Here is a 72,089-nt window from a genome sequence, read left to right as displayed (position 1 = left end):
TGTGCATAACGTGCAGGTTTGTTACATATGTATACTTGTGCCTTGTTGGTGTGCTGCACCCATCAACTCGTCATTTACATCAGGTATAACTCCCAATGCAATCCCTCCCCCCTCCCCCCTCCCCATGATAGGCCCCGGTGTGTGATGTTCCCCTTCCCAAGTCCAAGTGATCTCATTGTTCAGTTCCCACCTATGAGTGAGAACATGCGGTGTTTGGTTTTCTGTTCTTGTGATAGTTTGCTAAGAATGATGGATTCCAGCTGCATCCATGTCCCTACAAAGGACACAAACTCATCCTTTTTGATGGCTGCATAGTATTCCATGGTGTATATGTGCCACATTTTCTTAATCCAATCTGTCACTGATGGACATTTGGGTTGATTCCAAGTCTTTGCTATTGTGAATAGTGCTGCAATAAACATACGTGTGCATGTGTCTTTAGAGCAGCATAATTTATAATCCTTTGGGTATATACCCAGTAATGGGATGGCTGGGTCATATGGTACATCTAGTTCTAGATCCTTGAGGAATCGCCATACTGTTTTCCATAATGGTTGAACTAGTTTACAATCCCACCAACAGTGTAAAAGTGTTCCTATTTCTCCACATCCTCTCCAGCACCTGTTGTTTCCTGACTTTTTAATAATCGCCATTCTAACTGGTGTGAGATGGTATCTAATTGTGGTTTTGATTTGCATTTCTCTGATGGCCAGTGATGATGAGCATTTTTTCATGTGTTTGTTGGCTGTATGAATGTCTTCTTTTGAGAAATGTCTATTCATATCCTTTGCCCACTTTTTGATGGGGTTGTTTGTTTTTTTCTTGTAAATTTGTTTGAGTTCTTTGTAGGTTCTGGATATTAGCCCTTTGTCAGATGAGTAGATTGCAAAAATTTTCTCCCATTCTGTAGGTTGCCTGTTCACTCTGATGGTAGTTTCTTTTGCTGTGCAGAAGCTCTTTAGTTTAATGAGATCCCACTTGTCAATTTTGGCTTTTGCTGCCGTTGCTTTTGGTGTTTTAGACATGAAGTCTTTGCCCATGCCTATGTCCTGAATGGTACTACCTAGGTTTTCCTCTAGGATTTTTATGGTATTAGGTCTAACATTTAAGTCTCTAATCCATCTTGAATTAATTTTCGTATAAGGAGTAAGGAAAGGATCCAGTTTCAGCTTTCTACTTATGGCTAGCCAATTTTCCCAGCACCATTTATTAAATAGGGAATCCTTTCCCCATTTCTTGTTTTTCTCAGGTTTGTCAAAGATCAGATGGCTGTAGATGTGTGGTATTATTTCTGAGGACTCTGTTCTGTTCCATTGGTCTATATCTCTGTTTTGGTACCAGTACCATGCTGTTTTGGTTACTGTAGCCTTGTAGTATAGTTTGAAGTCAGGTAGCGTGATGCCTCCAGCTTTGTTCTTTTGACTTAGGATTGTCTTGGAGATGCGGGCTCTTTTTTGGTTCCATATGAACTTTAAAGCAGTTTTTTCCAATTCTGTGAAGAAACTCATTGGTAGCTTGATGGGGATGGCATTGAATCTATAGATTACCTTGGGCAGTATGGCCATTTTCACGATATTGATTCTTCCTATCCATGAGCATGGTATGTTCTTCCATTTGTTTGTGTCCTCTTTGATTTCACTGAGCAGTGGTTTGTAGTTCTCCTTGAAGAGGTCCTTTACATCCCTTGTAAGTTGGATTCCTAGGTATTTGATTCTCTTTGAAGCAATTGTGAATGGAAGTTCATTCATGATTTGGCTCTCTGTTTGTCTGTTACTGGTGTATAAGAATGCTTGTGATTTTTGCACATAAATTTTGTATCCTGAGACTTTGCTGAAGTTGCTTATCAGCTTAAGGAGATTTTGGGCTGAGACAATGGGGTTTTCTAAATATACAATCATGTCATCTGCAAACAGGGACAATTTGACTTCTTCTTTTCCTAACTGAATACCCCTGATTTCTTTCTCTTGCCTAATTGCCCTAGCCAGAACTTCCAACACTATGTTGAATAGGAGTGGTGAGAGAGGGCATCCCTGTCTTGTGCCAGTGTTCAAAGGGAATTTTTCCAGTTTTTGCCCATTCAGTATGATATTGGCTGTGGGTTTGTCATAAATAGCTCTTATTATTTTGAGGTACGTTCCATCAATACCGAATTTATTGAGCGTTTTTAGCATGAAGGGCTGTTGAATTTTGTCAAAAGCCTTTTCTGCATCTATTGAGATAACCATGTGGTTCTTGTCTTTGGTTCTGTTTATATGCTGGATTATGTTTATTGATTTGCGAATGTTGAACCAGCCTTGCATCCCAGGGATGAAGCCCACTTGATCATGGTGGATAAGCTTTTTGATGTGTTGCTGAATCCGGTTTGCCAGTATTTTATTGAGGATTTTTGCATCGATGTTCATCAGGGATATTGGTCTAAAATTCTCTTTTTTTGTTGTGTCTCTGCCAGGCTTTGGTATCAGGATGATGTTGGCCTCATAAAATGAGTTAGGGAGGATTCCCTCTTTTTCTATTGATTGGAATAGTTTCAGAAGGAATGGTACCAACTCCTCCTTGTACCTCTGGTAGAATTCAGCTGTGAATCCATCTGGTCCTGGACTTTTTTTGGTTGGTAGGCTATTAATTGTTGCCTCAATTTCAGAGCCTGCTATTGGTCTATTCAGGGATTCAACTTCTTCCTGGTTTAGTCTTGGAAGAGTGTAAGTGTCCAGGAAATTATCCATTTCTTCTAGATTTTCCAGTTTATTTGCGTAGAGGTGTTTATAGTATTCTCTGATGGTAGTTTGTATTTCTGTGGGGTCGGTGGTGATATCCCCTTTATCATTTTTAATTGCGTCGATTTGATTCTTCTCTCTTTTCTTCTTTATTAGTCTTGCTAGTGGTCTGTCAATTTTGTTGATCTTTTCAAAAAACCAACTCCTGGATTCATTGATTTTTTGGAGGGTTTTTTGTGTCTCTATCTCCTTCAGTTCTGCTCTGATCTTAGTTATTTCTAGCCTTCTGCTAGCTTTCGAATGTGTTTGCTCTTGCTTCTCTAATTCTTTTAATTGCGATGTTAGAGTGTCAATTTTAGATCTTTCCTGCTTTCTCTTGTGGGCATTTAGTGCTATAAATTTCCCTCTACACACTGCTTTAAATGTGTCCCAGAGATTCTGGTATGTTGTATCTTTGTTCTCATTGGTTTCAAAGAACATCTTTATTTCTGCCTTCATTTCGTTATGTACCCAGTAGTCATTCAGGAGCAGGTTGTTCAGTTTCCATGTAGTTGAGCGGTTTTGATTGAGTTTCTTAGTCCTGAGTTCTAGTTTGATTGCACTGTGGTCTGAGAGACAGTTTGTTATAATTTCTGTTCTTGTACATTTGCTGAGGAGTGCTTTACTTCCAATTATATGGTCAATTTTGGAGTAAGTACGATGTGGTGCTGAGAAGAATGTATATTCTGTTGATTTGGGGTGGAGAGTTCTATAGATGTCTATTAGGTCTGCTTGCTGCAGAGATGAGTTCAATTCCTGGATATCCTTGTTAACTTTCTGTCTCGTTGATCTGTCTAATGTTGACAGTGGAGTGTTGAAGTCTCCCATTATTATTGTATGGGAGTCTAAGTCTCTTTGTAAGTCTCTAAGGACTTGCTTTATGAATCTGGGTGCTCCTGTATTGGGTGCATATATATTTAGGATAGTTAGCTCTTCCTGTTGAATTGATCCCTTGACCATTATGTAATGGCCTTCTTTGTCTCTTTTGATTTTTGATGGTTTAAAGTCTGTTTTATCAGAGACTAGTATTGCAACCCCCGCTTTTTTTTGTTCTCCATTTGCTTGGTAAATCTTCCTCCATCCCTTTATTTTGAGCCTATGTATGTCTCTGCGTGTGAGATGGGTCTCCTGAATACAGCAGACTGATGGGTCTTGACTCTTTATCCAGTTTGCCAGTCTGTGTCTCTTAATTGGAGCATTTAGTCCATTTACATTTAAGGTTAAGATTGTTATGTGTGAACTTGATCCTGCCATTATGATATTAACTGGTTATTTTGCTCATTAGTTGATATAGTTTCTTCCTAGCCTCGATGGTCTTTACATTTTGGCATGTTTTTGAGATGGCTGGTACCGGTTGTTCCTTTCCATGTTTAGTACTTCCTTCAGGGTCTCTTGTAAGGCAGGCCTAGTGGTGACAAAATCTCTAAGCATTTGCTTATCTGTAAAGGATTTTATTTCTCCTTCACTTATGAAACTGAGTTTGGCTGGATATGAAATTCTGGGTTTAAAATTCTTTTCTTTAAGAATGTTGAATATTGGCCCCCACTCTCTTCTGGCTTGTAGAGTTTCTGCCGAGAGATCTGCTGTGAGTCTGATGGGCTTCCCTTTGTGGGTAACCCGACCTTTCTCTCTGGCTGCCCTTAAGATTTTTTCCTTCATTTCAACTTTGGTGAATCTGGCAATTATGTGTCTTGGAGTTGCTCTTCTCGAGGAGTATCTTTGTGGCGTTCTCTGTATTTCCTGGATTTGAATGTTGGCCTGCCCTACTAGGTTGGGGAAGTTCTCCTGGATGATATCCTGAAGAGTGTTTTCCAACTTGGTTCCATTTTCCCCCTCACTTTCAGGCACCCCAATCAGACGTAGATTTGGTCTTTTTACATAATCCCATACTTCTTGCAGGCTTTGTTCATTTCTTTTTCTTCTTTTTTCTTTTGGTTTCTCTTCTCGCTTCATTTCATTCATTTGATCCTCAATCGCTGATACTCTTTCTTCCAGTTGATCGAGTCGGTTACTGAAGCTTGTGCATTTGTCACGTATTTCTCGTGTCATGCTTTTCATCTCTTTCATTTCGTTTATGACCTTCTCTGCATTAATTAGTCTAGCCGTCAATTCTTCCACTTTTTTTTCAAGATTTTTAGTTTCTTTGCGCTGGGTACGTAATTCCTCCTTTAGCTCTGAGAAATTTGATGGACTGAAGCCTTCTTCTCTCATCTCGTCAAAGTCATTCTCCGTCCAGCTTTGATCCGTTGCTGGCGATGAGCTGCGCTCCTTTGCCGGGGGAGATGCGCTCTTGTTTTTTGAATTTCCAGCTTTTCTGCCCTGCTTTTTACCCATCTTTGTGGTTTTATCTGCCTCTGGTCTTTGATGATGGTGATGTACTGATGGGGTTTTGGTGTAGGTGTCCTTCCTGTTTGATAGTTTTCCTTCTAACAGTCAGGACCCTCAGCTGTAGGTCTGTTGGAGATTGCTTGAGGTCCACTCCAGACCCTGTTTGCCTGGGTATCAGCAGCAGAGACTGCAGAAGATAGAATATTTCTGAACAGCAAGTGTACCTGTCTGATTCTTGCTTTGGAAGCTTCCTCTCAGGGGTGTACTCCACCCTGTGAGGTGTGGGGTGTCAGACTGCCCCTAGTGGGGGATGTCTCCCAGTTAGGCTACTCAGGGGTCAGGGACCCGCTTGAGCAGGGAGTCTGTCCCTTCTCAGATCTCAACCTCCGTGTTGGGAGATCCACTGCTCTCTTCAAAGCTGTCAGACAGAGTCGTTTGGGTCTGCAGAGGTATCTGCTGCTTTGTTATTGTTTACTGTGCCCTGCCCCCAGAGGTGGAGTCTACAGAGACAGGCAGGTTTCCTTGAGCTGCTGTGAGCTCCACCCAGTTCGAGCTTCCCAGCAGCTTTGTTTACCTACTTAAGCCTGAGCAATGGCGGGCGCCCCTCCCCCAGCCTCGCTGCTGCCTTGCCGGTAGATCACAGACTGCTGTGATAGCAATGAGGGAGGCTCCGTGGGTGTGGGACCCTCCCAGCCAGGTGTGGGATATGATCTCCTGGTGTGCCTGTTTGCTCAAAGCGCAGTATTGGGGTGGGAGTTACCCGATTCTCCAGGTGTTGTGTGTCTCAGTTCCCCTGGCTAGGAAAAGGGATTCCCTTCCCCCTTGCGCTTCCCAGGTGAGGCAATGCCTCGCCCTGCTTCAGCTCTCGCTGGTCGGGCTGCAGCAGCTGACCAGTACCGATCTTCCGGCACTCCCCAGTGAGATGAACCCAGTACCTCAGTTGAAAATGCCGAAATCACCGGTCTTCTGTGTCGCTGGCGCTGGGAGTTGAAGACTGGAGCTGTTCCTATTCGGCCATCTTGCTCCGCCTCTATAATTCTTAATTCATAAGTTCAAAGGCCCTTTTCCTATATAAGGTACATGTTTAGGCTCCATGTAATAGAACCTGGTTATTTGAGCAACATACCCAGCACTAAACCATTACAGAACATATTCTCAGCATTGGTACTATACACACATCACCACCCTTCTCTCTCTTGCTTACTCTCTCTGTCTCTCTTCCTTGTGATTATAAATCTCCTCATTGTCCTAAGTGTATCCAGTACTACCTATGTCAGGACAAAATGGCACACATAGGAGGGCCTTGATGTGGTCTTGCTTAGAGACCTGCTCTATCCCTCATTATCATTCAGAAAGAAGGACACAGCCACAGCCAAAGACAGCCCTCAGCCATCTGGGGAGAAGCTGTCTTACAGAGGACAGTCACAGGCTATCGTTCTCTGGACCTCTCCTTGTCTTCAAATACTTGTGGTCCTCAGCCCTCAGTGGGGGTCTGTGTGGCCCCTGGCTCGAATAGGATCCAACAGGATCCTTATCAGAATATCTGATTCACAGAAGGCAGTGAGTGTAAGGTAAGAGATCGTCAGGACTTGTATTCTGAGCACCGATTACAACATTGGTCATGACAATGCTGATCAAAACAGGATCTGGACAAAATAGGATGCACTACAGAAACTGGCCCAAACCAGCTAGAACCAAGTTGGTGACAAAAATGACCTCTAGAGCACAGCGTGAGCTGGTCTTCCCCCAGGGACTCCCGTGAGCAGTAGCAGCCATGGCTCAGTGGTGGGTGGTCATAGTATGAAACCCCTCCATGGTCTTTTCACAGCCCCCCTCTGATTGCAGTGATGTGGGATTTCTCTGTCCAACGTTCATGGCTCAAGCAGCTTCTGTGGCTCTGTTCACAATGGGAGGTCATCAAGGTAGTTAGGCTGCTGATGGCCAGAGTGACATCTGTCCAGAATCATCCCCCTTGACCCAGGCAGGCATCGTGTCCAGGGGGCAGTGGGAGCCAGCAGGAGATCAGTGTCAGTCCTTATTTCACACGGAGCTAGGCTAGGACACTGTTATTTCCCCGACTGGCCCTGCTGGTGAGAGTGACCCTGTCTCCTGGAACACAGGGAGGGGCCTGGAGATAAGCACCACGCAATATCCCAACTGTCATTTAGTGAGGAACAAATATGAACATCCCTAAATATTAATTCCTCTTGAATGTCTTACAGAATATATCTGCAAGTAATCATTTCTCTTCATTTTGTTCATAAAAAAGTGTTTTTACTTTACCTTTATTTTTGAAGTGTATTTTCACTGGATAATGAATCCTTGGTTGGGTCCCCTCCACCCAACATTTAAATATGTAATTTCACTGTCTTCTGCCTCTATTGGTCCCATAAACAGTTAACCAAGTATTTTTTTACTGTTTTCCTGGTATAAGAAACCAGTTTTCCTTGATACATTTGAGATTTTCACTTTGTGTGATTCCACATTTTAACTACAATCTGTATAATGATGCATGCCTTGATGTATATCATGGATAAGTTTCAAGTCTTTTGATCTTATACGCTAATGTGTTTCATTACTCTTGACACATTTGCCAGTAGTTCTCAGGTCTCTCAGGTGTGCCACCTCCGAGAGACGCTTTCTGTGTGGTTATTCTCTGTATTTCACTCTGACCTTAATCAGAGTGCATGATAATACCAAGAGACGCCCTAATGGATTTCCTATGTTCCATGCATACTCTTCGTCACTTCTATTGTGGAGTAGTGGACTGAGTTCATCTTGATAGTCTGGGTCAGTCACCGCAGCCAACACTGTAACTCCATTCTTAGCCTGTTGACTTAAAGGTAGGAAGAGCCCAAAGTGTCCAGCTGGCCATCTTAACTTCCCGTTTAATGGAATTGTTATTGTGTCTCCTGGCAGCAGCATTCTTCCCTCTGGAATAAGACATCTAGTAAAACAGCACGTAATGTCGTGGGAACAGAAAGCAAAAATTTTGCTAGTGGATCACTGGGGTGATAGTGAGTGGTTCCACTTTCACTTCCACCCCTTGATTCCTGGACCTGTCAATCCTGGCTATGGGAGAAACAGCACCGTACATTGGGTGTTGATTCAGAGCCTACAAGGCCTTCTGGAGTACTTTGCCCCAGCTCTGCACAGTATTGTAACTTAGTTGGCCTTGTAACTGTGACTTCAAAAGGCAATTCCACCATTCTATCAATCCAACTGCTTCAGGATGATGGGGAACATGGTAAGAGCAGGGAATTCCGTGAGCATGAGCCCACTGCTGCACTTCTTTCCCTGTAAAGTGAGTACTTGGTCAGAGGCAATACCATGTGGAATAATGTGATGGTGGATAAGGCATTCCATGAGTCTATGAATGGTAGTCTTGGCAGAAGCATTGCGTACAGTTAGGCAATCCATATCCAGAGTAAGTGCCTATTTCAAGTGAGGACAAACCTCTGCCCTTTCCATGATGGAAGAGGTCCATTATGATCAACCTGCCACCAGGTTGCTGGCCGCTCACCCAGGGGAATGGTGCTATACAAAAGGCTCAGTGTTTGTCTTTGCTGCTGCTGGCAAATTGGGCATTCAGCAATGTCCATAGACAGGTTAGCCTTGGTGAGTAGAAATCCACATTGCTGAATCCATGCATAGCCTCCATCCTGCCACCATGGCCACTACGTTCATGGGCTCATTGGGCGATGACAGGGGTGTCTGAGGAAAGAGGTTGAGTGGTATCCACAGAATGGATCATCTTATCCACTTGATTATCAAAATCCTCCTCTGCTGAGGTCACCCGTTGGTGAACACTCACATGGGATACAAATATCTTCACAGTTTTTGACCACTCAGAGAAGTCTATCTACATACCTCTTCCCTAAATATCTTTGTCACCAATCCTCCAGTCATGCTTCTTCCAAGTCCCTCACCATCCAGCCAAACCATTGTCTACAGCCAGTGAATCACTATATAAAAACACATCTGGTCATCTCTCCTTCTATGCAAAGTGCACATCCAGGTGCACTGCTCAGTGTTCTGCCCACTGGGAAAATTTCCCTTCACCGCTGTCCTTCAGGGATGTCCCTGGAAAAAGGCTGTAGCGCTGCAGCTGTCACTTTTAGTGGTGCCTGAATATCGTGCAGAACCATCTATGAACCAGGCCCTAGTCTTCTCATCCTCCCTCAACTGATCATAGGGAGCTCCTCATGAAGCCATCAGTGCAGGCTGTGGGAGAGAAGGCAGAGTGGCAGGAGTAGAGACCATGAGCTACAGCCACTTCCTCGTGTAACTTACTTGTGCCCTCAGGACTTACTCGAGCCCAGTCACATATATACCACTTCCATTTGATGATGGAATACTGCTGTGCATGGCCCACTTTATGGCTAGATGGGTCAGAAAGCACCCACTTCATGATGGGCAGTTCAGGTTGCATGGTGACTTGTTGACCCATAGTCAAATGATCAGTTTCCATCAAAGCCCAGTAACAGGCCAAGAGCTGTCTCTTAAAAGGAGAGTAGTTATCTGCAGAAGATGACAGAGCCTTGTGCCAAAATCCTAGAGGCCCGCACTGTGATTCACATATGGGGGTCTGCCAAAGGCTCAAAATAGCCTCCCTATCTGCCACAGACACCTGAAGCACAAATGGATCTGGTGGGTCACATGTCCCAAGTGGCAGAACGGCTTGCACAGCAGCCTGGACCTGTTACAGAACCTTCTCTTTTTCTGAACCCTAGTGAATATGGGCAACCTTTTGCATCACTTGATAAATGGGCAGGAGTAACACTCAAATGAGGAATGTGTTGCCTCCAAAATCTAAATAGGTCCACTAGGTGTTGAGCCTCTTTCTTGGTTGTAGGAGGGGCCAAATGTGGCAGCTTGTTCTCGACAGACCCCACACCACTGGACTCCTAGAAATTTTACTGAGGTAGAAGATCCCTAAATTTTAGTCAGATTTATTTCCCATCCTCTGTCACACAAATGTCTCACCAGTAAGTCCAGTGTGTTTGCTATTTCTTGCTCAGTGGATCAAACCAGCATAATGTCATTAATGTAATGGACCAGTGTGATACTTTGCGGAAGAAATAAGTGATCAAGTTCTCTTCAAATAACATTATGACACAAAGCCGGAGAGTTGATATGCCCCCGAGGTAGGTCAGTAAAGGCATATTGCTGGTCTTGCCTGCTGAAGGCAACTGGCTTCTGGTGGGCCTTATGGATAGGAATGGATAAAAACTTATTTGCCAAGTCAATGGCTGCATACCAGGTACCAGATGTGTTAATTTGCTCAAGCAATGAAACCACATCTGGTACAGCAGCTGCAATTGGAGTTACCACTTATTTAAGCTTACAATAATCCACAGTCATTCTCCATGATCCCTGTGTCTTCTGCACAGTCCAAATGGGAGAAGTGAATGGGGATATGGTGGGAATCCCCACCCTTGAATCTTTGAAGTCTTTGATATTGGCACTAATCTCCGCAGTCCCTCAAGGGATGTAATATTGTTTTTGATTTACTATCTTTCTAGGTAGAGGCAGCTCTAATGGCTGTACCATTTATAAAACCATAATAGCCTTTCCTACCATAATAGCACTCACTGTACCAGTTAGGAAGTCAATGTGGGGGTTCCGCCAGCTGCTAAGTGTGTCATATCAATTATGCATTCTGGCACTGGGGAAATGACCACAGGATGAGTCAGAGACCCACTGCATCCACTATATTGGACCTCAGCTAAAACTCCATTAATTACCCGACTTCCATAAGCTCCTACTTTAGCTGGAGGACTGCAATGACGTTGTGGGTGGAATCAACGTCAGCTCAGAGCCAGTGTCCCGTAGTCCTGGAAATACCTTATCATTTCCCTTTCCCCAATGCACAGTTACCCTGGTGAAAGGCCAGAGGTCTATTTGGGGGAAGGATGGGAGAAAGATTAACTTCACAAATGGTCAGTAATGTAGTGGGGTCCTTCCTCAAGGGGACTTGGCCTCCCCTTCATTCAAGGTGTTCTGGGTCTGTAAACTGGCTCAAGTCTAGAAATTGATGGAGGGGCCATGAATCTCTGTTTTTATAATTCCAATTAGTCTTTTGTCTGTTTGACCTGGAATTTTCTCCTTATATAAATTAAGTAGGAATGCATTAGATTTCCTATCAATTTCACTTCTAGGAACACCATGATTAATTAGCCAATGCCAGAGCTCTACCTGAGTCAGACTATTCTGATTGCTGCTTTATCTCTTCTGTCCATTACAGTAGGTATGCCCACCGTGCCTTTGAGGGTTGAGTGCCACCACTTGGCCCCTGCCACTTCAGGGTCCAATTATTCCCAATTGTATTTAAATTTTGTAATTGAGTGACTGCAATTCTCACCGTTAGATCTGACATACAGAGAAGAGCCTTTACAGGGCTCTTCAAAGATGCAGGTGCTTCCCTCGCAAATCGAATAGATTTGCAAAGCGTTTGTCAAGGGTACTAAGTATAGAGTCACTAAACTCCTTGCCTCTCATCAATGATGATTCAGGAGTGTCAAATGCATTTATTTTCTATAACTCTCTAAACAGTTCATGTCAAGGACTATCATTGTTCTCCATACTATTAAAAGTACAATCCCTAGCATTTTGGGGTTTAATTCTATTAAGCAGCCAACTCTAGAAACCCCACAACCAACGAAACTCCAGAAACCCCAAAACTAACGAAAGAACTGCATTCTTAATATTCTGTTCGTGTAGAACCACTCCTAGTACCAAAATCTGTATTAGTGAGGATTCTTTAGAGGGACAGAATAATAGGATATATATATACACACACATATATATATATGACATATATATGTAAGTTAATACATAATATAATCAATACATAATAAATTCATATTATATATGTGAGTTTACATATAATTCATAATATATATGGATTTATATATAATTCATATATATTAGTTTATATATAACTCATATGTATGAGTTTATTACTTATTAACTTACAGGATCACAAGGCCCCACAATAGGCTGTCTGCAGGTTTGAGGAGCAAGGAGAGCCAGTTTGAGTCTCAAAATTGAAGAACTTGTAGTCCAATGTTTGAGGGCAAGAAGTATCCAGCACAGGAGAAAGATGTAGAAAGGCTAGGCCAGCCTCACTTTTTCACCTTTTTCTGCCTGCTTTATGTTCATTGGCAGCTGATTAGATGATGCCCACCAGATTATTCGGGGGGTCTGCCTTCCCCAGCCTACTGACTCAAATAATAATCTCCTTTGGCAACACCCTGAGAGACACAGAAAGGAACAGTACTTGCATCCTTCAATCTAATCAAGTTGACACTGTATCAACTATCACAGGATTGCAGGCCTGAGCCATCATACACAGCCTTATTGTATATTTCATACAATTTCCTGATTTTCCCATTTTATCTACAACTTAATATAAAGACCCCAAACATGCTGGTAATAGTTGAAACCACATTCAAACATATTCTGGGTTAAATCATAACTGGAAAAATTTTAGGCCTTGTGGAGAGTCACCTTACTTGCCTGTCAGTTGTCAATTCCTCATCATTACTGTCACTCCTAGGAGCACGTTTTCCAAAACCCATTTTCTCTCCATGGTTTCTTTAGAGTTGTTCAACAAGAGGCCCTCCCATGAGACTGGAAAGTCAGAGGGGTGGATTCATATACACTGATACCTGAAGTAAAACACATGGAGTTACCGATCCCACAGAAATGCAAACTATCATCAGAAAATACTATAAACACTTCTACGCAAATAAACTGGAAAATCTAGAAGAAACTGATACATTCCTGGACACATACACCCTCCCAAGACTAAACCAGGAACAAGTTGAATCTCTGAATAGACCTATTACTGGTTCTGAAATTGAGGCAATTATTAATTGCTTATCAACTAAAAAAAAGTCCAGGACCAGATGGATTCACAGCCAAATTCTACCAGAGGTACAAAGAGCAGCTTGTACCATTCCTTCTGAAACTATTCCGGTCAACAGAAGAAGAAGGAATCCTCCCTAACTCACTTCATGAGGCCAGCATCATCCTGAAATCAAAGCCTGGCAGAGACATAATAAAAAAGAGAATTTTAGGCCAATATCCGTAATGAACATCAATGCAAAAGTCCTCAGTAAAGTACTGACAAATCAAATCCAGTAGCACATCAAAAAGCTTATCCACCACGATCAAGTGGACTTCATCCCTGGGATGCAAGGCTGGTTCAATATACACAAATCTATAAATGTAATAAATCACATAAACAGAACCAATGACAAAAACCACATGATTATCTCAATAGATGCAGAAAAGGCCTCCAACAAAATTCAACAGCCTTTCATGCTAAAACTCTCAATAAACTAGGTATCATTAGAATGTATTTCAACATGATAAGAGCTATTTATGACAAACCCACAGCCAGTATCATACTGAATGTGCAAAAACTGGAAGCATTCCCTTTGAAAACCGGCACAATACAAGGATGTCCTCTCTCACCACTCCTATTCGACATAGTATTGGAAGTTCTGGCCAGGGCAATCAGGCAAGAGAAAGCAATAAAGTGAATTCAAATAGGAAAAGAAGGAGTCAAATTGTCTCTGTTTGCAGATGACATGATTGTATATTTAGAAAATCTCATCATCTCAGCTCCAAATCTCCTTAAGCACTTCAGCAAAGTCTCAGGATAAAAAACCAGTGTGCAAACATCACAAGTATTCCTATACACAAATAACAGACAAACAGAGAGCCAAATCATGAGTGAACTCTCATTCACAATTGCTACTAAGAGAATAAAATACCTAGGAATACAACTTAAAAAGGATACGAAAAACCTCTTCAAGGAGAACTACAAACCACTGCTCAAGGAAATATGAGAGGACACAAACAAATGGAAAAACATTCCATGTTCATGGATAGGAAGAATCAATATCATGAAAATGGCCTTACTGCCCAAAGTAATTTACAGATTCAATGCTATCCCCATTAAGCAACAACTGACTTTCTTCAGAGAATTGGAAAAAAATACTTTAAACTTCATATGGAACCAAAAAAGAGCCCATATAGCCAAGACAATCCTGTGCAAAAAGAACAAAGCTGGAGGCATCATGTTACCCGACTTCAAACTTTACTACAAGTCTACAGTAACCAAAACAGCATAGTACTAGTACCAAAACAGATATGTAGACCAATGGAACAGAATGGAGGCCTCAGAAATAACACCACACACCTACCACCATCTGATCTTTGACAAACCTGACACACACAAGCAATGGGGAAAAAATTCCCTATTTAATAAATGGTGTCGGGAAAATTGGCTAGCCATATGCAGAAAACTGAAACTAGACCCCTTCCTTACACCTTATACAAAAATCAACTCAAGATGGATGAAAGACTTAAAGTAAGACCTAGCATCATAAAAACCCTAGAAGAAAATCTAGGCATTACCATTCAGGACATAGGCATGGTCAAAGACTTCATGTCTAAAACACCAAAAGCAATGGCAACAAAAGCCAAAATTGACAAATGGGATCTAATTAAGCTAAAGAGCTGCACAGCAAAAGAAACTGACATCAGAGTGAACAGGCAACCTACAGAATGGGAGAAAATTTTTGCAATCTATCCATCTGACAAAGGACTAATATCCAGAACCTACAAAGAACTCAAACAAATTTACAAAAAAAAAGCGAACAACCCCATCAAAAATTGGGCAAAGGATATAAACAGACACTTTTTAAAAGAAGACATTTATGCGGACAACAAACATATGAAAAAATCCTTATCATCACTGGTCATTAGAGAAATGCAAATCAAAACCACAATGAGATACCATCTCACGCCAGTTAGAATGGTGATCATTAAAAAGTCAGGAACCAACAGATGCTGGAGAGGTTATGGAAAAATAGGAATGCTTTTACACTGTTGGTGGGAGTATAAATTAGTTCAACCATTGTGGAAGACAGTGGCTATTCCTCAAGGATCTAGAACTAGAAATACCATTTGACCCAGCAATCCCATTACTGGGCAAATACCCAAAGGATTATAAATCGTTCTACCATAAAGACACATGCACATATATGTTTACTGCAGCACTATTCACAATAGCAAAGACTTGAAACCAACCCAAAGGTCCATCAATGATAGACTGGATTAAGAAAATGTGGCACATATATACCACGGAATACTATGCAGCCATAGAAAAAGGATGAGTTCATGTCCTTTGCAGGGACATGGATGAAGCTGGAAACCATCATTCTCAGCAAACTATCACAAGATCAGAAAACCAAACACCACATGTTCTCACTCACAGGTGGAAGTTGAACAATGAGAACACATGGACACAGGGAGGGGAACATCACACACCAGGGCCTGTTGGGGGTGGGAGGGCTAGGGGGGTTATAACATTAGAAGAAATATCTAATGTAGGTAACAGGTTGATGGGTGCAGCAAACCACCATGGTGCATGTATATCTATGTAACAAAACTGCACGTTCTGCACGTGTAACCCAGAACTTAAAGTATATATATGTGTGTGTGTGTGTGTGTGTGTGTGTGTGTGTGTGTGTGTGTGTGTGTGATGTGGAGAATCACCCCTGGAGAGGTGCTGCAGTCAGCTGAGAGCATCAGCAGCCCAGCCCTGGGCTTCCCAGACAGATCCGAGGATCATCACACGGTACTCAGCACATAACACCAGGGGCAGGTGCACTCTGGCTTCTGGAGGAGCACCTGAGAATCCCCTGTCTCTGGTACCTGCTTCATGAATAACATGCCATAGGCTTTGGAAAGACTGTGGTTTAGACTCTAATTTATTCAGCTTGAACAATTTCTCCTTGAAATACTGAGAATGGCTTCTCTTTTGCTGGACAAATTTCAATTATCCCATAACACACACTCCTCAGGTGGACTTATCTCTCTTCTTTATTCTTCCAGGACAGGCATTGTCACGTCTTTTCTGCTGGGGATGAGGATGAAGGAGGCTTAGGGTTCAGAGGAGCCTCCCTGGTCCCCTCTACAAAAATCTCGCAATGATTTTCAAAGCCTGAGTTTGAGAAATGCCTTCAGCAGATAGAGCCACCAGGAGGAGCATCTGGGGTGGCTCAGTTTCACACGTCTGCTTCCTTGGGGGTTTATGATCAGGTGTGTAACACTGTGGTAGGGTAACTATAACCATGTTGACAGAAATAAGTTGCAACATCTTCAGACTGCAGGCTGCTGATGGTGAGAGTGAAATCTGTCCCAGATCCACTGCCACTGAACCGAGAGGGAATCCCACTTTGCAAACTGGATGCCTCACAGATCAGGAGCTTAGGAGTTTTCCCTGGTTTCTGCTGATACCAGGCTAAATTATTGTTAATGCTCTGACTCACACGGCAAGTGGTGGTGACTCTGTCTCCTACAGTTGCAGATGGGGAGGAAGGAGACTGGGTCATCTGGATGGCACATCTGGCACCTGAGATTGAAAACATAAAAACAAATATTCATACTATTAATAATGTTATCAGAGGACTTACCTGAAGTTGCAGACCCTACTGAGCACACTGACTGAGTATATTGTTAGTGTTCTCCTTCTTTACCTGTGAGCCAGAGCAACAGGAGCTCCAGGAGCTGAGCGGGGGCCCTCATGTCCATCATGTCTTGACGGAGACTGATTCCTGCACAGGGTGTGACCAGCTTATAAAAAAGTCTTCAGGGCAGGAGGCTGTGCTCTGGGAACATGCAAATCAGCAGGGGATGGGGCAGGCTGGGCACAGCTGCAGGGCTGACCCATCTCAGTAACTCAGCACAGGGCCAGTGTCCCCAGGCTCACCAAGTCAGACAGGGCAGCGTAGATTTACCTTCACAGAATACATTTCTCTTTGGTGGCCATACATATTTTTCAATACGAAATACAAACATTTTCAATACAAAAATATGTTACAGAACATATTTTTGGATTGAATTTTCAAAATTTTAAATGAACCTAAGACTAGATTAAATACTGTATTTTAAACTTGTATTAGGAGTGTGTAGGAAAGCCACATTTTGGGGAGAAAATTCATAATAAAGTTGTAGAATGTGGGGCTGTCAGTACTTTCAGTTACTCTCAAAGGAATTTGATGAGTGTAAAAGTATTTAGTGCGATACTAACAATGTCTCTATCAGTGTGAAAATGTTTGCTTTCTGAAATGAAAATAAAAAGACTTTATCAGAAGTGTGTTTAATAAATTTAGTAGAATTTACTAGTAAACTTAAGCTACTGTTCTTAGCATAATAAGGAAAAGCAATTCACTGAACATGCCCAAAGATGATACCTCTGCCATGCATAGATCTCCATTATCCAGAGCTATGGGTCTTTTTAATGCCCAGGGACTAAATGGTCTGCCCCTTATTCTTGGTGTGAGAATCCCTATATTCTATACCCATTCCTGCTTTTCGTATGATTTCTTATGGTTCACCAGCATGGAGGGCCGACTAGTGATGCCAGGTCTGATTATTTCAACTAAATTCTCTGTTTCACTCACTAACTATAGGAGCCTGGATTAGGATCAACTTGAAGCCCTCTATCAACCTGGGCACAAATAATCCATTGCTTCTAAGTAGGATGAGAAAGGCCACATCCCCTGGGTAATGCTCCGAGCTGCTCTCCCCACCAGCCTATTCCTGGGGTCTTAGGTGCATTTGCCCTAGAGTCTGGCTTTCTGAAGAGCAGGTGATGGGGAGGCCCTGGGGAAGGTCCAGGTCAGTGAACCCTCTCTCCTTAGTGAGGGCGGCTGCTGTCCAGTGCATGTTCTTGCCATGCACCGTCAGTAACCATTTCCTGTTTTACTCTTTAGCAGTGAGTGAGGACATCATCCTGCCCCAGATGCCGGCCTCCCTGTCTCACATCAATTTAGAGAGAGTCTCCATCTTCTGCCAAGACACTGCTCATGTAGATGAAAAAGTATTTTGAGTCCAGATAAACCTGAAGCGCGGATTTGAACCTCATTACCTCACACAGCTGCCTTTGCCCAGGGTGTGTCAGCCTGGTTCAGCAGCAGGGGACGTGGAGCCAACTACATCAGTATCAGTGGACCGAAGCCCAGGACCTCCAGGGAGTATTTCTCATGCACAACTAGGAGTGGCCAGACCAAGGTAGTGCAGCCTGTGCACAAACCTCCTGCTGCTTTTCCAGGGGACTGGATTTCAGGGAAATGGCGACTGAACAGTCTGCCAGGATCCAGATATCCAGATTCAGAGAGATACATCTCTGGATTCAAATGCACTTTTGTCTTTCTGCATAATTTTAGCAGTCATTGTTACTACACCTTGGTGATTCTACTCATTATACTTAGCTGACTCTCTATGGCCCTTTCTGCTCCTCACTGCTCTCTCTGAACCTGGAGAAGGGAGCTCAGCCTGCATGACCTCATTGCATGAAATTAGCAATCCCTGGGATGGCTATCAATCAGTGATCACACGGGAGGTGTATACATACCCCAGCTCCCTCACCTCTCAGGTGGAATAACAGAGGCATTTTTTCTGTGTTTCTATGTGGGCTTGAGATCTCATCATCCTCAGAAGTGGCTCCTTGCTGAGGTAGCTTTCACGGTCCCTCCTCTCTTCCCTCGCTCACTTACTTCTTTCCTGCACTTTGTAAATACACTGCCCGCATGGAAGTCTTTGTCATCCTTCTCACTTGGGGGACCCAATCTAAGGGACTGGAAATATCCTCATTCTTGGAGGATATCTTTGGTTTAAATTATTGCCACTTCTCATGTATTAAAGCACAGGGAAATTCAGAAAAATTAAGACATATTTAAATTATCTTTGCCAGTCTTTCTTAGATTTGACTTTAGCAGAGATTCGTTTTTTTTTTTTTGAGGTCACAAAATCAAAGAAGCCTTCCACCAATGGCTGTACACCATGGAGTCCACTTAGAGCAGAGAATCAGAATCCCCAGAATTTGACATCCACACATAAGAGAGTCCTAGAGTCTCAGGTTTTTTTCTAGGTCTATTGCCTCATAAATCTGCCTTGTGATATTTTTATTCTACCTTAAGGGAAGACCATTGTGGGGATGATGAGAGTTGTTTGTGGAATTAATAATACACCCTCTAAACACAACATTGTCCTAATATCTGGAATCTATGATTATTACTTATGAATATGTCAAAAATAACTTGGCAGACATGGTTAAGAATTTTGAGGTCAGGAGAGTATCCTGAACTATCTGGGTGAGACCATAATCACAGGGGTCCTTATAAAAGGGAGGGAGAAGGGTCACAGCCAGAGAGGAGCTGGGACAATGGAGAGCAATAAGGAGTGATGGAGGAAGGGACCATGGAGCCAGGAATGTGGGAACATCAGAGAGATGGAAAGCTGGATATTGGATTCTCTCTCTTGAAACCCCCAGAATGAATAGAGCCCTATTTCTACGGGATTTTATTTCATTGAGACTTCTGACCTCCAGAAATGTAAGATAATACACTTGTGTCATGTAGAGCCAGTAAGGTTCTGGTACTTTGATACAGCAGCAACAGGAAACCAACGCTAGGGGAAACGGTGTGTTTTAGTTCCCTGAGTGTATCACTATTGTCTGTTGTTCCAAATAGTTCTATGTTGTTGTTATTTGCTGTCAATTTCAACAAGAGACACAAAACAATTTTTCGTTTTATTTATTATTTTTAATTTTAATTTTATTTTATTTTTTTAATGCAGAGAGCTAGCACCAGAATTCTTCTTATGTAGAAAGACTCGTGAGTAACTCTCTGGGTTAGGTCTTGTACAGTCTTGGTATCTGAGAGCCTGGAGGTCATCTCTTACAGAACATGGAAGAGAAGGGGGCTGCAGGTTTGCTGTTTTGATATTTGGAGGTCAAACTAGATGTAAAAGACACAATCTGAGAAGTAAGGACTGAGTCAGAGACATGGGGATGGCAGAGGAGACAAAATGTAGTCAGGGCCATGCAAGATGTAACCTGCCACAATATCTGAAGGTACTTGGTGTTTGTAAAGGCTTTGAGAAAATTATCCTTTGTAGACAAAACTGTAGAAGGATCTGAGTTTAAGCTGTGTCAGCGTGATGAGGACCAGAGGTCATGGTGAGCTTGCGTTAAGAACTCCATGCTGCACTTCTGGCTTTGTCTCTTCTCTGGTTTTTTAGGTTGTGGGTTCCTCTGTGGAATGAGTGTGGCTCTGTGGAAGGAACATAGTTAAGGTCAGACAGACCTAGGTTCCAAATTCTGCTTCAACAACTGCTGAACAAGTGATTTTTATGCAAATCAGCCATGTGCTCTCATGAACAGTTTCCTCATGTGTGAAATGGGGTACTGAGGATATGAAGGTGCCACCACCTGAGGGTTCCACCAGCTGATGCACCATGAAGTGCACATACATGTATAGATAGACACACACACACACATGAGAAGAGTATCTAATGACCCTTTTATGCATCCTTGAATAACTCAGAATATGTCAGATATTACTAGTCATAAGTCATTTTCATCTAAAATTATCAGTCTTTATCTTGTGACTAACAGATACCTCTCTGTACACTCTAGGTTTCATGTACATTTCTTCAATCACAAAATTTTCCACCAATCTGTTTATGTCTAAGAGATTGCAAACCACCACAGCACATTTACCCTGTATTTTCCCAGAGCCCCATTTGTGTTAGTGTCCTCGGGCTACTGTAACAAGTTCTCAAAAATGTGGTAGCTTCAAACAACAGGATTGGAATCACTCATAGTTCTGGTGAAAGAAATCAGGCACATTCCTCAGCCCCGGGCTCAACACAAACAGGCCCAGTGCAAACACATCCCACCATATATCTCTCAACTTCCTGAGCCCAGTACAAACACATTCCTCAACTCAGAGACTACCATATATCTCAACTTTAGAAAAACACCACCTGGAAAGTCTCCGATAAGGACACAACCGTTCGTGGTTTTACTGAAAGCGCGGGAACCAATAGAAAACTACTAAATGTATAATTTAAAATGTTAACCAATTATAGTGCTGTAACCAAAAGAATTCCCTTGTTCCTCTGTAACTTTACGTATCCTATTTACATCGGGCTATAAAAGGCAAGCACTTGCATTGTTCGGGGCCCTCTTGTATGCTGTGGAATGGAGGGACCAAGTTCGAACTTGCAGTAAAAGATCCTTGCTGCTTGGCTTTGACTCTGGACTCTGGTGGTCTTCTTTGGGGAACATACAGTCTGGGCATTACACTGGAGACCAGAAGTCCAGAATCAGTTTCACTGGGATAAGATCTTGGAGTGGTCGGGTCAAGCTCCTTCAGAAGTTCTAGGGAGGAGTCTGATTTAGCTCTTCCATCTTCTGGTGGCTTCCACTCTCCTTGGCTGTGGACACATCACTACAATCTCTGTCTCTGTGTTCACATTGCCTTCTCCTCTTCAGTCTATGTCAAGTGTCTCTCTACCTCTTTTTTTCTCAGGACATTGTGATCTCATTTAGGGTCCACGTGATTAACCTAAGATCATGGCCCTATTTCAAGCTCCTTAATTTACACCTGAAAAAGCCATTTTCCCAGGTAAGATACATGCATAGGCTCCTTGGAATGAAACCTCATTATTTGGGGATGATACTCAGTACTACACCATTACACAACCAGGTCTCAGTGCTAGTCCTGTACAAATATCACAAGCTTGCTCTCTCACTCTCTCTCTCTCTCTCTCCCCCTCTACATCCTGGCTTCCTCCTTTTCTCAAGGTCGTAAATCTCTTCACTTCCCTCAGTGTATCCAGTGACACCTGTAACCAATAAGTATCTCAGACAAGTCTCAATCAATTTAGAAATCTATTTGGTCAAAGTTAAAGACATATCTGTGAAACAGCCTCAGGATGTCTTGAGAACGTGTGCCCAAGGTGGTCGGGCTACAGCTTGGTTTTACACGTTTTAGGGAGACATAAGATATCAATCAATATGTGTAAGCTGTACATTGGTTTGATATGGAAACGCAGGACAGCCCAAAGGAGGCGGTGTGTTGGGGATTTCCAGGTCATAGGTCAATTAAAAGATTCCATAGGTGGTTGAAAGAGTTTATCTAATGACCTGTGATCAACAGAAAGGAGTTTCTGGGTTAAGAAAAAGAATTGTGGAGCCAAGGTTTTATCACGCAGATGAAGCCTCCAGGCAGCAGGCTTCAGAGAGAATAGATAGTAATTGTTTCTTAGCAGACTTAAAAGGTGCCAGCCTCTTAGTTAAATCTCTCTTGGTCAGGAAAGAGACTTGTAAAGGGGTAGGATTCTCTACAGAATATAGATTTTTCCCACAAGAAACAGTTTTGCAGAGGCATTTAAAAATACATTAAATAAAAATATCTTGGGGAAAATACTTTGATTTCTCATATGTTGGGGTCCGTCCTGCGTACTTCAGCTGAATGATGGATTAATACCGTACTCAAACACCGAGATTTCAGTGAAGGAGCTGACCAAGGAGGCCGGCTACAGAAAGACTTGTAGCAGCCAAGCATGCTGGCTAGCTGCCCCTGCCTCCATGTACTTGGCACAGATTAATGACAAAGGCTTTGAGTCAACACACCTGTGGGTAATTAAGGTGGTTGCCAAGTAGAGAGTAATTACATGGTTGATCAAAGGTTATTCTTAGGAACACATGAGTAAACAAGCTAGTTAGATAAACTCACCTACATTCCTTTGTATCTTCTTCAGTCTATCTAACCAACGATAAAGGGACTAGGCTGCCTACGGCCAGATCTATTACTGAAGTCATGCAAACTCAGGCTTTCCAAGATGGTTTGTGGCTATTACACCTAAAATTTTTCCCACCAGCCTGACTGAACCCCCACACTCCTAGGGCTTGGTATCTGTCAGGATGATATCTTATTGCTACAAAGAATTTGCTTTGTCAGTCTCAAGGTCTCTGTTTTAATATTAAAAGCTGGTCAGTTGTGCCTGAATTTTAAAGGGAGGAGGATATATTAAGGCATATCTGAACATCCATACCCATCATGGATGGTACTTGTATTTTAGGTTGATTTTGGTGTATTTTTGGCTGAGAGGAGGAGTTCATTCAATTGGCTAGGGAGCTTAGAGGTTCATTTTTGGTTTACACACCTGTGTCCACGTAAGAGGCACCCACACAGGAGGGCTTGCACAGAACCTGGCTTGCAGGGCTGCTTACAGACCTGCTCTGTCTCCTGTTGTCATGCACAAGGAAGGACACAGCCAATGACAACCCTCAGTCATATGGGGAGAAGCTGTGTCTGCAGAGGACAGTCATGAGCTGTGATTCTAGAGACCTGTGATTGTCTTCAGGGGCCTGTGGTCTCAGTTTTCATGGGAGTTGTGTGGGCACTGGCTCAAATAGCATCCACCAGGATTCTAACCAGAATATCTCATTCACATAAGGCAGCAGGTGATATGACAGCACAGAGGGACTCTGTGGGGCCAGCTGCATGGAGCACTCTGGGAGAGGCACTGGCACCCGTACTAGATAGAGCTTCTTGCAACTTCCTAAGCACATGGATTTGGATCTCTTACCATCATCTTAAAAGACCATTTATTATTCTGAAGGGAACCACTGTAATTAACTAAGATAACATCTTTAATAGCTAAGAATAAAAAAGTGATTATTTTATTGCTAAAATGATTACAAGAAAACAAACAAACAAAAATAGCATGAAGGAAAAGAGCAACACTAGACTGAGGGCTTTGCATAAGAGGTTGAGACTCAATAGTGAAGCACCTGGGCCATCTTCTGTCAAAGAGAGAAACAATCAGGAAAGGAAATTGTGCAGGAGAGGCAAAATCTTGCTTTGAACAAGAATCCTAACAGGAAACAAGAAGTCTCCTTCCTGAGCATCATGGTGGTGTCGGGAAGATACACATAATCCCCACATTCCATGTCTTACAGTTTTCAGCAATTAGGGCTTCAGCATGAATTTAGAAGGCACCATTCACTTCACAGCAGATGGGGACAGAGTCATGGCAGCGGTGAGAGGCAAGGCTGGGCTTTCAGTCTCAGAGCACAGAGCAGATTCCTCACAACTCCACAGCCTGGTGTCTCCTCCCAGATGTTCCAGGCCATTCTTGCCTTGGGGGCTCCAAGTTTTAATGGGACACTAGCCCTCTTCCTTTCCCAGGGTGTCTAACAACGTGGCTCTCTTTTGTGTATTGTGGGGTTTGTTTGCCATCTAGAGGCTGGTTTCTGGCATAGCAACTTACAGGCTTTTTCTACTTGTGGTAACCAAAATAGATAAATAACTTGATCATAAATGATAAATTGACTTAATGTATAGAATCTGTAAAAAAAAAAAAATAATAATAATAAGGTCAGTTTAAGAGCTTAAAAGGAGTCTGATGAGGTTAAAAAGACAAATTACTTTCGGTGGAGGACAGTTAGAGCAACAGATTTTTTTTTAATCAATGACCTTTTAAAACTAATTATCGAATGGTTAATAAGAACTTGAAATAAGCTGCTAAAATATAATTTCATACTCAAAAATTATTTCTAAGAATCATGTAAATACATTTTCAGGTTAAAACAACCAAAAAATGTGGGTTTATCCACAGGTCCACTCAATGGAAGGTTTCTTGGAGCAAAAATAACATTTATTTCCATTTGCAAGTTCAAGATTTTTGATCTTTAGAAGAAAACAGCTTTCGCTTCACTCTGTTCCACTCATGCTGCTGAGGATGAGCGTGGGGGCAGCGACTGTGAGGAAGGAGGGAAGCTGTGTGCTAAGGGTGGTTATGCCTCCTGCCCACCTGAGTGACCTCATGGAGTAGGTCACCAACACCACCAAGGACACCTGCCTACCTCTGCACTGCCATGGCACAGACACAGAAACCTTGTCACATTTGGTCAACTGCAACTAGAGGCTTCTTTGTACCAGCCAATTTTGATTCTCCTCATATCTTCTCTCGGGTTTAGGGGATTATTTACCTTTCACCGTTTTGTTTTGAGAGTGTAGCCCTTTGTTACATCAGTATTATATAAGTTGTTTGTTTGTTTGTTTGTTTGTTAAATATATCTAACCATCTTGAATGGGTTGGGACTAATCTCGTGTCTCACAGCAAAGAAGAAATTCAAGGTCCTTAGATGCTGTCAATCACACGAGGGCTAAAGACGACAATAGCATTTCTTAGCTCCAGGTCATACTACTTACAATTTGTGTCCCCCCCGTCACCAACTTTTTTTTTTGTAAGACAGAGTCTTGCTCTGTTGATGAGGCTGGAGTGAAGTGGCATGATCTCAGCTCACTGCAACTTCTGCCTCCTGTGTTCAAACCATTCTCCTGTCTCAGCTTCTGTAACAGCTGGGATTACAGGCACATGCCACCACGTCTGACTGATTTTTGTATTTTTAGTAGAGACAGAGTTTCACCATGTTGGCCAGGCTGGTCTTGAACTCCTGACCTCAGGGAATTCACCTGCCTCAGCCTTCCAAAGTGCTGGGATTACCGCGTGAGCCACCATGCCCCGCCACACTTTGTGTCCTTTAACTGCATTCTGTGTAATGCCTTTTAAGCTCAATGATGCATTTATTGGTATGTTTAAAAAATATACTGTGCCACTTTTATTTTCATTTGAGGGCTCCAGTGTGATTGATATCTATATAAATATTGCCATACAATTTTTAAACCGAACAGAAATGGAACTTTGGAATTTTAATTGCACTTACCATGGTATCGGTTATCTTGGAATAAACAATCATCCCAAGTGACTTTATACCCTTGGCCTGAAGCAGATCTTCTTCTGTTGATTCAGTCATTATTTTGTGTCTATCACATGGTGTTACGACATTTAACTCACAAGACAAATTATGAGGTTCAATATCATTTAGAACACTATATTTTTAAAAATCTATGAAAAGCATAGATGCTCCATGCATTTACAACCGAAATAGAGAATTCAGACTCCTTTTCAGGTAATGAAGTAACTTTGTGAAAAGAATGCATTTCTGTATCCTTTGAAACCTTTTCTTATGAAAATACAATAATAAATTTCTACTTTAAAATAGTACTTAGCCTAAATACTTTCAAAATTTTTAGAATTTGGAAGAGAAATAAAAATCTAACATAATTCTGAATGTTTCCTTTTGAACTTGAAATAAACTTTATATTTTCCATCTTTGAGTTTATGCAGTTTATTTTCAAAGGCCACTTTTGGAATTGTGAAAACCTACTTTTCACTTGCCAAATAATAATTAGGAGTAATCAGTTTTTCACATTAGGATCTCATACCTGCCGTGAGTTTACAAAGTCTATTTGAATAATCCAACATCAAAGATTTTTACTCAGTGTCCTTAGCCATACTCCCCTGCTGACAGCTTGTGCACAGTGCTTTCTCCTGTAAGACACTGGAGAGGAGGGTTTAGTGCGAATCAGAGAGCAGAATTAGGGAGACGGGAGACTATGAGTTCCCCAACATGACTAAGTGCCATCATGTTTGAAATAAACCCCAAGCTGGTCATTTCCCATATATGTTCTACTTGTGTTGTCACTAAACTGCATTCATGGTCTGGTTATTCTGACAGTTGCACATACCTGACAAATGTGGGCAAGACAGGGAGGGTGAGGATGTGAGCTTTCATTCACTCTCCCTTCATCATTGTTGGTTTTCCCAGGGCACATGGCCCCCATGAATTCTCCTCCTCTTTATGCCTTCCCCAGGCTGTGGCAGCTGGTGGGGATTTAACATTTGGGATCTGAGGTGCTATTGAGCTTCTCATGGACCACCGTCCTCAGCAGCAAACCCTGCCCTGACATCTCCAACAGCCTTCTGTTCTGGAGACTCAGAAACTCTGCTCAGCTGCTCCCCCAGACAAGCAGTGCACGTGGGCAGCTGGGCCAACCCAGCAGGGAGGTTTCTGTTCGAGGCTATACCACTGTGGGAGGATACTCTATACTTTGCATGCAGTAATACACCCCAACATCCTCAGCCTCCACCCGGCTGATTTTCAGTGTGAAATCAGTGCCTGACCCACTGCCACTGAACCTGTCAGGGACTCCAGAGGCCCGGTTGGAAAGCATATAGATCAGGAGCTGTGGAGACTGGCCTGGCTTCTGCAGATACCAATCCAAATAGGTGTTTGCATAATCACTATTGAAGAGGCTCTGACTAGACCTGCAGGAGATGGAGGCCGGCTCTCCAGGGGTGACGGGCAGGGAGAGTGGAGTCTGGGTCATCACAATATCCCCACTGGTCCCTGAAATAATAACAGAGAAATGCAAGGTTATATAGATCATTATGAGCAACTTTCAGAATTTCTCTTGTGATATTGATTTACATTAACATTTTTAAAGTTTTGATTTATATCATGAAAAGTAGACTTTCTAAAATAAACCCATTATTTACTAGCCAGCAGGGAACTCTTTATTTTCAAGTTCTGAATCAGAGCACTGGTCATCGTTTCCTGGAGTTGAATCCTGATTACTCATCAGACACACATGAATTCCATTCCCTGGAGCATGGACCATGTGACTCTATCATATTATTGGAATAAACATGTGAAGCTGTGGAGCCCACAGAGCTCACCTCCCACCCAATTCTCCTCCCTCATCTCCTTCAGTCCTTACCAGGGAGCCAGAGCACCAGCAGCCCCAGGAGCTGAGCAGGGAGCCTCATTGTGAGAAGGTGACCTGAGGAGTCCTGATCAGTTAAGGCAAGGTTAGAGCTGAGCTTTTATCTCAGACTCACAAGGGAAGGTCCTCCCTAGGGGACAGTATGCAAATACTAGAAACAGCAGATACCAGACAGCCCATGGTGGGTGCAGTGGTGTGGAAAAGGTTGATGGGACAGGGGGAATGTCTCTTCTGTGAACAATGTGATATAAATTGTCCCTTGGAACAAAACAGAGAGAGATTCAGTCAAGTCTGCCCACAATCAAGGGAAGAAGGATCTGAAGGGGAAAGTTGGGACCTTTTGTAGGGACACATTGTGTAGGGCATGACTGTAAGAAAGCACCAGAACCCTGACCATGTGGAAATGTGTGTCCAGGATGCATCTCTGGGAGGTGAATGCCATCTGACTTGACTTCCTCCCAGTCAATCTAGAGAAGGAAACAGCCCTATCCCCACTAGCACTGTTGGACTGAGAGCCTACAAATAAAAAGTGGCCTGGAGCTGCTTCCAGTTCAAGGGCTGTCTGGTACCTGCTATTACCAGGATAACTGTTCAAGAATGTTCAGCTCAAATACTAGAATCTGCCCTGCCCTGGCACCTGGTAAGTGAACCGCATAAGAGCTCTCTGTCCAAGGGCCTCACAGAGAGAATGACGTGAGCCTCTACATTAAGAGCTAAGAGCCCAGTATAAGGAAAAGGAAAGAGAGACAAAATTTTATGCCTCAGGCAGTGAATATAAAAGTCCTGGTGACCAGTTGTTCAATCTGAGATCTATCCCATCATAATCATCTCACATATACAAGGTTAACCAGAGGGCCTTTTTTTTTTTTTTTTTTTTTTAAGTACAGATGGGGTTTCCCCATGTTGGCCGGGCTGGTCTTGAACTCCTGACCTCAGGATATCTGCCTGCCTTGGCTTTCTAAAGTGCTGGAAATACAGGTGTGAGCCACCGTGCCTGGCCCAGATAACTCTCTTAAGGGAAGAATCTTCTAGGTTAATGATATAGAACAAATAAGAAATAACTTTGCATGATGTTTTTTCCAAATGGCGTTACAAAGTTCCCACGCAGTCTCCCTGGTCATGTGGAATCAGGTCCTGTCAGGGCTTCCAGGTTCTTGTTAACTCTGAGTGAGACCTGAGCCTCCCCCAGCTTGGAAGTGACAAAGCCACAGCCATGAGCCAACAGTTCACAAGGAAATTCTCCATGTAGGAAGAGCAAGAACTGCATTCCCAGTTTTATGTCTCTGGGTAACCTGTACCTGCAACTGATATTTTCTTGACTTTATGTAAAATTGCTCACAGTTTAGGGATGTGAATCTACCATACAGCTGATCATTAAACAGAAAAACAACCACACTATTCTTTATTTCTCAGTGACGTGCTTCATATTCCATTGCACAGTTCCTGAATAATGGTGCCAACAATAAATACTTTCACAAGGACAGTCACATTTCTGGAAAAAAAAAAAAATCCAGGAACAATGAAGGATTAACTTGTAGAGTTATGTAACCTTGTGTAATTTAACACAAAGTCATATTGAATTGCCCAAGGAAACAAATAAATGTAATTCTAGGTAAGATTCCAGAAGAAAGCTTGGTCGGAATATCTTCAGGGGAATCTACCAAAATCTCATTTTTAATAAGATCAGAAAAGATAACTGAGTAAAAATGATATTGAGCTTCAAATGTTGAACTCCATGGAAATAACGTGGGGTGACGACATCAAACTGTAGCTACGAGGTAGGATTGGAATAAAAGCTTATATTTCATTGTTAAAATTTTCTTTACTCTTTTCTCTTATTACATTTTGCAAATTTTGTGTACTTCACTTTTTTTTCTTATGATGTCAACAAATTGTGATCTGCTTCTGAGTGTTGAAAAGGACAGACTCTTAATCATGATAGTGAAAAGAAGTCAGAAACATCAGAAGCTGAAGGAATAGAATAAAGAGAGATAAAACATAAACAGCCTAACTAAAATAGAACAAAATCATCCATTTTCTTGCTAGTTTTAAATAATTATTCTGAAAAGGTGTTAATAATCAGTTTTATCCGTTATCTAAAACAAAAATTTGAATTGCAAGAAAGTGATTAACAGGAAAAAAATTGTCTTGTTTTCTTTTACTATAAGCCAATTCTTGAAAATGTTGTTTTTACATAGTATTAAGATTGTTTGAATTTAATACAGCATTGCTATTTTCTATGAGAATGAATGAACCATTAAGAAGGCTACCACTGGGATTTTTAACAAAAATCTCATGATTTGTCACCTTACATATTCAGAAAACATGAAAACTTGTACAAATCTTTTTTTAGTCAGAAAAGGGCTTCGAAATTACCCTATTTTACCTGTAGACTTAAAGAACAATATTAATAATTCTGAACATAAACTTCCCTTTCTTGTCTGTTGACACATTACACCAAGGCTTTCTCAACAGCAGACAAAGCTGGTCACTCCACCGTGGACACAGGTAAGAAGGTGTCAGAACAGTCTCCATTTGACCCAGGTGGGGAGCAGGCCTCTGCATGTCTCTAATCTGAACCATGGTCACCTGAATGAGCAAGGACTTCTACAGGCGGGATTTAGTGTGGCTGTGTCTCCTTTTCCTGATGCAGTTAGTTTGGGATCCATATAATTGAAAGGAACTGTATTACTTATATGACTTGGGAAGAGAGTCTTGGAAGTGGAATTGTTTGTGTTCATTACCGGGAGTCAGTGTTTATGGGGTGGATACGGTGATCCTGTTTGTAGGGGGCTGAGGGATTTGTGGGCTGACCAAGGAGAAAGAGATGACCACAGAGGGCAGAAACATACACGACCTCTATTGGGTGAAGCTTTGACAGGTTTGCAGCGAGAAGTCCCTCACAGCAGGAGGTAGCCCAGAGAATAAGGTACCAGGGTTGTTTCTCAAAATGGGCGGGACACTGGAGAAGGGATATGCATCTAGGGGATGCCACACAGCAGCACAGTGGGGAGTTTCTGCATAAGAGAGCTACAGAGGTCAGTATTAAGTTTAGGGTTTCCATAAATGGACTTATCTTACCTATTGAGAGCAGATGTGGGTGAGGTTTTCTGGACATGTAGAGTCATATTATCTGAAATGTTAAAAATATTCTTATTTGGGTTGTTTTTAAAACAATTACATTTCAAAATTTGAGTTTGGCACAAGCCATTGAGAAATAAGCCTACAGTTTTGAAATAAACAACATAACATTCTCATTTATAGATCACTGTTGCACATCATGTAGACTTTGTTCTACAGACTGTATTAGTCCAGATAGTGCAAACCTACACTGCTGTGGGTGACGCTGAGACACACAGAGGCCTGTTCCCAACCTGAGTCTCAGTGAACCTTCTTTTCAATTAAAGGTGAGAGTTTGTCCTTGAGTGAGAATTAAGACCAAGTCACCCACCACGGGAGCTGCAATGGATTCCTGTGAATGAATTCCTGGCTCTCAGGTACCTGGGATTGAAGCTGTCTGCATTGTCTCACTAACTGAAAGTGTCCCTCACTGGAGCATAGATTCATGGATAAATATTCTGGAACACAGGGAGAGAGCACAGGGAATGTAGGCTCTGTGAATGTGTATCTTCTGCTTCTGAGAATCTCTCTCTCCAAACATTGAGAGAAACAGCATTGTTTCCATGTTGAACTTTTCTGAATCTTCAGACCCTGTTCTAGATCTGTCTCATCTGAACCTGTTTCCAAATGTTTCAGTTCTGGTCTTTACTTTTTCTTGGAAAAGGTTTTCAGAAATCCTATGAAACTGTCCACACAGCTGTGGGATTAAGTGATGGGCTTCTCCTCTGTGCTTGTTAATATCTCTGCAGAATGCACCACACCCACCAACTGCACAAAGTGAAGGCATGAGTTTGTTTTCTTCCCGAGCCTTCTGTGTCTCTTAGGTTCCCTTTGAATTCACACCCTTGAGGAAAGGAGTCTCTGTCTTAAAAGTAGATCTCCATGAAACCATAGCTTGCCTGAGAGGTTAGCAAATTTTTTCTACTCTTTGAATGTAAAGTTGGCCTTCTAGACCTTACAAAAAAACCTGGTTTACTTGAGAGATGGAAAGTGAAGACCCCAAGGAGTTTCTAGGGATGGAATTGGGGATTCTATTTAAGCTGTAGTAGAAGCTACAGTTGACATAAGAGTTTGAATGAATATAACAAGAAAACAAAGTGGAATAACTTATTTACTTTTAACTTAGATAAGGTAGTTTACATGTAGAAAAAATTAGAATAAAATCTGAGAGTTCTCATGCTCGTAGTTTTTTTCATATATAAACAACTTTAAGAATCAAACACTTATAGAAATTATATTAAAAATTTTTAAGGCTCTTGAGAAAAATTAGGGATCAAATTAACTCAAGCTGATTTTTAAAATAAACTGTTTTAAGTGCTTCTTTTCACCTCCGAGCAAAAATCAAAAGTTTAAAAAAGGAAACAGGCAAGAGCTGAATAAAGTCTTTAGTGCTCCTTTCTTGTCTTATAATAATAATAATACAGTCTCTGCATTGACAGCTGGAAATAGTGACTCTGTCCTTCTGGAAGCAGCAGCTCCATATCAAAGTAGTGAACTTTATTATTACTTGGTCATTCGTGGGCAGGAGCCAAGGATCACGAAGTATAAGTGCTCTATGAAGAATGAATTGCTCTTACTTTGGAATACTTCTAGATATTAGCTCTTCTAAAATATCTACTAGCAAAAAAAAAAAAAAAAAATGAAAGACCAGTAATAAAATAAAATAAATTCTGACCTCCCAGGAGCAGTCAGGAATGAAACTATCACATTTAACAAACAAATAGAGGCATCATCTCTTGCTAGACACTAATTTAGCTGGATCTTACACATATTTTATATACTTACTGTAGTAAATTAGAAACATCCTCAACCTAGAAAATGGTGTCTTTTGTATTCTGGAATCCCAGCAGCCCTAGGTGGAAGCTAAAACTGAAAATAAGAAGGTAAGCTAATCTGTTACCCCAGGAAAACTGTTTATATAAAAATTATTTATACAAGGCAAAAAAAAAAAAAAAAAGGGAGAAGCCTATTGATTCTATTGAAAATTAAAGCAAATGTTTACTAGTAAATAATAATCCTAAGTAAGCTAAAAAGCAAGAGCAATGTATTTAGTTTCTGGCTTCTGAAGGTATTAAATTTCAATATAACTACTTTGTCTTGGGTTAAAACTAACTTCATAGGTTTTCTCATAGTAGGTCATGTTACTTAGGAATTGTAGAGGAAAAGGGAAATAATGAGAAACCTGTTATGAACTTTGCCCCACGTTAACATTTGCAGAGAGACTGAGAGAAAGGCACAATTTAAGTGACCATATTCATAGCATTAAAATATTTAATTTGCTAAGCAAATATAAAGTCAACATTTTGTCTGGAATTTGAAAGAAGATAATCATATCTATGGAGAATTTGACTTGAGTGCCCTAGTAAGTGACTAACAGAAAGACTAGATGACAGTTGGCGCAATAGATCAATGACATCACAGTGTCAAACTTTAGACCCTCCTCGTTAGAGAGTAAGTCCAGATGCTGCACCAAGATAAGGAAAATGATCAGAAATTTACTTGGGAACTCTTTGTGGCTGACTAGACATATTGTGGCTGTGGTTGAAAGGCTGATTTCCCCCAGCTGGTGTTGCCCTGCACCTTGGATCTGGGCATTCAACTCAACAGTTGCCATCAAATGGCACTAAATAATGTCCCCATTAATAAGGCCATTGTAATGTGTGATACATAAACAAGGAAAGAATCAGAGTTCAGGATTACAGGAATATCTATTTTATTCCAGTGTTTTTAATGAATGTGTTTGTCCTTAAAAATGGAAGCCCTAAGTAGGACTTTCTTGGTTTTTGGAGGCTACATATTCTACCCCATGGAATGCAGGTTTGGCCCACCTGGGGACATGTAAGTCTGTCAGTCATGAGTGAGACTCAAGGTAGAGAAGTACTCTGCAGCAGGTCCAGGTTGCAGTGCAAACAGCCCAGCCCCTTGGGCCAGTGCAGATACAGACGACTTGAACAACGCTATCAACCATCTGGACAAGATTGATACCTAGAGAACACTCCACCAAACCACAGCAGATTCCATGGTCTTTTCAAAAGATTTGCTAATGATACATTACATTTGGGACCACAGGATATTTCAATCAAATGAAGCTGATTAAATCATACAAAATAAATTATTCATAACCGAGGGAATTGTATTAGAAATCAGCAACAGAAAGTTATCAGAAGGGGGTTGGTGGGAGAATGAGGAGGAATGAAAAGTTACCTCTTGGGGACAAGGCACACTATTCGGGTGATGCGTAACTAAAGCCCGGAGTTCACTACTATACAATTCATCAGTGTAACCAAAAACCAACCATACCCATAAAACCACTGAAATTCTAAATTTAATTTTTAAAAAAGTGTTGGTATGAATCTAAATATTTTGAAATTAAGTAAAGTACCATTAAATGTAGTTTGAAGCAAAGAAACAACAAAAGTGGAAATTACAAAATATTTTGGTCTGAAAGTAAGCATCGCATATCCAAATTTATGGGATTTTTAAAAAGCAGTCAATTTATAACAATATAAATGCATTTCAGCAAAGAAGTTTTCACATCCATCACTGGAAATGTAATTCTGACAAGCTAGAAAAAAAAAAGAACAAATGATACTCAAAAGAAGGGTCTTTTATTCTTAGAAATGTGAGGATGTGACAAGCACACATCTAGTATTCCACCATTAGAATCATATCAGTCTCAAAATGAAAACACCATTATATTAGCAGCTTCACAAGAAGAAAGTCTTAAAGTGGATGGGCAGAGTGGGTAACTCTTCAGAGAGAATGAGGAACCAGGGAATGTCAAAATAGGATTCCTATATGATATTATTATGAGCTGCACAAACCCGAGACTCCCATGAGTTCTGACTTGCTCATAAGCCGAACATCATGCAGTGCAGCCCGCTTTCCATCCTTCTGATAGTTGGTGAGAGTGGGGTCACTTGGCAAAGGCCTGGAGAAGTGCCATGAAGGTCATCAGTGGCAGGTGATGAGAAGACACGCTAGGTTCTCTTTACAGTTACATGACTGAGTATCCCTACAGTCATGAGAACAGCAGGGAACTTTAGGGGCTGCTCCAGAGACAAAGTGGCAGCCAACACTGGAGTGATTGTAGGGCTTCAGTGCCCTCAGTGGGGATGAAAGAGGAGGCTTTGGAAGGTGTCCTAGAAGGCCCTGGCCCTGTTCACATAGAAGAGGAGCCTGTGCCGGTGACTGAGGCCTCATGGCCTCTTCCTTCCTCAAAGGCTTTCCAGTCATCTCCCTGAGCCCTCCTGACTCCAGCTCCTGGGGACACATCCCCTGGCACCGCAGCTGCTCCTGCCACACTGAGAGGCTGAACTTCCTTTGAGGTTTGTGTTTGGGGCCATCACACTGTGCAGGGTCCCTGTCAGTGTCCTGTTCACAGGAGGCTGTGCAGCATCTCCAGGCTCCAAAGTGGTGTTTGTGATGGTGAAATCCCGAGAATTTTGGTGAGATGTGTTTTCTCACTTGTGAATACCTTCTGTAGATCTGTCATTCTTTGTTTTACAAACCCTTTTCCGTAAATGATCTATTCTTTGTTTTTGGACTTTTGGGTTAAGAATGTAATTTTAATTCTACTATTTTTAGTCTCCACACTGCTGATTGTGGAAGTGAAATCAACAGATTTTTGGTTGGATGTGTGTTCTCACCATGAATATGTGTCTAAAACTCTGAAGATTTGTCTTTGTATGTGTGACAAATTATTTCCTGTATACCATGCTTTCATTATTTATTTTTGATATTTCTGATGGGGAATACAATTTTAATTTCACTTACCATGGAATCCATCATCCTAGAATAGACAGTCATTTCTGATGGGGTTCATTATTTTATCCTGAAGAAAAGATATTTTGACATTTATGTACAAAGAATTCTTTATGTTTATCATATCACCTTATGAAATGTAACTGATTTGCCCATGATTATTTCATAAATATTTTTGAAGTGTTATTTTAAGTGGCACCATGCAAAACATAGTTTTTTCATACCATCACTCTTAGAATATGAGAGTCAGATTTATTTTCAGTTAATGATCATATCATGTAAAAATTATAGATTTACTTATTTAAAAACATTTTATTGTTTTCTATAATAATTTAGTACCCAAATTGCCATTTCTAAATGACTAGTAAGTTTCAAAAGGAATCTTTCTATTCTGGGACAATGATGTAGGGGTTGAAAGGCTAAAAGAACCACTGTAAGGGACTGGTTAGACAGTGGGTGCAGCCCAAGGAGGGCAAACAGAGGCAGGATGGGTCGTCGCCTCACCCGGGAAGCACAAAGGGTTGGGGAACTCCCTCCCCTAGCCAACGGAAGCCGTGAGTGACTGTACTGTGAGGGACATAGGTATCTGGCCAAGATATTATGCTTTTCCCACTATCTTCACAACCTGCAGACCAGGAGATTCCCTTGGGTGCCTACACTACCGGGGTCCTGCTTTTCAAGCATGAAGCTATCAGTGGGCAGCCACTGGGGCAGACACCAAGCTAGCTGCAGGAGTTTTTGTTCATGCCCCAGTGGCACCTGGAATGCCACTGAGACAGAACCATTCACTCCCCTGGAAAGGGGGCTGTAGCCAGGAAGCTGAGTAGTCTTGCTCAGTGAATCCCACCCTCACAGAGTCCAGCAAGCTAAGATCCACTGGCTTGAAATTCCTACTGCTAGTCCAGCAGTCTGAAGTCTACCTGGGACATTCAAGCCTGGTGCGGGAGAAGCACCTGCCATTACTGACGCTTGAGTAGGCAGTTTTCCCCTCACAGTATAAAAAAAACCCACCACGAAGTTCAAACTGGGCAGAGCCTACCACAGTGCTGAAAAGCTGCTGTGACCAGACTGCCTCTCTAGATCCCTCCTCTCTGGGCAGTGTGTCTCTGAAAGAAAGGCAGCAACTCCAGTCAGGGACTTATAGATAAAACTTCCATCTTCCTGGGACTGAGCACCTTGGGGGAGGGGCAACTATGGGCACAGCTTCAGCAGACTTAAACGTTCATGCCTGCTGGCTCTGAAGAGAGCAGCGGACCTCCCAGCACAGCACTCGAGTTCTACTAAGGAAATACTGCCTCCTCAAGTGGGTTCCTGACCACTGTGCCGCCTGACAGGGAGACACCTCCCAGAAGGGGTCGACAGACACCTCATACAGGAGAGCTCTGGCTGGCATCTGGCAGGTTACCCTCTGGGACAAAGCTTCCAGAGGCAGGAGCAGGCAGCAATCTTTGCTGTTCTGCTACCTCCATTGGTGAAACCCAGGGACACAGGGTTTAGAATGGATCTCCAGCAAACTCCAGCAGACCTGCAGAAGAGAGGCCAGACTCTTAGAAGAAAAACTAAGAAATAGGAAGCAATAACATCAACACCAACAAAAAGGATGACCACTTAAAAACCCCATTCAAAGGTCACCAATATGAAAGACCAAAGGTACACAAATCCACAAAGATGAGGAAAACCAGTGCAAAAAGGCTGAAAATTCTAAAAACCAGAATACCTCTTCTCTTCCAAAGCATCACAACTCCTCACCAGCAAGGGAACAAAATTGGATGGAGAATGAGTTTGATGAACTCACAGAAGTAGGCTTCAGAAGGTAGGTAATAACAAACTCCTCCGAGTTGAAGGAGCATATTCTAACCCAATGCAAGGAAGCTAAGAACCTTGATAAAAAGTTACAGAAACTGCTAACTGGAATAATCAGTTTAGAGAAGAACATAAATGACCTGATGGAGCTGAAAAACACAGCACAAGAACTTTGTGAAGCATACACAAGTGTCAATAGCTGAATTGATCAAGTGGAAGAAAGGATATCAGAGATTGAAGATCAACTTAATTAAATAAAATGTAAAGACAAGATTAGAGAAAAAAGAATGAAAAGGAACAAACAAAGCTTCCAAGAAATATGGGACTATGTGAAGAGACAAAACCTATGTTTGATTGGTGTACCTGAAAGTGATGGCGAGAATGGAACCAAGTTGGAAAACACACTTCAGGCTAGTATTCAGGAGAACTTCCCCAACCTAGCAAGAAAGGCCAATATTCAAATTCAGGAAATATAGAGAACATCACAAAGATACTCCTCAAGAAGAGCAACCCCAAGGCACATAATAGTAAGATTCACCAAGATTGAAATGAAGGAAAAAATGTCAAGGGCAGCTGGAAAGAAAGGTCGGGTTACCCACAAAGGGGACCCCATAAGACTAACATTGGATCTCTCTGCAGAAACCCTGCAAGCCAGAAGAGAGTGGGGGCCAACATTCAACATTCTTAAAGAGAAGAATTTTCAACCTAGAATTTCATATCCAACCAAACTAAGCTTCATAAGTGAAGGAGAAATAAAATCCTTTACAGACAAGCAAATGCTGAGGGATTTTGTCACCACCAGACTTGCCTTACAAGAGCTCCTGAAGGAAAGACTACCTATGGAAAAGAAAAACCAGTACCAGACACTGCAAAAACATACAAAAATGTAAAGACCATCAACACAATGAAGAGACTGCATCAACTAATGGGCAAAAATAACAGCTAGCATCATAATGACAGGATTAAATTCACACATAACAATATAAACCTTAAATGTAAATTGGCTTAATGCCCCAATTAAAAAACACAGACTGGCAACTTGGATGAAGAGTCAAGACCCATTGGTGTGCTGTATTCAGGAGACTCATCTCATGTGCAAAGACACGTAGGATCAAAATAAAGGAAAAGAGGAAGATTTACCAAGCAAATGGAAAGAAAAACAAAAAGCAGGGTTTTCAATCCTAGTCTATGACGAAACAGACTTTAAACCAACAAAGATAAAAAATTACAAAGAAGGGCATAACATAATTGTAAAGGGATCAATGAAACAAGAAGAGCTAACTATCCTAAATATATATTCACCCAATACAGGACCACCCAGATTCACAAAGCAAGTTCTTAGAGACCTACAGAGAGACTTAGACTCCCACACAAATAATAGTGGGAGACTTAAACACTCCTCTGTCAATATTAGACAGATCAATGAGACAAAATTAGCAAGAATATTCAGGACTCGAACTCAGCTCTGGACCAAGCGGACCTAATAGACATCTACAGAACTCTCCACCAAATCAACAGAATATACATTCTTGTCAGCATCACATAGCACTTATTCTAAAATTGACCACATAATTGGAAGTAAAACACTCCTCAGCAAATGCAAAAGAACAGAAATTATAACAGTCTCTCAGACCACAGTGCAATCAAATTAGAACTCAGGATTAAGAAACTCACTCAAAACTACACAACTATATGGAAACTGAACAACCTGCTCCTGAATGACTACTGGGTAAATAACTAAATTAAGGCAGAAATAAATAAGATATTTGAAACCAATGAGAACAAAGACAGATCATATCAGACTCTCTGGGACACAGCTAAAGTAGTGTTTAGAGAGAAATTTATAGCACCAAATGTCCACAGCAGAAAGCAGGAAAGATCTAAAAAAGACACTCTAACATTATAATTAAAAGAACTAGACAAGCAAGAGCAACCAAATTCAAAATCTAGCAGATTCCAAGATCAGAGCAGAACTGAAGGAGATAGACAAACAAAAAACCCTTCAAAAAAAATCAATGAATCTAGGAGCAGGTTTTTTGAAAAGATTAACAAAATAGATAGACTGCTAACCAGACTAATAAAGAAGAAAAGAGAGAAGAATCAAATAGACACAATAAAAAATGAAAAAGGGGATATCACCACTATTCCCACAGAAATACAAACTACTATCAAAGAATAATATAAACACCTCTATGCAAATAAATTAGAAAATCTAGAAGAAATGGATAAATTCCTGGACACATATACCCTCCCAAGACTAAACCAGAAAGAAGTCCAATCTCTGAATAGACTGATAACAGGTTCTGAAACTGAGGCAGTAATTAATAGCCTACCAACCAAAAAAAGTCCAGGACCAGATGGATTCACAGCCGAATTCTACCAGAGGTACAAAGAGGAGCTGGTACCATTCCTTCTGAAACTATTCCAAACAATAGAAAAAGAGGGACTCCTCCTTAACTCATTTTATGAGGCCAGCATCATCCTGATACCAAAACACGGTGGAAACACAACAAAAATACAAAATATCAGGCCAATATCCCTGATGAACATCGATGTGAAAATCCTCAATAAAATACTGGCAAACCAAACGCAGCAGGACACGAAAAGGCTTATCCACCATGATCAAGTGGGCTTCATCCCTGGGATGCAAGGCTGATTCATCATATGCAAATCAATAAATATAATCCATCACATAAACAGAACCAATGACAAAAACCACATGATTATCTCAATAGATTCAGAAAAGGCCTTCGATAAAATTCAACAGCACTTTGTACTAAAAACTCTCAATAAACCAGGTATTCATGAAACATATCTCTAAATAATAAGAGCTATGTATGGCAAACCCACATCCAATGTCATACTGAATGGGCAAAAGCTGGAAGCATTCAAGGATGCCCTCTCTCACCACTCCTATTCAACATAGTATTGGACCTTCTGGCCAGGACAATCAGACAAGAGAAGGAAATAAAGAGCATTCAAATAGGAAGAGAGGTAGTCAAATTGTCTCTCTTTGCAGATGACATGATTGTATACTTAGAAAACCCCATCATCTCTACCCAAAATCTCCTTAAGTTCATAAGCAACTTCAGCAAAGTCTCAGGATACAAAATCAATGGGCAAAAATTATAAGCATTCCTATACATCAATAACAGACAAACAGGGAGCCAAATCATCAATGAACTCCCAATCACAATTGCTACTAAGAGAATAAAATATTTAGGAATACAACTTACAAGGAATATGAAGAACCTCTTCAAGGAGAACTACAAATCATTGCTCAAGGAAATAAGAAAGGACACAAACAAATGGAAAAACTCATCGATAGGAAGAATCAATATCACGAAAATGGCCATATGGGCCCAAGCAATTTATAGACTTAATGCTACTCCTATCAAGCTGCCGTTGACTTTCTTGACAGAATTAGAAGAAAAAAACACTTCAAATTTCATATGGAACCAAAAAAGAGCCTGTATAGCCAAGACAATATTAAGCAAAAAGAGCAAAGCTGGAGGCATCACGCTACCTGACTTCAAACTATACTACAAGGCTACAGTAACCAAAACAGCTTGGTACTGGTACCAAAACAGATATATAGACCAATGGAACAAAACAGAGGCCTCAGAAATAACACCACACATGTACAACCATCTGATCTTTGAAGAATCTGACAAAAATAAGCAATGGTGAAACTATTCCATATTTAATAAATGGTGTTGAGAAAACTGGCTAGCCATATGCAGAAAACTGAAACTAGACCTCTTCCTTACACCTTATACAAAAATTAACTCAAGATGAATTAAAGATTTAAATGTAAGACCTAAAACCGTAAAAACCCTAGAAGAAAACCTAGGCAATACCATTCAGGACATAGGCATGGGCAAAGACTTCATGACTAAAACATCAAAAGCAATTGCAACAAAAGCCAAAGTTGACAAATTGGATCTAACTAAACTAAAGAGCTTCTGCACAGCAAAAGAAACTATCATCAGAGTGAACAGGCAACCTACAGAATGGGAGAAAAGTTTTGCAATCTATCCATCTGACAAAAGACTAATATCTAGCATCTAAAAGGAACTTAAACAAATTTACAAGAAAAAAACAACCTCATCGAAAAGTGGGCAAAGGATATGAACAGACACTTTAAAAGAAGACATTCATGCAGCCAACAAACATATGAAAAAAGGCTCATCATCACTAGTCATTAGAGAAATGCAAATCAAAACCACAATGAGATACCATTTCACACCAGTTAGAATGGTGATCATTAAAAAATCAGGAAACAACAGATTCTGGAGAGGATGTGGAGAAATAAGAACAATTTTACACTGTTGGTGGGAGTGTCAATTAGTTCAACCATTGTGGAAGACAGTGTGGAAATTCCTCAAGGATCTAGAACTAGAAATACCACTTGACCCAGCAATCCCATTACTGGGAACATACCCAAAGGAATATAAATCATTTTATTATAAAGATACATGCACGTGTATGATTACTGCAGCACTATTCACAATAGCAAAGACTTGAAACCAACCCTAATGCCCATCAATGGTAGAATAGATGAAGAAAATGTGGCACATATACACCATCAAATACCACAAAAATGAAGGAGTTCATGTCCTTTGCAGGGACATGGATGAAGCTGGAAACCATCATTCTAAGCAAACTAACATAGGAACAGAAAACCAAACACCACATGTTCTCACTCATAAGTGTGAACAATGAGAACATATGGGCACAGGGAGGGGAACATCACACACTGCGGCCTGTCAGGGGGTGAGGGGCAAGGGAAGGGAGAGCATTAGGAGAAATACCTAATGTAAACGATGTGTTGATGGGTGCAGCGTAACACATGGCACATGTATACCTACATAACAAACCTGTACGTTCTGCACATGTATCCCAGAAATTAAGTATAGTAATATAAAAATATAACCACTGCAAGAACGTGGAGAGAAAGCAATACAAAGGTTTACATTAATAACATCAGAGAACAGTGGAAGAAATGAGAACTAAGTGACCTAAAATTCCAAAGTGAAAAGAATCCTTTCTAGCTGAGTTGTTTATATGAATCTAAGTGTTTATATGCAGGCCATTTCTGTGAAGGTGACACAAGTTGCTATTCAATTGCAAGTAATCTCACCAATTATTTGGTAGAATGGAGGGAGGAAGTGGTGGTGTTGACAGTGTCACAAACGAAGGGAGGAGGCCTTGTTGCACATTTGTCCACCATGCCTTGGCTAAAGTACAGCTTTGAGGTTCAGTGTTTATGTTCCTATAAAATAAGCACAGTGCCTGTCTTGCACCTGTGTTGGTGAATTGCTGTTCATAATAATTTTATAGCTTTAGGAAGTGGGCTGACAAGGGAGTAAAATATGGTATTAATAAGTTTTGTTTTTTCTTCCCCCCTTTTGGCAGAATAACCAAGTGCTGGGAATTGGAAGCAGTTCTATAATTGTCCACGCTGTGCAGCGAATAGGTATGCTCTCTCACTGTCTACTAGATGCTTCGTGGGTGATGATGGGGTAGAGAGGTAGAGGAGAGGAAGGAAGTGGCGCACAGGTTTGGCATTACCCTTTTGGCTTCAGCAGTACAGAGCTGGAGAGAGGGACTACCTGAGGTCAGCTGAGTGTTTCTGCTCTTTTGTGGAGAGAGGGAATCTTGGGCCTCTTCATCCAACTTTGAAGGGTGTCCTTGCCTTTGTTTACTCTGCTCAGCTGGGGGGGAGGAGCTGACTTAGCTCGAGGTCCCAATATAATTTTAATTATGTCAGTGGCATTCTACCATTGAGTTCTTTGCGTGATCTCAGACTTCCTCGGGCAGATAATTGAGGCCACAGTGGGTTTGCCCTGTCCATGACCCTGGACTGGATGTGGGGCTCCTGCCATTGATGGCTGGTTCCTGCAGGTGCTCATTTCACACTGATTAGGGTGTCTCTATGCTTAGGAAAGGCTCAGGAATTATCAGCCCCTGTGGCTGCTCAACAGGTTTTACTGCCCTGCTCTTTGTTTGTAAGAACAAAGCCCAGAGGAGAGGCCTGCCTGTATGCCGAATTCTTCTAGGTGCCAAGGGGCAGAGCCCAGGAGGGAAAGTCCAGGAACACTTTGTTATGAAGGAGTGGTTGTAGTGCTGGTGTGATGGCTTCTGGAAGCCTTCTCATTGGCCAAATAGGAGCTTTTGTGTTATATACCTTTCAGTCTTAACCAAGTATCTGGAGAATACTTTCAGGGCACAGGAGTTACTATGGATTTTATAATGGTGGCACCTAAACCTCCCAAGAGGCACTCAGTGATTAAAAAGACATGAAATTTTAATAAGACAGTTTTATCCTGAAGTCTTTTTTTTTTTAATCAAACTTTCCTGAAAGGTACAAATCCAAAACGAAAAAATAAATATCTTTTAGCCACCCTCTGGGGCCTACAAATAAGTATATTTTTTACTAAAATGCAAAAGTAAAGTTCTAGCTTTTTCCTAGGTGAGGCAGTATAGGGGACTTAAGACTGTGTGGCTAGATGGCCTGGGATCTTATCCCAGCTATGCCCCTTATTAGCAGTATAACTACCAAATTACATGACCTCTCTGAGCCTCAGTTGCCTTTTCTGCAAAATGGGGAAAATAATTTAACTTACCTTTTGGATTGTTCGGATTAAGAGTTCATATATACAAAGTTCTTAGAATGTTGCCAGGCACGTAACAATAGCAAACACTGACTCTGCTTTTTGTGGTCAGTGCTTACCTCTCCAGGCTTTCTTGTATCCCTGTCTTCTGATGTGTGAAGTACAGTCACCAGCTTTCCCACCTAGAAGGGGGATACAGGATGAAAGACAGCTGTCAATGTGAAATAGACCTTCCCTTGTTTGTTGGATTTGAGCAAACACATGTGACAAGAAAAATAAAGTGAGGAGAGTGAAAAACTGCCAATATGGCTTTTGTTTCCACAGCTGAAAGGGTGAAGCAAGAGAATCTGAACCTCGTCTGTATTCCCACTTCCTTCCAGGTATGTCCTGCTTGCCATCTGCATCGTGACAGCTTCTGCTGTATCTTCTGGTTCCCCGAGGTTGTGGACACATGACCTTGCCTTGTACCTCAAGGTTGTTCTAGGTCAGAGAGTCCAGGAATAGGAGAGTGTATTGACCAAGGATTCCTTCTTGGAATTGTAATTTTAGGTGTATTTGTTTAATCCCTTGGTGAATATTTCAGTGCATGTTGAGCTTAGGCACTACAGAGTATGCAGAGATGGCCAGATAGTCTCTATCCTCAAGGAATATTATTCCTTTTTATACATGAAAAAAATCAGGCTAGGCCAGGTATGGCTCATGCCTGTAATCCCAGTACTTTGGGAGGCCAAGGTAGGCAGATCACTTGAGCCCAGGAGTTCAAGACCAGCCTGGGAAATATGGTGAAAGCCTGCCTCTACAAAAATTACAAAAATTATCTGGGTGTGGTAGCTCATACCTGCAGTTCCAGCTATGTGGGAGGCTGAGGCGGGAGGATCTCCCTTGAGCCCAGGAGGTCCAGGCTGCAGTGAGCTGTGATTGTGCCAGTGCACTCCAGCCTGGGTGACAAAGTGAGACCCTGGTCTCAAGAAAAAACAAATCAGGCTAAAAGGAATTAAGCAACATGTTAGTAATACAAGTACATCATAAATTAGTAGGAGCTGAAGGAGGAAAGCAGTGGAGCCAGTTAAATATAGGGAGAGATAAGGAAAGAGCAGGTTTTGGGAAGTGGAAGGGAAGACAGTTGCACAGATGGAGCCAGCTCTCATCCCTCATCTGGCCATTGCAGGGAGGAGTATGTGTATAATCTGTCATTGGATTAGTCAAGGTGATACTATGCACTGGGGTAGGAGGTGAGATTTATGAGTGACTGATGCTCCCACACTTTATGGACTTAGGTTGGAACAACTGGGTTTCTTATGAAACCCTCCCAATCCTCGAGGCACAGAATGCTAGCAGCCTGCAGCCAGCTCTGGTGAAGGGAGAGAGGTTACCTTCTAAACCAGACTGACCTCAGCTTAACGGTAGGGAGTCAGGCAGAGATTCCAGGTAGACAGATTAGGGAGTTGGATAGTGCATACTGTTGGAGTTTCCTTGATGTTAAATCTCTCGGAGACCTTAAACAAGGTGGATGGCTGCCCAGGGGACTGAAGGCAATACCTTAAGTATTTTATATTGCTTTTTTTTTCCAATCCTGTTTTCTTGAAGAGATGCTTTTAAAGCCTCAGTGGTTTGTGATGGATGTTCTTAGTCTTTTGAAAAGCTAAGTATCTAATTTTTCCAATGGACTTGATCATCAAGTATTTTTATTTCTTAGTAAATTACATTGCTGTTTATTTTCAAAGTTATATATGCACATGGATTGAAGAAACAAATAATTCAAGTCATTTCATTTAAAAGAAAAAAAAAGGACACTACCATCAGTTTACCCGAGATGACCACTACCAAGAAAGCACACTTTTCTCACCTCCCCCCGCCAACCTCCACTATTTCTTGCTCTTCACTTGAACATACTAAGTTTTAGCTCTTTTAGGTGATAGGATATTTGCTCCAGTATTTTGAAACTACATGCTTTTCTTGATGTGGATCAACCAGGTTGACCCAAAAGGTTAAAATAACAGCCACTATAGATTTAAGTCAAAGTTAATTTTATTCTGAGCCAAGTTTGAGGACTATAGACCAGGGACACAGACTCAGAGCAAACTGGGAGCATGTCCCTTTCTGTTGTAATTCAGTAGGTCAGAATTAGAGGAAAGAGTATGTTGGATAAAACAGACAATAGAAGACCACCTTACATACATTCTGTGGCCATAGTTCAAATTGATGAGCTAACATAATTTTGGCTGGAGTTTTATTCTTTTGGTAACATTTTTGCAGTATTTATAATATTTGTAACATAGGAATATTAGAAAAATAATTAACAATATGATGAACAACTTAGGGGTCCACTGAGGTAAAGACAATGAAGTAAAGAAACAATTACCATAGAAAAGAATCTTAAACATAGATTTTGATAGGCTGTGACTAATTAATTTTCCTCCCTCTGTATTTATACTTTATGATATCTTTGCATTTAGAACTGTAATTAGCTGATGTTTCATGATGTCTAATTGCTTGTTCATTTTCTGCTGGGAGTACAATTTGAGGAGGGCTGAGTTCCAATTCTCCAGTTTTCTTCATTATCATAAGTACTATTTCATCATAAAAGTAACTTTCGTATTAACCCAGTATTGTACCAAATGGCCTTATAATTTAAATCAAATGTTATCTGGTTGCAAATAAGATCTAAAACAACTACAGTCTCATTTTTCCTCCCTTTCCGATGAAAGCATCCTTTTCCTATTGTATTAGTTTATTTTCATGCTGTTGATAAAGACACCTGAGACTGGCAATTTACAAAAGAATGAGATTTAATTTGACTTACAGTTCCACGTGACTGGGGAAGGTTCACAATCGTGGCAGAAGGCAAGGAGGAGCAAGTCCTGTTCTACATGGATAGCAGCAGACAAAGAGACAATGAGGAAGACACAAAAGCGAAAACCTCTGATAAAACCATCAGATCTCATGAGACTTACTCACTACCACAAGAACAGTATGGAGGAAACCACGATTATGATTCAATTATCTCCCATCAGGTCACTACCACAACACATGGGAATTATGGGAGAACAATTCAAGATGAGGTTTGTGTGGGGACACAGCCAAACCATATCATTCCACCCCTGGCCCCTGCCAGATCTCATGTCCTCATATTTCAAAGCCAATCATGCCTTCCCAACAGTCCCCAAAGTCTTAGCTCATTTCAGCATTAACTCAAAAGTCCACAATCTAAAGTCTCATCTGAGACAAGACAAGTCCCTTCCGCCTATGAGCCTATAAAATCAAAATCAACTAGTTATCTTCCAGATACAGTGGGGGTACAGGTATTGCGTAAATACAGCCATTCCAAATGGGAGATATTGGCCAAAACCAAAACACAGCAGCTACAAGTCCCATGCAAGTCTGAAATCCAGGATGGGCAGTCAGATCTTTAAGCTCCAAAATGGTCTCCTTTGACTCCATGTCTCACATCCAGTTCATGCTGATGCAAGAGATGGGTTCCCATGGTCTTGGGCAGCTCCACCTCTGTGGTTTTGCAGGGTACAGCCTCCTTCCTGGATGATTTCATGGGCTGGCATTGAGTGTCTGCAGCTTTTCCAGGTGCATGGTGCAAGCTGTCAGTGGATCTACCTTTCTGGAGTCTGGAGGATGGGGGCCCTCTTCTCACAGCTCCACTAGGTGATGCCCCAGTAGACATTCTATATAGGGGCTCCGACCCAACATTTCCCTTCCACACTGCCCTGGCAGAAGTTCTCCTTGAGAGCCCTGCCCCTGCAGCAAACTTCTGCCTGGACATCCAGATGTTTCTATACATCTTCTAAAATCTAGGCAGAAGTTCTCAAACCTCAATTCTTGACTTCTGTGCACCTGCAGGCTCAACGCCATGTGGAAGCTGCCAAGGCTTGGGGCTTGTGCCATCTGAAGCTATGGCCCGAGCTCTCTGTTGCCCCCTTTCAGTCATGGTTAGAGCAGCTAGGATGCAGGGCACCAAGTCCCTAGACTGCACACAGTTCAGGAACCCTGGGCCTGGCCCACAAAACCACTTTTTTCTCCCAGGTCTCGGGGCCTGTGATGGGAGGGTCTTCCGTGAAGACCTCTGATGTGCCCTGGGGACATTTTCCCCATTGTCTTGAGGATTAACATTTGGCTCCTCCTTACTTATTCAGATTTCTGCCCCCAGCTTGAATTCCTCCTCAGATTTTCTAGCACATTGTCAGGCTGCAAATTTTTCAAACTTTTATGCTGTTTCCCTTTTAAAGTTGAATGCTTTTAACAGCACCCAAGTCACCTCTTGAATGCTTTACTGCTTAGAAATTTCTTCCACCAGATACGTTAAATTATCTCTCTCAAGTTCAAAGCTCCACAAATCTCTAGGGGAGGGGCAAAAAGCTGCCAGTCTCTTTGCCAAAACAAAGAGTCATCTGTGCTCCAGTTCTGAACAAGTTTCTCATCTCCATCTGGACCTTATTGTCCATATCGCTGTCAGCATTTTGGGCAAAGCCATTCAACAAGTCTCCAAACTTTCCCACATTTTCCTGTCTTCTGAGCCCTCCAAACTGTTCCAACCTCTGCCTGTTACCCAGTTGCAAAGTAACTTCCATATTTTCAGGTATCTTCTCAGCAGCACCACACTCCACTGGTACCAATTTATTAGTCCATTTTCACAATGCTGATAAATACATACATGAGACTGGGCAATTTACAAAAGAAAGAGGTTTAATTGGACTTGCAGTTCCATGTGGCTGGGGAAGCTTCACAATCATGGCAGAAGGCAGGGAGAGGCAAGTCCCATCCTACATGGATAGCAGCAGGCAGAGAGAGAATGAGGAAGACCCAAGAGCAGAAACCCCTGGTAAAACCATCAGATCTCATGAGACTTACTCACTACCACGAGAGCAGTATGGAGGAAACAGCTCTCATGATTTAGTTATCTCCCACCAGGTCCCTCCCACAACACATGGGAATTATGGGAGTGCAATCTGAGATGAGATTTGGGTGGGGACACAGAGCCAAACCATGTCACCTGTATATCATGTATTATTTTGAGCAGGGGATATAAATTAAGGGTCATCTCTCTCACCACTCCTGTTCAACATGGTATTGGAAGTTCTGGCCAGGGTCATCAGGCAAGAGAAAGAAAGGATATTATTCACATAGGAAGAGAGAAAGTCAAACTGTCTCTGTTTGCAGATGACATGATTCTGTATCTAGAAAATCCCATTGTCTCAACCCAAAAGCTCCTTAAGCTGATAAACAACTTTAGCAAAGTCTCAGGATTCAAAATAAATGTGCAAAAATCACAAGTATTCCTGTACACCAACAATAGACAAGCAGAGAGCCAAACCATGAATGAACTCTCATTCACAATTGCTACAAAGAGAATAAAATATCTAGGAACACAACTAAAAAGGGAAGTGAAGGACCTCTTCAAGGTGAACTGTAAACCACTGCTCAAGGAAATGAGAGGACACAAATGAGAAAACATTCAATGCTTATGGATAGGAAGAATCAATATCATGAAAATGGCCATGGTGACCAAAGTAATTTATAGATTCAATGCTATTCCCATTAAACTACCATTGACATTCTTCAAAGAATTAGCAAAAACTACTCTAAAATTCATACGGAACCAAAAATGAGCCTAGACAATCCTAACCAAAAAGAACAAAACTGAAGGCATCACACTACTGGACTTTAAACTATAGTAACCAAAACAGCACAGTACTGGTACAACCACAGACACATAGACCAATGGAACAGAATAGAATCTCAGAAATCTACAACCATCTGATCTTCGACAAACCTGACAAAAGCAGTGGGGAAATGATTCCCTATTTAATAAATGGTGCCTGGAGAACTGGCTAACCATATACAGAAATTGAAACTGGACCTTTTCCTTACACCCTACATGAAAATTAACTCAAGATGGATTAAAGACCTAAATATAAAATGCTAGAAAATGTAAAACTTTATAAAAACCCTAGAAGAAAATACCATTCAGGACATAAGCATGGGCAAAGATTTCATGACGAAACATCAAAAGCAATTGCAACAAAAGCCAAAATTGACAAATGGAATCTAATTAAAGAGTTTCTGCACAGCAAAAGAAACTATCATCACAGTGAAGAGACAACCTACAAAATGGGAGAAATTTTTTCCAATCTATCCATCTGACAAAGTTCGAGTATCCAGAATCTACAAGGAACTTAAACAAGTTTATAAGAAAAAAACCAAACAATCCCATTAAAAAATGGGCAAAGGACATAAACAGACACTTCACGAAAGAAGACATTTATGTGGCCAGCAAACATATGCAAAAAGCCTCAACATCACTAATCATTAGAGAAAGGCAACTCAAAAGCAAAATGAGATACCATCTCATGCAGGGATGGCGATTATTAAAAAGTCAAGAAACAACAGATGCTGATGAGGCTGTGGAGACATAGGAATGCTTTTACATTGTTGGTAGGAATGTAAATTAGTTCAACCATTGTGGAAGATGGTGTGGCGATTCCTCAGAGACCTAGATCCAGAAATATCATTTGACTCAGTAATCCCATTACTGAGTATATATCCAAAAGAATATAAATCATTCTATTATAAAGATATATGCACTTGTATGTTTACTGCAGCACTATTCATAATATCAAAGACATGGAATCAACCCAAACGCCATCAATGATAGATTGGAGAAAGAAAATGTGGTACATATATGCCATGGAATACCATACAGCTGTAAAAAGGAATGAGATCATGTCCTTTGCAGGAACATGGGTAGAACTGGAAGTCATTTTCTTCAGCAAACTAACATAGGAACAGAAAACCAAACACCTCATGTTCTCACTTATAAGTGGGAGCTGAACAGTGAGAACACAGGGACACAGGGAGGGGAACAACACACACTGGGGCCTATCTGGGGGGCCCAGGGGAAGGAGAGCATCAGGATAAATAGCTAATGCATGCAGGGCTTAATACCTAGGTTATGGATTGACAGATGCAGCAAACCACCATGGCACACATTTACCTATGTAACAAACCTGCACATCCTGCACATGTATCCTGGAACTTTAAATTAAACTAAAAAAAAGAAATTAAAGATCATATTTATGTGATTTCAGGATTCCAAACATTTTGGGGGCAGCACCAACTTCCTGAATTTGTTTACAATGTAGAACTGAAATTGGACTGCAAGTACTATTACTTAATAAGGCCTATCAACTCCCCATTGGGAAAATATGGGTATTAAAAAAAAAATCCTCTGTTCCTACTAGCACTATGTTATATGTCTGGTTATTATCTATGTGGGGTGTTATTGCTGTAAGAGCACAGTGAATTAAGCTACATATCCTTGGTAGTAATTTTCCAGGAAGAAGAGGGTTCATATGTTTTTGCATTAATGTATACCTTGTGTTTCTGCGTCCAAAATGGTAGGGCACATTTTAGAGGCCACTTCAGTTTCCATTTGGATTAGCATGGTCAGTAAACCTTGTTGAGTTTGGACTCATGCTGTTTTCCATCACTGGGTTTTGACATGGCTCCTTGTTAGTTGAGTAGTTGATTTACCTACCTAACAATAGTGTCATTATCTTTTTGTGTAGCTTCCCAACCCATACTTTCCTTCTGAAAGAGTATTTCTTTTAATCTATTTAGACTGGTAACTATCATCTTTTCTTGTGAACTTTTGTTGTTGTTAAATACATTTTTAGCTTGTTCTAATATCTCAAGTCCTGCCTTTGTTGCACCTAAGGTTCTTTTTGCCTTAGTTGGCTAGTGCTGTTTTATCCACCAAATATGTTGTTGCCATTGAACGTTTATAATGGAAATGCAATGTGAGTACTAATTACAAACCCAATAATGTTGGATGTTCCAAGCTAAAGTGAGAGGAGCAGTAGTTACACCTAGATATAGTTTAGTTTGAGTATACTGTAAACCTTCTCACATTCTCCCTGCTAACATTCTGAAGTATTCTCTGGTGGTACTCTTGTCCACCAAGTAGCTCTCATTATTTGATTTCCAGTTTCATTAGTATGTTGTATAGACTAGTCACAAAAACAAGGTCCCTAAGTCCTAGGACAAGAGATACTATAGCAAGGCACATAAGCTGCAGCTAAATGTCTTCCATCATATTTTAATCATATTTTATTAATATAATAATTAGTATAATATACAATACAGCATATTAGTATATTATTTTATTACTACAATAAATATATTCTGTTAATATAATATATAATAGATATACATTATATATATACACACACACATATGCACACATGTGTTTATTGCAACACTATTCACAATAGCAAAGACTCGGAACCAGCCCAAATGCCCATCAACGATAGACCAGATAAAGAAAATGTGGCACATATACACCGTGGAATACTATGCAGCCATAAAAAGGATGAGTTCATATAATATATATTATCTAATTATAATTATGCATTGAAATATATAATTATATATTAATAACATTAAATGTATCTTTGCATATATTTAAAAACATAATTAAAATCTCTAATAAATTTATTAAAAGTAAATCCCTTAAGAAATCAATCCCTTACTCTTCTAATAAATTTCTTAGCATATAAATGGTTTTTTTAAACCCATTCTCCAGAAAGACCATTATAATTTCCCTCGAAATATAGACAGCTTGACCATATAAAAGTCTTTTTTTTTAAATCCTTTTATTGTGCCTTAGACTCTTCATGACATGCTTGGACTTTCTGGTTTGTCCTGAATATACCTCTTTCTTAAACAACCAGTCATTTTATTCTAGGTCCAAATTAACCATACAAGATTTTTTTCTTATATAAAACTATTTCTTTTTAATCTTTCTCACCAAAAAAATAAAAAACCTTTATTTCTATAGCTTTGTCTACATCTCTCTTATTTCATGCTTCCTTTTACCTTGTTTTATACATAACCTTTAAATAAACTTTGTATCAGACAAAAATTGTTCACCTTTTTAAGAAGGATACTTTTTTAGAATGTTTTATTACAATGTATTTTTACTGGAAAATACCCAAATAATGAAATATCTATAATTAATATAACTTTAGATTCTAAATTATGACGATTGTCTACAAATATTTATCACATTACATTTACCTAATTATTTTATTTTAATTGTTTATCTAGATTATTTATGAAAACTGTGATAGTCATTATTTAAAGTTATGAAACTCTTCATTGCAAAATTCTGAGACAGTGAAGAAGATAAGACCTAACTGATTCCATCTTTCTTCTAATCTTTACGCTGTCCTTGTTCATTCCTGGTCTTTGGGAGGAACTTAGTTTGTAGTTTGCCTTTGAGACAAACATGATAATAGTCCTTTATCTCATTTACCATTGTCCAAGCCATGGTCAAATCCTCTCACAGTACAAGGTAATCTCTGGTACCCGCAAAGCCAAAGAGTTCAGGTCATGCAATACAGGAAAACAAAGCTTTAGACCTAAGAAGAATCTGCCCATGACTCTTAAAACTCCATAAAGAAAAGAGAGCACCCCAACTGTGGTGAGTGGCCCCTTTATTCTGAATTCTTTAAAGGCATTCAAGTCATTATAAACCTCTAGACTTTTTTTGGTACTGCAGATGGCAAAGGGGGAAGCAGGAAGTATAGGGTGGAAGGAAAGTAAATGAAAGAACATTTGTTTGTTTTTTTAAGACAGGAAGCAAACACAGAAAGTGCATAGTTTTTTTCTTTGTTTGTTTTTCCCTCTTTTGCAGCTGCGAGGAACTTTAGCCAAATTAGAAAGGGTTTGTTACTCATAATTTGGAATTCTTATTTGGATTTTATCCAGTCAGGCAGAGTTGCTCAAATCTGTTGGGAGAAAGACTGCAACAAACAATAACAACAGAAATCCTGAGAATATGAACACTGAGTGCTCTAATGGTAAGGAGAAATTGAGACCAACTGGTTGTTAAACTTTAGACAAGATAAAACCCCAATTCAACTACTTACCTAGGGATGGGTTTCAGGCTAGACAGCTTTCTATCATCCTAGAAGCAGGAGGAAAAAAAAAACAAAAAACTTGAACTCATATTCCCTGCTGGGAGCGAGGTCAAACTCCATAAAGAGTTACCTGCCTTCCATCGTCATGGAAACAGGAAATCTTGCCAACCTTGCTGGAAGCAAGTAAAACTTCTTAAAAATGGGGAGTTGTACAGCAAAATAAACTTTAGATTTTGACCAGATTTGGGGAGATCAGCGATTCTCTGGAGGGTGTACTCCCAGACCTCAGCAAATTATCCTGTTAGTTTGAGCCATAAAATTAGCTCATGCAGGTCCCAGGCACTGATAGGAGATTTGTCAAAGGTCAGGGGCACCTCCACTCAGAATCCCTCTGTGGTTACCAAAATGTGAACCATGAAAATCTGAGGCAGGTTTCAGTTAATTGAGAAAGTTTATTTTGCCAAAATTGAGGACACACACCTGTGACATGCCTCAAGAGGTCCTGAGTACATGTGCCCAAGGTGGTCAGAGCACAGTTTGGTTTCGTATATTTTAGGGAGACATGAACATTGGTTTGGTCTGGAAAAGTGGGACAACTCAAAGCAAAGGCAGGAAGACTTGAAGAAGGGAGGGAGCTTCCAGGTCATAAGCAGTTAAGAGACAAATGGTTGCATTCTTTTGAGTTTCTGATTAGCCTTTCCAAAGGAGGCAATCATATATGCATTTATCACAGTGAGCAGAGGGATGACTTTGAATAGAATGGGAGGCAGGTTTGCCCTAAGCAGTTCCCAGCTTGAGTGATTTTGGGGCCTCAAGATTTATTTTCCTTTCACAGTTTTATGTGTGGCTTTGGGGAAAGGGAAAAGGAAAGTGGTTGTGGTTTCTGTGACCTGCCTTGGGGAGGAGGGATTCTAGTTTCTATGGCTATCCTCAGGGAAGCATGAGGGGCTAGAGTCAGGAGGGCAGAATAAATTGAGAGAAACTTTCTTTCCTTTCTTTCTTTCTTCCTTCCTTCCTTCCTTCCTTCCTTCCTTCCTTTCTTTCTTTCTTTCTTTGTCTTCTGTCTTTCTTACCTTTTTCTCCTTCTTTCTTTCCTTCCTTCCTTCCTTCCTTCCTTCCTTCCTTCCTTCCTTCCTTCCTTCCTTCCTTTCTTTCTTTCTTTCTTTCTTTCTTTCTTTCTTTCTTTCTTTCTTTCTTTCTTTCTTTCTTTTCTTCTTTTGTTTTGTTTTGTTTTGAGACAGTCTTACTCTCACCCAGGCTGGAGTGCAATGGTATCATCTTGGCTCACTTCAACCTCCACCTCCCAGGTTCAAGTGATTCTCGTGCCTCATCCTCTAGTAAATGGGATTACAGGCATGTGGCACCACAATGGCTATTTTTTTTTTTTTTTTTTTTTTTGTATTTTTAGTAGAGATGGGGCTTCACCATGTTGGCCAGGCTGGTCTCGAACTCCTAACCTCAGGTTATCCGCCCACTTGGGCCTTCCAAAGTGCTGGGATTACAGGAGTGAACCACCGTGCCCGGCAGGTCCTGAGGATGTTTCTGAGGCTTTTATTTTGGGGTATCCTGAGCCCCAACAGTTTTATGCCCTACTTTTTAAACAAGTAAACCTGTAGGGATTTAAATGGTTTTGGTGGATTTGTTCTTTAAAATTAAAGGCCTTTAATTTTAATGGTAGAAGGTAAAGAAGAAGGTAAAGTACTTGAAAGCCAGAACTGGTTTAAACCAAAAACAGCATTTATTGCTCACTGTGCCTTCGGTTCTACCTTGATTAGGTAGTAGAAAGGAAAATGTTTACACTTCTACTATGTAAGCACCACAAAACCTGAAAACCACATTTTGTGAAATAATAAAACTACATATTCAGGTTTTATTGTGAAATTAAGGGAAAACAGAAGTACCGGTAGCCTGCCAAGTGCCACTGTCCCTAATCACAAGAGACATTTAGAGGTACCAGCTGTGGGGTTTGCTTCTTGCCTTTCTTCAGAATCACAAGCTAATCATTAGCTTTCCTGCTCCTTGCACTTTCCTGAGCTCTGGCCAGAAGATGCAGGCAGGGGTGTTTACATGCTCCAGAAACCTTTTTCCTTGCCTGTTAGAAGCTTCTGGTGTCTAGCAGTTGCAGATCTCAGTGGAGCACTAGAGGCTGCATATGCTCACTGAGCCAATGGTGGGTCAAAACCCTCATGCTGTTTGTTGAACTCCGTGCTTCAGTTTGCCAAGGCTTCCATAACAGGGTTCCACAGACTGAGTAGCTTAAAAAAACCAGAAATGTATTGTCTGAGAGTTCTGGAGGCTAGAACTCCGAGATGAAGGTGTTGGCAGAATTGGTTCTCTGAGACTGTGAAGGAGAACCTGTCCTGTGCTTTCCTCCTAACTCTCTCGGTGGGTTGCTGATATCCTTTGGTGTTCCTTAGCTTGCAGGCCCATCCCCCGATCTCTGCCTGCATGTTCACATGTGCAGGTTTGTTACATAGGTAAACTCTTGTCATGGGGGTTTGTTGTACAGATTATTTTGTCACCCAGGTATTAAGCCTAGTACCCATGAGTTATTTTCCCTGATCCTCTCCTTCCTCCCACCCTCCACCCTGTATCCTTTGGTCGGCCCCAGTGTGTATTGTTGCGCTCTATTAGCTCCCACTTACAAGTGAGAACATGTGGTATTTGGTTTTCTGTTCCTGCGTTAGTTTGCTAAGAATAACAGCCTCTGGCTCCAACATTACAATTTTCAAGATCTTTGTGTTTTAGTTTTAGAGTCTTGGGATTTTAGATTAGAAGGTTGGCCTTGGTCATTTCATCTGTCCCTACCTTTTTATAGATGAGAAAATTTGCCAAGGGTCACAGGGCTGGCTCACTTAAGATCAGAACCCGGACCTTCTGATTCTTAATCTCAGGTGCTTTTTGTTTTAAGCAGAAAATGTTGTGAAGGCTTGTCTTTACAAAAACGTTTTCCATCCTTTGGTTTCTGTGCATTATAAGCAATGACATGAACATAAACCCACATCGCTGGGACTTGGGTGTTCAAACATGAAGGTTTGAGGTCCCCTTATTCCAGCTACAAATCCTGCTCAGAGCCATGTGATGGCTGTAACCAGTGTTCTCCCCTTTTGTCACTTTTTTAAAAAGGTTAGCTCTGAAGCATGACTATAAAGTCAATGGTGCTGACTTTTTCGCAAACATCCTAAATCTCTCCCAGTCTAGTGTGCTAAATTTGCCCACTTCCTCACTTAGTCTTTCTGGATTCTGGCATTTTAAAGTGTATATATTCTGTTCCTCATATTTACTTAACAGCGTGGGCTGGAAATCATTCCGTGTCCATTCATAGTGATCTTCCTCAGTCTGTTTTTATACCATTGGATTGTTTTAAAGGCTTTTCTAAAATGTTGTGGATTTGGTTCTATGTTAGGAATTTATTGTCGCACTTGTTTTGCCAGAAGCTGTAGGATGCCATGGCATTATTTCAGGGGCAGGACTTTGCTTTGATATACTATTTTTATTGAACTGTTATATTTCAGTAGTTTCAGATTTTATCCTAAAGTGACAAGGAGGGGAAGCAGGGAGCTATCATATTGAACCTGAATGTGTGCCAGGCACTATTTGGGTTTTTGCCCTGTTAGCTCATGACATCTTTATGGTGCTTGTTCTTATAATCTGCTGAGTGAGAAACTGAGGCTTAGTTTAAGTAACTTGTTCAGGTCACCCACTGGAAAGCGGACCAACCAGACTTCTCTGGCTCTAGGCCTTATTCCTACTTCAAGGTGGTTATAGGGCTTGGAATAGTTTGTGTTCCTTAATTGTGTCCATAAGTTGTAACTTGAGTGACAAGTAATTTGTTAAAGTACTGGAGTTAGTGAGTGGCTGGGTCATGTGTATAGCTCATGGTTAATCCCATAACAATCCATTTCTGTCTTCTGATGCGCTTTCTTTGTTAGGAGGAAGGAGGAGAACATCGCACATAGCGCTGGGTGGGCCACAGGAAAGTGCCCTTTGTAGAAGTCGCCTTTCTTTGTCACTCTGGAATGGAACTTGACAACCATTGGTTTCTCTCTCTCTCGTCTGTTTCCTTTCTTCCTCCTTTCTCCCTGTGATGTAGGCACAGTGGCTACCAGAGGCATTGCTAGCCTGCGAAGGGGCATTTATGGCTGAGGACTGTTAATTCCTTTTAGCCAAAGACCATTCAGGAACACACACACAGTTGAACAAAGTTGGATTTGTTTACCCGTTGATTAACAGAAATCACACTCCATGGGAAGCTGCAGTTGTCTCACCGTTAGGATTTAGGCCCAAGGAAGCAGAGCTTAGCTCTGGATTGGATACCTTCAGGAAGCAGGGCTACCTCTATAACTGGGTATCTTTTTTTTTTTTTTTTTTTTTTTTGAGACGGAGTCTCACTGTGTCTCCCAGGCTGGAGTGCAGTGGCGCGATCTCGGCTCACTGCAAGCTCCGCCCCCCGGGTTCACGCCATTCTCCCGCCTCAGCCTCCCAAGTAGCTGGGACTACAGGCGCTCGCCACCACGCCCGGCTAGTTTTTTGTATTTTTAGTAGAGACGGGGTTTCACCATGTTAGCCAGGATAGTCTCGATCTCCTGACCTTGTGATCCACCTGCCTCGGCCTCCCAAAGTGCTGGGATTACAGGCTTGAGCCACCACGCCCGGCCTATAACTGGGTATCTTAACAATTCTTACCTAGAAAGTAAGAAGAATGGGGTGAACCTAAAGCTACCACTGGTAAAGAAGAGGCAGTTACTCGTTAATGATGGTGGCCAGTTTTTGTGATGTGGACAGTAGGTTTTGTTTGTGCGATTATGGTCTTGGTTTTGTCTTCATCGTGGTCACAGAGTGGCCTTGTCTGATGTTGATATGAGAACATCATGGCCTGGCTGTGGGTGCCAGGCCAGCTTGTAGCAACACTGAGGCCTGACTGATAGAGCCACGCCAGCTCCCAGTCATCTCGGGCGACATCTCTGTCTCTGAAGATATGGCAGAAGCCCCTAGGATCCAGAGGGCCTGAGCATTCTCTAAACAACTCTTCCACCCTTTGACTAACTGATACTGAGTTTGTTAGTTCCTTTGACTAACTGATATTGAGCAGTTGTGTGTACCTGGCACTGGGGTGCAGGAGTCAGGCCCCAGATACCCCAAGATGTCACTCCAGCCCTCAGACTTCTCTGGTGCCATGACAACCATTTCTTGTGACTTGCTTCTCAGATGCCTGACTTTGCTCACTTCCTGTCGCACCTAGTAACAGAAGCTGCCAGATTTAGGATTGCATCAGCCTTCACTCTCCACTAACCCAGTAATAAGATGAGCTCAGGTTTTAAACACAGGTTCAGTGCCTTTGCTTTTTGAGTAAACGGGTTGTATTGCAGCACAGCAAAACACTCCAATATAACCTAGTATTCAAATGTACCCAAGTTGGCCTCAGCAGATAAACATCTGTAATGGTGTTTTGAGAGGGATGGAAGTGTGACAGTGCACGTGGCCAGTGCAGAGGAGGCAGAATCCAAAGAGGGAAGGAAAAGACTTCCCAGGAAAGGAAAGCCTGGTGTCTGCAGACAATGCATTACGTAGACAGATGAATAAATTCAGTGCTGAAACCCCATTCTATTATGTCTGATCACTGAGAACCATCTGCTCAGCAGCAAGGTGGGAGAGGAAGCAGCTCGGAACTGAAGTCCTGGCCAGCTGCATCTCTGTCAGGCTCAACGCAGTGGCAATAATATCTCTGAACGCTCCCTGATGGCAGAGAGAACACATTCTGAGAGTTCCCAGGTTTGGGGCTTTTCCAACTTGAGTTTCGAATAGGAGAAGGGCTGCATCCTCGTTTATTCCTGAAGTTGTTCTTAGTGGACGGTGAGACCAGTTTCCAGTCACCGATGAGTTCATACGGTTCCAGGGCTTGATTCTCTGGGCTTAGCTGCATCTGGCCCCAGTTCCTCTGTGCCAGTGATGCTGCCGCTGGTCTCCTTGTGAACCCAGGAGAAGCACTCACAAGGCGAAAGCCCACAAGGAGCTAGACCCAGAGCAGCACAGGTGTGAACAGGAACAGCACTGCCTGAGAGAAATGCCAGCCACATAATTTTAAATGTTCTAGTCTCCACACTAGAAAAGTGAAGAGAAACAGGTAAAATTAAGTTTAGTAAAATACTTTAACACAAAATATCTAAAATATTACTATTTTCACACATAAGGAGTATTTCATATTTTTTTGTACGAAGTCTTCAAAATGCCATGTGTACTTAACTTCAGCACGTCTCATTTTGAACTGACCATTTTCTAAGTGCTCCATGGTCACTGTGGTGAGTGGCTATGGCATCAGAAAGCACAGAACTAGAATTCAAGGGGTACACGCATAGCCCCTGTTCTGGCTTATTTAAGGCTCTGATTTCTTGGAGCAAGTCTGGAGTTCTGTAGCCTTAAGATGTTTCTAGAACCCACAGAGAGTTGAGTCTAGTGGAAAGCTACCCCAGGAAGGTCCACTCAGTACCCTCAGTTTGAACTGAAACCTTCATCTGTGCTTCCAGCAGATAAGCTCTTCATCAGGCACCAGGTCATTTAGTCCTGGTTGGTTGCCTGCCTGCTTGGCTCGCCCCAGCTGACCCCCAGTCTATCTATGACCAGACCCTGAAAGGCAGGGACCAGCCCATGTCACCTCCTCTAGGAAGCCACCCTTGACTACCAAGCCCCCGGCCTACCTCCCTTAGGGTCACTCTCCACTTTCATTGTCTCTCTTTGTCTCTTCTCTGCCTCCTGCCAGGACTCTGAGCTCCTGGAGGCAGGACTATGCCCTGAGGTCTCTGTCCCTGGGATACAGCACGGAGCCTGGCATAAAGCAAGTGCTTGGTACATGTCACTGACTCACTTGAGAAAGGAGGAGGGGGCTGCTGGACACACCACTCACTAGCTGCTCACAGCCTCAGCTTCCTGGGACAGATGCCCATGAAGGTGGCACCCTGCTGCCTTCTGGGCCTTCCACTGTGGCCTTGCCACAGACTGGCATTCCTGCCAGGAGCCTGAACCAAATGGTGACAGACATGTATTTGTTTGATCCTCACCTATTTCCTGCTCCGTCACCTCCCAGGCCCTAGAAATTCTCCCAGTAGGGTAGGGAGCAACCTTCCCTCAGGATTCCCCAGGAAGGCTTTTCCCACCACCCTGCCTCCTCCCTGACCCCACCGGCACCCCTCGTCATCCTGAGATGCTCCACCGCCCTGGTACATAGGACAGACCACTAAAAATTGTGCTGTCAGAGAGGACGGTGCTCAAATAAATACACCTCCCCCTCCACATCTCCCCCAACATCACTGGGGCAGAGAGAGAGTCTGGATGGGCAGTGTTGCAGAGAGGATGGTTGGGGGGATCTGTGAATAGTGCTGAGGTGAAAAAGCAAAGCTCAAAGAATCCAACCTTCTTTGAAAGAGGTCTGGAGACTCTGGAGTCACAGACCAATGATATCCGGCCCCTCTGGATGGGGAGACCACTGAGGCTGTACTCTGGAACTCCGCTGGTATTTTCTAGGGACAGTTTGTGGCCAAGGGGACAGGAAGTGGTGACACAGGGAGCTAGTGCTCTGGAATGTGGTACAAGGGTTGGCCCTGTCCAATGAGGTGGGCCCTTTGTGAGGCCTGAGCAGCCATCCATTCTGGCCACGATGGGGAAGCCTAACCAGGTAGTGACTGAGGGACAGGCTGGTCTCTTCAGGAGACAAAGAGGGCCTGAGGCTAGGGGCTGGCTGGCAGGGATGGACAAGGCAGGGGAGGGGCTGGAAAGAGATGAGGGGGCAAAGGCCAGGGTCCTCAAGCTCCTCCCCACTAGGGCTCTTTGCTAATCTGGACAATACTCTAGGAGCCTCTCCTGACTCCCACAGATCTGCCCTGCCCAGGGGAAAGTTCTCCAGGGAGAAAGCTCCTGGGAATGGCGGAGAGAGGTAGCACTTCTACTGGCAAAGCTCCTTATCTGGGGCTCGCCCTGGGTCCAGTGGGTCAGACTGCCCGGGGCCTCTCTGTTAGAGCAGCAGCCGGTGGCTCCTTCAGGGCAGCCGTCAATTCTGTGGACCCCTCCGGGTGGGCTGGCCTTCTGACAGTGTGCTTGGTTGTCTGTCTTGGCCGAGCGGAGAGAAGCCACTGGTTCAGGGACGGCTGCTCATGGTCCTGCTGGACGGCCAGGGAAAGACCCGGGCTGGAAGTTCAGACAGGGGCCTGAGTGGTCAGGGATGCAGGGCCCGGCCAGGGGGTTCCCTGCGTCTCTCTCTACCTGGGCTGTTGGGTCCTTGCTAGGTTCTGGCAGGGGAGGACTTGGAGGGAGGCTGGGATGTTAGGAGAGGAGTAGGGGCTTCCTGCTGCCTTTTCCAGGTCTTGCCATTGTCTCTCCAGAATCAGCAGCAGCAGCTGGAGATGAGGGTCCCAGTGCCCTTTCTTTAGGGTGACACTGTCTCCCAGCACCCACACTCGTCTGAGCACTGGCAAGGCAGGGACAGCTTCCTCTACAGGTTTGAGCATCAGACTCATTGCCCTTCTGTCCCTGATTCTGGGGGTGGGCGGCAGTCACTGTGAGCACTTACTATTCTCTGGATTGTTCAGTGGCCCCTTTCTGTTCATCCAGCCTTCCAACAACTGTGTCAACAAGTCCTTGTATTGAATGCCCTCCATGTGAAGCACCTGTCATGGTTTCTGTTTCCTACTACACCGTGACGGGCATAGCACCGTTACAGATTTCCCTGGCTGTTCTCCATTGCCTTTATCACTTATCAGGCTCCATAGGCAGGGGCCATGTCTGTCTTGTTTGTTTTTGTATTGCCAGTGCTTGGCAGAGACAGAGAGTAGGTGCTCAGCTTGAATGAATACTTGGGATTTAATTTTTTGAAATGTTTTTCAGAGACAGGATCTCACTTTATTGCCTAGGTTGGCTTTAAATACCTAGCCTCAAGCAATCCTCCCATCTAAAGTGCTGAGTTTACAGGTGAGGGCCATTACGGCTTCAGTTCTTAATGCTGGTTAATAATCCACTAAATGGAGTCACAGTCCATGAATGAGTCTCATTCACATTTTGCCAGTCCCAGGGCTGGGGGAACTGGTGGAGGCTTGTTCAACATGGTGAGACCCCATCTCCACTAAAAATATATAAAAAATTAGCCGGGTGTGGCAGTGGGCACCTGTAATCCCAGCTACTTGAGAAGGTAAAGCAGGAGAATTGCTTGAATGCAGGAGGCGGAGGTTGCAGTGAGCTGAGATTGTGCCATTGCACTCCAGCCTGGGTGACAAGAGCAAAACTCTGTCTGAAAAAAAGTAAATAAATAAAATAAAATGCTCAAGTGACACACAGAAAATGATACAGTTTGGCTGTGTCCCCACCCAAATCTCATCTTGAACTGTAACTCCCACAATTCTCACGTCATGGGAGGAACCTGGTGGGAGGTGACCGAATTATGGGGGCAGCTCTTTCCTGCATTGCTCTCATGATAGTGAATGAGTCTCACGAGATCTGATAGTTTTGAAAATGGGAGATTTCCCTGCACAATATCTCTTATCTTGTCTGCCACCATTTGAGACAAGTCTTTCACCTTCCACCATGATTTTGAGGCCTCCCCAGCCACATGGAACTGTAAGTCCAATAAACCTCTTTTGTAAATTGCCCAGTCTCAGGTATGTTTTTATCAGCAGCATGAGAATGAACTAATACAGTAAACGGGTACTAGGAGTAGGGTGTTGCTGAAAAGATACCCCAAAATGTGGAAGTAACTTTGGAACTGGGTAACAGGCAGAGGCTGGAACAGTTTGGAAGGCTCAGAAGAAGACAGAAAAATGTGGGAAAGTTTGGAAACTCCTAGAGGCTTGATGAATGGCTTTTTGACAATAATGCTGATAGTGATATGAAGAATAAGACCCAGGCTAAGGTAGTCTCAGATGGAGATGAGGAACTTGTTGGGAACTGTAGCAAAGGTGACTCTTGTTATGTTTTAGCAAAGAGACTGGTGGCATTTTGCCTCTGCCTTAGATATTTGTGGAACTTTGAACTTGAGAGAGATGATTTAGGGTTTCTGGTGAAAGAAATTTCTAAGCAGCAAAGCAGTCAAGAGGTCACTTGGGTGCTGTTAAAGGCATTCAGTTTTATCAGGGAAGCAGAACATAAAGGTTTGGAAAGTTTGCAGCCTGACAATGCAATAGAAAAGAAAATCACATTTTTCTGAGGAGAAATTCAAGCCCGCTGCAGAAATTTGCATAGGTAATGAGGAGCCATATGTTAATCCCCAAGACAATGGGAAGAATGTCAGAGGTCTTCACGGCAGCCCCTCCCATCACAGGCCAGGAGGCTTAGGATGAAAAGATGGTTTCATGGGCCAGGCCCAGGTTCCCCATGCTGTGTGCAGTCTAGGGACTTGGTGCCCTGCATCCCAGCCACTCCAGCTGTGACTAAAAGGGGCCAAGGTACAGCTCGGGCCATGGCTTCAGAGGATGCAAACCCCAAGCCTTGGCAGCTTCCATGTGGTGTTGAGCCTGCAGGTATGCAAAAATCAAGAACTGAGGTTTAGGAACCTCTGCCTAGATTTCAGAGGATGTGTGAAATATCTGGATGTCCAGGCATAAGTTTGCTGCAGGGGCAGGGCTCTCATGGAGAACTTCTGCTAAGGCAGTGTGAAAGGGAAATGTGGGGTTGGAGCCCTCACACAGTCCCTACTGGGGCACCACCTAGTAGAACTGTGAGAAGAGGGCCACCGTCCTCCAGACCCCAGAACAGTAGCTCCACAGACAGATTGCACCATTCTCCTGGGAAAGCTGGAGACACTCAGCGCCTGCCCGTGAAATCAGCCAGGAAGGGGGCTATAACTTGCAAAGGCACAGGGGCTGAGCTGTCCAAGACTGTGGTAACCCACCTCTTACATCAGTATGACCTGGATGTGAGGCACAGAGTCAAAAGAGATCATTTCGGAGCTTTAAGATTTGTCTGTCTGGCTGGATTTTGGACTTGCATGGAGCCTATAGCCCCTTTGTTTTGGCCAGTTTCTCCCATTTGGAATGGCTGCATTTACCCAATGTCTGTACCCCCATTGTATCTAGGAAGTAACTAACTTGCTTTTGATTTTACAGGCTTATCAGTGGAAGGGACTTGCCTTGTCTCAGATGAGATGTTGGGACTGTGGACTTTGAGTTAATGCGGAAATGAGTTAAGACTTTGTGGGACTGTTGGGAAGGCATGATTTCTTTTGAAATGTGAGGACATGATATTTGGGAGAGACCAGAGGCAGAATGATATGGTTTGGCTGTGTCCCCACCCAAATCTCCTCTTGAATTGTAACTACCACAATTCTCACATGTCATGAGAGGAACCCAGTGGCAGGTGATTGAATTATGGGGGCAGGTCTTTCCTACACTGTTCTCATGATAGTGAATGCATTTCACGAGATCTGATGGTTTTTAAAATGGGAGTTTTCCCTGTACAAGCTCTCTTCTCTTGTCTGCTTCCATGTGAGACGTGCCTTTCCCCTTCTGCCATGATTGTGAAGCCTCCCAGCAACTTGAAACTGTAAGTCCAATAAACCTTTCTTTTGTAAATTGCCCTGTCTCTGGTATGTCTTTATTAGTAGCATGAGAACAAACTAATACAGGAAGAAAGGAAAAAGAAAAGAGAGGAACAAAAAAGAGAGAAAACAAAGAGAAAAAAATAAAGCAGTGGACTAAAGGCTTGAGGCTCCTCACCAGTGTCTGCCTGCTTCTGAATGCTCTGCAGTGCCTTCAGGTAGTTGCTTTTTATTTTGCCCAGAGTTTACAGTTGCTATCTCTGGGCAGGTTGGTCCGAGAGAAGCTGACTCAGCCATTATTAAAAGTGGTGTCTCATTAGTTAGTTTTAGCAACAATGCTTTTTATTCATAACTAGGTTTAGATTGATTAAAGAAGCACTCTTACATAAACAGCATGAGTATCTGTGCAGCTATTAAATATGTTCCATAACTTTCAATTTGGAAATCTGGCATAAATTTGTTTCATAAAATAAATTTCATTATTTTGATATATTACTCAAAATAAAATTCCATTCTTTTTTATGTTCTTATATATGAGAACAAGGAGCGGTACAGGAAAAAGTATCAAACCAGGTAGCGTGATGCCTCCAACTTTGTTCTTTTTGCTTAAGATAATCTTGTCTATGCGAGCTCTATGTATGAAAAAGAAAGCAATTCAGTTCTTCTTGGTCATGGAGGACACCTACTGACTCATTTGTGGCAGAGATTTTGTGCAAAACGTATTAAAGAAGTGAGAGAGGGTCACTATCATAACATAAGTTCATTTATTTGTCCCAAATTCAGATGAAATAAAGGCACTTTCTTCACGCTGGGTGTTAGCAGTATACTCAGCATGAGCAAAACCAAGTCCATGTCAACTCCTCCAAACCTAATCCTCTTCCAATGTTCCCCATCCTACTGAATGTTGCCACCATCCATCCAGATGTGGAAGTCAGAGTCTTGGTGTCATGCCTATACCCTCCTCCCCCTCCCCACTCCATGTCCAATCCATCACCAAATTTTGTTGATTGTTTACTCCCTAATATCTTTATCCACATCTCTCATCTCCACCTCCACTTCTCTAAGTTATCATCACCACCTCTTATCCAGAAACTCTTCAAAAGTACTTACTATGTTCTTTCTATGTATAACATCATTTTGACAACTTCCCTTACATTAACTCATTTAATCTCACATCAACCATTATCAGCTCAAGCAGCACTGCCTTCCGAGGAAGGAGCTTTGACTACTGATTGGAGAATTCTTTTCTAATGTAGGCATCTAGTGCTATAAATGTCCCTGTAAGCAATGCTTTAGCTAATGTCCCACAAATTATGATATGTTGCATTTTCATTTTTTGTTCAGTTCAAAATATTTTCTAATTTCCCTTCAAATTTCCTTTTAACCCTTTGATTATTTAGAAGTAGTTTTTGTCCCTTCTGTAGGCTGAGGGTTCTGAGGGGCCTAGGGATCCAAATTCTTTGTAAGCTCTCTTGTGTCCCTTCTTATAAGCACACTAATCATATTGGATCAGGGCCCCATCCTTATGCTTATTTAATCTTAATTACTTCCTTAGTGGTCCCATCTCCAAATATAGCCACACAGAAGCTTAGAGCTTCAGCATGTGAATTTGGAGGGGAAGAACACAAGCATTCCATCTATAACACCAACAGTGCATGAAAGTTCTAGCTAACATCCTCACTGGCATTTGCTTTTATCAGGCTATTTAATTTTAACCATTCTGGTGGGTGTATAAAGGAATTTCATTGTGGTATTATTTTGTATTTCCTTGATGACTTATAATGTTGATAAATTTTTTTTCCAATTTTTAAATGTGGCAAATACACATAATATAAAATTTACCATCTTAACTGTTTTTAAGCGAACAGTTTAGTATGTTGTGCAGTCATCACTATCCATTTCTGTAACTTTTTCATCTTGTAAAACTGAAATTCTCTACCCATGGCACAATAATTTTCCATTCCTTATTTCTCCTAGCCTCTGGCAATCACTATTCTACTTTCTGTTTCTGCGATTTTGACAACTCTGCATACCTCTTATAAATTGAATCATACGTTACTTGTTTTTCTGTTACTAGCCTATTTCACTCAGCGTAATATTCTCAAGGTTTATCCATGTTGTAGTGTGTTGCCTTTATTTTAAGGTGAAATAGTGTTCTATTATATGTATATACCACATTTTGCTCATTCATTTATTGTCAGTGGACATTTGGGTTGCTCCTACATTTTAGCTATTGTGACTAATGCTGTTCTGAGCCTGAGTGTCCACATATTCATCAAGATTCTGCTTTTCAATTCTTTTGGGCACATACCCAGAAGTGGAATTTGCTGGATTGACTTCCCTTCCTCTATTGTCTGCACAGCATCTTGAAACTGTTAGAGGGGAATTGTCACGTTTAATAATCATTATCTTCTCAGAAGATTTCTGATAAACCATTAAGTGTTTACTGAAAAAATTGTTTGACTTGGATGTGGTGGCTTATACCTATATTCATAGCTACTGAGATCAACTGACATGGGAGAAATGCTTGAGTCTAACAGTTTGAGACCAGCCTGGACAATGAGCAAGATCCCATTTAAAAAATAAGAAGAAAAAAATTGTTTTTCTTCTCTAGTAGTACAAAAGTCCTATAGGCCTTCTGTGAATCATAGGTCTTCTGTGTGTGTGTGATTTTTTTCCCCTTAAAGGATAAAACTTATCATAATATTTGTGATCAAGTACCTTGGCCTGGGTCACACCCATGACACAAAATGTGCCATCTGTTTAGAAGCTGGAAGCTCAAGTCTTGCTGCTATTTTTCTTGTTTTTTTGTTTTATTTTTCATATTTTATGGATACATAGTAGGTGTTTGCAGCTACTGTGTTCCCCAAGGACCCTCCCTGCCACTCGGTCCCTTATCAGTGATTGGTCACTGCCTCTGGGATGGGACCAACTTCAGGTAGGTACAGCTTTTAATCCTGGACAAGGGTCTCTAGACTTTTGACTTTTAGGGTTCTGGCTGTAGCTGAGAAAGAAGAAACTGGGGAGGCCCAAGTCATAGGGTTCATAGAGATTTGAGATCATTGCTCAGCGAGAACAGCATTCACAGCCCTGTGTGATCAGCCAGCATGACTTTTCTGGGAAGAACATGGAGTGAGTCATCACTAATAATGGGCATATTTGTCTTTTGTTTTCAAATTCCAGTGACAACATTTTGGGCCACAGTCTCAAGCTTCCCTTTCAGTGACTCCAAGAGAGATAGTCTCCATTACCTATCTGGATGGAACAGAAACCAGGGAGGTTTCCAAAGATCTATTCTGTGCTCTGTCTACCTTGGTCATACTACATCTCCCAACTTGGTGTGGTGGCTGTGGGCCAGACTCTCTACTTAACAGTTAGCAGCCTGGTTGTCCTGGTGACATTACTGATTATTACTGTCTAAAACTGCACCATCTCACATGGTAAATACTAGTCATATGTAGCTATATAAATTTAAATTAGAATTCATTAAGGTTAAATAAAATGGAAAATTTAGCTTGTCAGTTTCAAGGGCTCAATGTCTACATGTGGCTAATGGTAACCACACTGGACAACATGAATACAGACATTTTCGTCATCATAGAAATTCTCTTTCACCTGTGTCCTACATGGACCAGGAAGAAGCTACATGACTCAGCACTCACCTTGCTCAAACAAGCAAGGAGGAGGAGGCAGTTCTGTCTGTCCAGCGACCTAGCAAGAGCCTTATCTGCCTATGCACCTGATAGCAGATCTGTCACCTGCGTACCTGACTATTAACTCAGAAACAACTTCGGTCCAGCTACAGTCCTGCTCAACTGCAGTCCTGGGGGCAGGTCTGTCCATCCAGGGACCTAACAGAAGCCATATTTGACTGCAACTTTGTAATGGACCCCTTGACTGCAGACTTGGAAGTAGCCTCATTCACTCTTGAACCTGGCTTCAGCCTCATTCACGCATGGTCCTAGAGACAGTCCCATCTGCCTGCAGGTCTTGCAAGTGCCACACTTGTCAGTGCCCCTGCTGACCTGCCAACCATAGCCTCAGCTGTGGTCCCTGAGGTGGCCAGACTGCCAAGGTCTTGGCTTCAGTTCCAACAATCTGCAGACCCAGAGGCAGCCACATCTGCCTGGGAACTGGGTTCCAGCTCCTTTAGACTCTGCTTTAGCCCCACCAACCCATCAATCTGATGGCCGTGCCTATTGATTTTGTATTGATTCTGCCTGTCTGTGGACCCTGCCAGTGGATCTGGCCAGATTTTCTGACTGGGTTGACTAATGAAGGTCTTTACCCCAAAATTAGGCTATAAAGACTACAGGAGGTTACTGCTTCTTCTAATGCACAGACACAAGCTTGAAGCTACAGCATCATGAAGAATGATACCAACATGACTTTACTAAATGAAACTAATGAAGTACCAATGATTGAGTCTCAAGTAATGAAGAGTCATAAACTGTTTGACAAAAAACTCAAAATAATTATTTAAAAGAACTCAATGAGCTACCTTATAGCATAGATAGACAAATCAATGAAATCTGGAAAATAATATATAAAGAAAATTAGAAGTTCAATCAAGGCATAGAAAACATAAAAAAGAACCAAATAGAAACCCTGGAGCTGAAGAATGCAATGACTTGACTGAAAAATTCAATAGGGAGCTTCAAGAGCAGACTCAATTAAGCAGAAGAAAGAATCAATGAACCCAAAAAGAGGTCATTTGAAATTATCCAGTTAGATGAACAACAGCAAAAGAAAATGAAAGTGAGTGAAGAAAACTTATGGGGCTTATCAAACATCACCAAACACACCAATATACACATTACAGAAACTTAAGGAGAGAGAGAGAGAGAGAGGGAGAGTCAGAAAGTTTAATTAAATAAATAATGGTGAGGTGCAGTGGCTCACACCTATGGTCCCAGCACTTTGGGAGGCCAAGGCAAGTGGATCGCTTGAGCCCAGGAGTTCAGAAGCAGCCCGGGAAACCTGGTAAAACCCTGTGTCTGCTAAAAATAGAAAAATTAACCCAGCATAGTGTCATGCACCTGTGGTCCCAGCTTGGGAGGCTGAGGTGGGAAGATCACCTGAGCCCAGGAGCTCGAGGCTTCAGTGAGCTGAGATCATGCCGCTGCATTTAGCCTAGGCTATGGGAGTGAGACCCCAATCTTTCACATCCAGCAAGATAAATGGACACCCAGGTCATAAAGCCTAAACAAAATATAAATTCCTAAATAGTTTGAATCTAGAGGTCTACATGGAAGCACATTAAAATTAAATTGTCAAAAGTTAAAGACAAAGAGATAATTGTGAAAGCAGCAAAAGAAAAACAACTTTTCACATGTAAGAGACCCTCAATAAGATTATCAATGGATTTCTTGCCTTGTAAACCATGAAAGTGTGGAATAATACACTCAAAAGAAAAAAAGGAAAAAGCTTGTCAACCAAGAATACTTTACCTAGCAAACTGTCCGTTAAGAATTGAGAGACAGATAAAGACTTTCACAAAGTAAAACACAGAGTTCTTCATGATTAAACCTGCTTTAAAATAAGTGCTAAAGGGAGGTCTTCATGTTGGAATAAAAAGACACTGAACAACAACATGAAAGCATATGAAACAATAAATATCACTGCTAAAGGTAAATACATTTTTGATCACACAGAATATTGTAACACTATCATGGTGTTGTGTATGTTACTTTTAACACTATCATGTAAATTAAGAGGCAAAAGTAGTCAGAATAATTATAACCACAGAAATTTGTTAATGGAACCACAATATAAAAAGAAGTAAAATCTGACCTCAGCGACATAAAATGTGTGTGGAGGAAGTAAGGTGTAGAATTTCTATATACAGTTGAAATTACTATTTGCTTAAAACAGACTGTTAGAAATACAGTGTTTGATGTGAGCCTTATGTTGACCCCCCCACACACACACATACACACACACACACACACACACGCACACACATGAAATACAGTAAATACACAAAAGATAAAGAGAAAATCAGAGCTTATCAGTACAAAAAAATCATTAAACCACAAGGAAAGACAATAAGAGGAGATGAGCAAGAGAATTATAAAATGGACAGAAAACACAAAGATGGTAATAGTAAGCTCTTACCTGTCAACGAGTACTTTAAATGTAAATGGACTAAATTATTCAATCAAAAGTTATAGAGTAGATTTAAAAAATCTAAGAACTAGCTATACTTTTGTCTATAAGAGACTTATGTTAGGTTTAAGGTTACACATGGGCCGAAAGTGAAGGGGCAGGAAAAGCTATTCTACGCAACTGGTAAACAAAAGAGAACAGAGGTGGCTATGCATATATCAGGCAAAATATACTTTAAGTCAAAAACTGTCACGAGAGAAAGAAGAGATAAAGAAGGTCATATATACTGATAAACAGGTAAATTCAGGCTGGGCGTGGTGGCTCATTCCTGTAATCTCAGCACTTTGGGAGGCCAAGGCAGGCGGATCACAAGGTCAAGAGATTGAGATCATCCTGACTAACATGGTGAAACCTCGTCTCTACTAAAAATACAAAAATTATCTGGGCGTGGTGGCACATGCCTGTAGTCCCACCTACTTGGGCAGCTGAGGCAGGAGAATCGCTTGAACCCAGGAGGCAGAGATTACAGTGAGCTTCGATTGCACCACTGCACTCCAGCCTGGCGACAAAGTGAGACTCTGTCTAAAAAAAAAAAGCCAGACACAGAAAGATAAGTACTACATGATCTCACTTATATG

General features: G+C 41.8%; 1 long non-coding RNA gene and 2 gene segments (V, D, J or C); all 3 read right to left on the bottom strand.

Annotated features, from left to right (window-relative positions):
* Nucleotides 1-15,713: 15,713 nt before the first annotated feature.
* On the bottom strand, nt 15,714-17,028 carry LOC101001238. The segment is given in 2 exon segments: nt 15,714-16,515; nt 16,640-17,028. Coding segments are annotated over 2 exon segments (375 nt in total).
* Nucleotides 17,029-26,060: 9,032 nt separating this feature from the next.
* LOC101007150 lies at nt 26,061-27,707 on the bottom strand. The segment is given in 2 exon segments: nt 26,061-27,216; nt 27,587-27,707. Coding segments are annotated over 2 exon segments (378 nt in total).
* A 3,027-nt stretch (nt 27,708-30,734) lies between these two features.
* LOC103877246 lies at nt 30,735-43,887 on the bottom strand. Its single transcript, XR_002516860.2, has 3 exons — nt 43,855-43,887; nt 35,489-35,546; nt 30,735-32,581 (listed from the first exon to the last, which is right to left on the bottom strand). It is a non-coding gene; the product is annotated as an uncharacterized LOC103877246 (long non-coding RNA).
* Nucleotides 43,888-72,089: the final 28,202 nt, after the last annotated feature.

Source organism: Papio anubis, chromosome 14, assembly GCF_008728515.1.
Source record: "Papio anubis isolate 15944 chromosome 14, Panubis1.0, whole genome shotgun sequence".
NCBI lineage: Eukaryota > Metazoa > Chordata > Mammalia > Primates > Cercopithecidae > Papio > Papio anubis.
The sequence above is the reverse complement of the archived record's forward strand: the minus strand, read 5'-3'. Positions and strand labels throughout refer to the sequence as shown.